We start from the raw sequence: 72,089 nt of genomic DNA, 5'->3' as shown, positions 1-72,089 counted from the left end.
TATGGGGATCCAAACTCACTGGAATATGTGAAGGGGCAGGTGGCCCAAATTTTGCTACTCCTGACTCCGTGAGATGGCCACAGAGAGCCTGGATCAGATCAACTCCATTTTCTGGACGACCTGTCTAGAAAAGGAAGCAGCAAATTTGATGCTCTGGATCTAGCCACCTGTCCATACACTGGTCTCAGAATCTCTGAATCTCTGCCCCTCAGATATGGTGCACACTGGTCTCCACCATATTGGAGTCTCCTTGTTTTGATCTTTCATCATTTTCTTTTTTGGGTGGGAGCCTTTTCTGATCTTTTGAATTTACACTTGGGTCTGTTTAGTTCTATTTAGGTTGCTGAATTATTGTTGAATATATCTTTGAATAATGGTTGCTTGACTAAATCTAAAACATCCATCTCATGACCATTTTTAAGCTGACTAGAATATAGTATGTTTTAAAAATATTTCCTTAGAATAGTCTGAATTTCATTGAATTCTGTAGTAATGTTTTTTTTTTCTGTAATTTCCTTTAATTTAAGTACTCAATTTTTTCCTTAATTCACTTGATATATAGGTTTGTCAATTTTCTTTATCTTCAGAAAGAGCCAGCTCTTCCTTTGGTTAATTGTATGTATTGTTTTCTTTGTTTCTGTTTCACTCATTTTCATTACAATTTTATTATTTCTTTTTATTATATTATTAATTTGTGTACTATCACAGCATCTGCTCACACCTGTCCTCTCAGACCCTCCCTCTCACCTCACCTACCAACCTAATGTGCCCCTCTTCCCTTTCTTTAAAAAAAAAGAAGTCCCCTATGGATATCAATCAGCCTTGGCATATAAAGTTGAAATAAGATTCAGCACAACTTCTGTTATTGAGACTACACAAGGCAGTAAAATTAGGAGAAAAAGAGTCAGAGACAGCTTTGGTCTTTCTGTTATGTGTCCCCATAAGGACTAAGCTTCACAACTGTTATGTATGTGCAGAGATCCCATATCTGTCCCATGCATGCTCTATTGTTGGGAGTTCATTCTCTGTGAGCTTGTGCCAGGAGCCTTTCTGTGGGGCAATTCTGAGCATGGAAAAGAGAGGTCTTTGCCTACAGGGTGCTCCAGAGAGCAGATGAGGGGTCAGCGATGAGAGGAAGTTAGTCAGCTCAAGTGGTCAGGGTAATCTAGCAGCTGACGTCTAAAATTCAGACCTTTCTTTGTCTCTGACTTATTGTTGACAAGGCTCTTCTTGTTTATACAAGTTTCACAGTGCGAACACAGATTAATGATTATACAAGTGGTACAGAATGGGTGTTTGATTTTTTTATTATGCAGGAATAAAAGCTCAGTTACAATTTAAAAAGTACACACAGAACATATTTGATTATCATTATTAGCCCTATAACTCTTTAAATAATCTAAAGAATGTCTCCTTCAAAGAAAACACATTTAATATGTGAAAGTGTGCTTTTAGGCTGGCATTGTTTGCAGTATGAGTGCAGTCCAGAGAAACAGAAAATACTTTAACTTGTCTTTTTATGCACAGCAAATACAAATAAATAGCTCCCTTTACTATATGTATCACCAACTATGCTACAAACTAGAAAAAGTTTATTTAAGTCAATCTATCTTATATACTAAGTTTTATTCTGTCAGGAGTGTACCCTCTGTGACCTTCTATCTTTAAACTACATTTTCCAGGAGCTCTAAGCTTATAATAAAGGATCTTAAACCTATACATGAATCTCCAGGCCTCTCAGGGTAGTCACATTGCCTCTGTTTACCCTGCACCAATATACTGTTTAGGGGCATATACCCCAAAAAACTCCTGAAATAATGGCCTCAACTCTCTCTCTGCTTAACTCTGCTTAACAATCTCCAGGTCACAAAGATTTTAAAACAGTGGATAGATAAAGTTAAGTTTAGTATTATCATAAGGCTCAGGTCTCATTAGGGCTGGCTGCATTGTCTTCCTCTATGGCCTGGTAAGGCTGCTCCCTGTTAAGGAGAGGTGATCAAAGAGCCAGCCACTGAGTTTATGTCATAGGGAGTCCCTGGTCCCCTTACAATGCAGCCAGTCCTGATGAGAACTGATAGGCTAGGGTCAGTGGGAAGGGGAGGAGGACCTCCCTATCAGAAGACTTGGAGAGGGGTATGGGAGGAGATGAGCATGGGAAGGTGTGGAGGGAATGAGCAAGGGTGCTACAGCTAAGATACAAAGTGAAAAAACTATAATTAATTTAAAATGCCTAATTTAAAAAATGACTCAGACATAATTTCTCTGTAGAAAAAAAAAAAAAAAAACAGAAATTGAATCTTAGTGCAGAAATACCCCAGTAATGCAAAACACACAAACACACACACACACACACAAAAAAAAAAAAAAAAAAACAGAAGTTAGAAATAGAAGAACAATGATTGTAACAATCTGCTCAGCTTTGCTGGAATAGCACCAATAACTGTACCGGCTTCATGACTCTCAACAATTTCAGTGAATATGGCTTTGTCATTCTCCCTTTCTGATTTAACATTTTTTAGATTTATGGTATTTATGACATGTAGGTCATTTTTTAGTCTTAAGAATATTACTGTAAGAACAAGAGTGAAAATTAGAACAATTCCCAGGATTATTCTGGACTTAATAATGAAAATCAAAGAGTCCTCTCCTGAATCAAAGGATATCAAAGACTATAGAAATTTATTTGCAACTTCCACAGCTGAGATAGGTAAAGATTGGTCTGAGATTATAGCGGTAGTTTGTTGATGCAAGTGTTGTATATTTATTGCCAAATCAGAAACTGTTCCATAGGTCATGGAGGTGGGACCTAAATTATTCCCATGTTACCTTGGAAAAATTATAGGAGTGGGATAACAAATATCCACTGAAACAGTGAATAACAAGAAAAATGAGAAGAACCCATGATGATGGAAACAAGGAAGTGCATTTTTATACATTGATGTCATCAAAACACAAAGTACACGTATTTAGAAACTCAAAGTGTAAAAAAATCATTTGAAGGCATACTTAACAGTATTACTTTATCTGAATATAAATAAAATAGTTTTCAGTGCCCCAAAGAAACAGTGATAAGCTGTTGAGCAGAAATCTTATTGTTAATTAAACAAGATAAACAATAGAAATGTGAATTGTAAAGAGTTCGTGTCCTTGGCAATAAACAGGATGCAGAATATACCAGGGTACACCCATCATTCGAAAGCACTTTAATGAATTAAATGTGCAATGAATAGATACTTATATAAGGTGAAATGTTGATCCAATTTCTCCACACAGATCAGCAGGAGTGCATCCCTTGCCCAAGTCAAGAGTACCCAAACCCTGAGAGAAACCACTGCCTGCCCAAGGCAGTGACCTTCCTTTCCTTTGAGGATCCTCTGGGCATTGCTCTGGCCTGCACAGCTCTGTGCTTCTCTATCAGCACAATTGCAGTTCTTGGGATCTTTCTCAAACACCAAGAATCAGCCATTGTTAAGGCCAATAACCGGACTCTCAGCTACATCCTGCTCACCTCCATCCTCCTCTGCTTCTTCTGCTCCTTTTTCTTCATTGGACGCCCAAACATAGTCTCCTGCATACTGCAACAAATAACATTTGCACTTGTGTTCACCTTGGCTCTTTCCACTGTTTTGGCAAAAACTATAACTGTAATTCTGGCTTTTAAGGTCATGAAGCCAGGAAGAACAATGAGAAGGTTGTTTGTCTCAGGCGTCTATAATACTGTCATTCCCATCTGTGTCCTGATCCAACTTATTCTTTCTGGAGTCTGGCTGGGAATCTCGCCTCCCTACATTGACTCAGATGAACACTCTGAACATGCTCATGTCATCATTTTATGCAACAAGGGCTCAGTTACTGCTTTCTATTGTGTGCTGGCTTACTTAGGGACCATGGCTTTAGGCAGCTTCACTGTGGCTTTCCTGGTAAGGAACCTGCCTGACACATTCAATGAGGCCAAGTTCCTGACATTCAGCATGCTGGTCTTCCTCAGTGTCTGGGTCACCTTCATCCCTGTCTACCAGAGCACCAAGGGCAAAGCCGTCGTGGCTGTGGAGGTCTTCTCCATATTGGCCTCTAGTGCAGGGCTGCTGGGGTGCATCTTCTTCCCTAAGTGCTACATTATTCTCTTAAGACCTGATAAAAACTCTTTGAGATTTATTAAAAACAAAAAATAGCAAATAAAAAATGATCATTTTGATGTATTAGTTTTCTTTTTTCTAATAAAACCCATTAGTATACTAAAATTATTTACCCACTTTTAAGTAACTTTTTCTTAAATGTATATGCAAACAAACATAAGAGCCCCTCACTTTGTCGAACAGTCACAGACATTCTATTTTAGAATAAAAGCTGCTGCTGAAAACACATTTTAGTAAGTTATTTATTAATTTTTGGAAAATATACATATTCAAAATGTAGTTACATGAAAGTAATTGAGATAAACAGTACATGAACAAATACTTGTTTTCTTTGTTATTTTAGGGAGTATACAGGGCTTTGGGTGATATCTGAGATTATTCTATAGACCAAGCATGAAAATCAATTTCTGGAAAGGGGTTGGTGGTGTGTCTTTTAAACAGTTGAGCCATTCCAGAAATCAGAGTAGAGAATTTTCTAAACAGAAATTATAAATCTGCTGCCTGACTCTGTTCTCTTTTCCTTGACATACGTAAAAATGACTCAACATTCCACTCTACAAATACTTGTTCAGTCACCTTCGTTGCTATTCTGTTCACAATAGGTAGAAATGGAAACTCATAAATATGTTTATCATGATAAATATCATACATATAAATATAAATATCATACATATAAAAAAACAAACATAATTTAAGTAACCCATATCCAGAAGACAAATATATTTCATTCTCTACTCTGGGGCATCTAGCTCCAAATGTTGATTTGTGAGTATTCATCATGGAATAACTACAGAAACAAGAAGGCATGGTGGGTAAGCAATACAATGGCAGATACAATTGATCCGATTGAAATAAACCAGGGGAGGTACTATAATTATGAAGGAGGATAAATATAAAAAAAAGAAGTGGGTGAAATAATAGTAAATTTTTGAAAGAGTTTTAAGCAATCATACTGTGAATTATCTACATAAAATCCCTATAATACATGTAAGTCCATTCATGAATATAAACGTTGCAATCTAGATATTTTCAATAATGCACACAGATAAGTATAGTTCACCACTGACCAAATTTTATGCTACTGCCATCTAACCTGAAAACTACAGTCCATTTCCAGCCTGAAAAGATGTTTTTTTGTTCGGTCTGAAATACGTGAAAATAACATGATACAGGAGGAAGTAGGAAAATGAAGAGGAGCCATGCTAACTCCTGAAAGTTTAATTTCCACCAAGTGTCAGATTCTTGGAGCATAACTTTATAGTTATTCTCAAGTGCCTGCTTTTTCAACAATACATAAGACATTGAAGACATGGCATGCATGCTTGTGGGTGCTCGTGTTTCCCTTAACATTTACCATAGTCCACCTAAAGAGGAATGTACACACCAATCCAGCCATACACCTTTCACTCTCCAATGGTAACTTGCCTACAAGATTTGCTGGTGTGCTTGTGGAACAAATTTCATGGAAGTGACCAATTAATATTTGGTTGAGTTTCAGGAGGCCCACTCCATGAAAAGGAACCTTGATCCAACATGGCTTGGGTGGCCAGGAGCCTGCATCTACACAGGCCAGGGACATCAGAGAAATGTAAATGCTATAGTTGCGCTAAAGGAGCACAGCCATAATCACAGATCGATGCCTTACTCAGCCATCATAGAAAACTTCTTCCTGCAGCAGACGGGAACTAATACAGAGACCCCCATCCAGTTGATTTGCAGACAGTGAGAGACCTTGGACCATTCCACCCTAAATGAGATGTCTCCAGCAATTCCCTCCCCTAAGGGCTCAAGGAACTCTGTGCAGAGTGTAAGCACCAGAGGGGATGAAGGACATGAGGGTAACAAGGTCTTTTAAACACAGCAGGACCAACACACATATGAATGCACCCTGACCCACAAGCTAGCTTTCTATCACATTCCCCTGTTGTGGCTACCTTGCCATGTCACAGGGGAAGAGGATGCACTGAGTCCTGATGCGACTTGATATGGTGGACATAGGGTAGGGGTGATCCCCTTCTCTGAGGAGCCAGGTGAGGGGTGATAGTGGAAACAGGGAGAGTAGGACCAGGAGGAGAGGAGGGAGGACTCTACGACAGGGATGTAAAATGTAGCAATAAAAATTTAAAAAATAAAATAATAATAAACGATGGGGCTGGAGAGATGTCACAGAGCTTAAGAGTGCAGGCTTCTCTTCCAAAGATCTGGAGTTCAATTTCCAGCACCCTCGTGGTGGCTCACAACCATCTATAGTGAGATCTGGCTCTTTTTTTCTTGTATGAGACAGAATACTCTACAAATAAGAAATTTTCAAAGAAAATAAGAAATGTACCATGGATCACCAATAAAGTTCCCTTCCCTCCAAATAGAACACTCACTACCTCTTTAAATTATACTAATACTAATACTAATACTAATACTAATACTAATACTACTAATAATAATAATAATAAATTTTAAAGTTAGTTTTCTTCAAGGGGCCACAAACCAGACTAACTGGTTAGCCCCATGAGCAGCAACAGATGGCAACAGAAATAACTCAAGGGCATATTTGTGAGTTGTCAAGGCTACAATATATATTCAGTTCTTTTGTATGCATATGGCTTCTGGTTTCATGCTTTCATGGTATTTCTGTGTGAGCGAATATCTGTATCTCTGCACCCACGTTTCCCTCATGAATTTTCTTTGCTCTTTTTATTAATAACATTAGACACCTCAGCGGTATTATTGATTTCTGGAAGATTGGAGCCTGACAATTTCCTCCTTATGAAATATGAAAGTGTGTGCCTGTGACATAAATCCACCTCCCTAAACTAATAATCTGGTCTGCCATTTAGGGTTTTCTGGTCATGGGTTTGGTGCATCTCTGTCCTTCTTTGCTATCACTGCTGTGGTTATGGGTCAATTTGTGAAGTATTAAGCTTGTCCTGGCCATTGCCAAGGGCAATCCCAGAATTCTAAGCCATCTCTTGATTGTCTGCTGCTACTGCTTCCTCTACTATTTATTCTTCATTGGCCACCACAGCACAGTCATCTGTGTCGCCCAGCAAGCCTCTCTGAGGCTCTGTTCATGAGTCATTTGGGGTGTATATGTTTGAGAGAGAGAGAGAAAGAAAGGGAGACAGAGAGACAGAGACAGACAGACAGAGACAGAGAGAGAATGTTGCTATATGTGTGTGTGTGGACATTGCTATAATTCAGAAACACTGACATGTTTGCTGGTATCAGTCGCCTGTCTGTCCTCATTTGTGCTTGGATTTGACTTGTTCTCTGTGGAGTTTGGTGGGAAGGTCTCTCCCATGTTGACAGATTTGCACACCCTGAACCTGACTGCCCACCTCATCATGGGAATGAGCACTTCCACAGAGGAGTGGTGTTGACAGAATCTGACTGACTGAGCAGAACTGAAGTGATGTGGAGATGTTTGTGTCCAGAGCCTAATAACAATTTGTCTTGGGCCATCTTTAGTACCTATTAGTCATTCCTTGCTAGCCTCTTTGTTGGACCTAGTGTACTAGGACTAAGAATACCTTTAGGATCATGATAACTAGAACACAAGCCTCTGCCAAGCCTGATGTTAAGAATTTCACCTGATGGCACTGGAGGCCCATAGCTGAGTTCTCTATGCTTTCCCATAACCCTTTATTCTAAGGTCTAACTAAAGAGCATTTATGGCTGTTCTGAAAGTATAAATCCTTCATGGGACTGCCTCTGTTGTGCCCAGTTTGTGAGACCACAAAAGATCACCAGGAGTCGAGCTGTTGCAGAACACATGAGGATCTTTTTATTACAAGCTATAGCTTTGGCCCACACCCTCAATGACTCAGCAGTTGAGAGTAGAGTACCTCGTGCTTAGGGTAGGTGGACTTGACTCCTTTCTTTTAGTGAGTGCCAACTCTCCTAGTCAAAACAGGGCTGGTCTCAGGAAGGCAGACACATACACAGAAATTATAAATCATTTTAAAGATTATAAAAAAAAGCCAGGTATGGCATCACACACCTGTGACCATCAGTGGGGCAAGCAGAGGTAGGTGTCAGTTTCAAATCATCCAGGTTTGCAAAGTGAGTCCAGGACACACAAGGTCACACAGAGAAACCCTGTCTCCAAAAACAAGGGTTTGCACCCCCTGCCAGCTCTTCACACTCACATGTCTGGACATGTCCTAAGTTACATAGTATGACTTCAACCAAGCTATAAGAACATCCTGCCAAGCATGGTGGCAGACTTTTCATCCCAGCACTGGAGAGGAAAAGGCAGGAGGATCTCTTTGACTTTGAGGCCAGCCTGGCCTTCACAGCAAGTCCAAGACAGCCAGGGCTACACAGAAAAACCCTGTCTAAAGAAGTCAATAATAATAATAATAATAATAATAATAATAATAATAATAATAAACCAAACATCAGAGCCACACCTGCTGGCAGTTTGCAGGGTTCCTTTCACAAGGAAGGCTCACAGTAGTTTATAGAAAAAAATAGTGGATGGAAGAAAGATTTAAATCTTCATTTTATTTCAATTTTTAAATCTCCAATTACAAGAAATTCTTAATGGGTTGAAAATGAAAGAAGTCAAAGATGGCAGGAGAAACTACAGAAGACCCATGGCAAGGGCTAGGGGGAGACACAGGGTTCTATTTTTATTTTGTATAGAGAACATTTAAGATCCTTCTACTGAAGATGAATTGTGTGAAACACTTGAGGAAATGTTCTGCACATCAAGGTCATATCATCACGGTGCTTCTCAGTTGCACATTGCTTCAAAGTGTGCTTTTCTAGTTGTGATTGCACATTTACTTTTTAAAAGACACATATGTTGTGTGTGTGTGTGTGTGTATGTGTGTGTGTCCATGGATGATAGAAGAGGATAGTGGATCCCTTAAAGTTGGAATTACAGTTGATTCGGGGTTGACTGACATCGATACATTTTAATATCTTATTAAATGTGTGAGATACATTAAACATACCAAGTTTGGAATTCTTAAAAGGTGATAATCCTCGCAAACAGATAAATGAACCATCTGCTTCAGTATTCTCATTTTGGCAGCCCAAGCTTTGAACCCCAGCATTCAGAAGGCTGACACAGGAGGATCACAAGTCCAAGGCTGGCCTCCCCACCTCCCCATGAAAAGGTGCAATTTACTCACCCATCCAGTTAGCTCAGCTAAGGCAGCATACAGCCTCCCAGTGGTCATGAGTAAGAAACATCCTGAAAACACAATGATAAATTTCATTCACCACATAGTGACATAAACTGATGAGATATACTCGACAGTATTCATTCAAACTTATGTGTGACCATAGTAAAGAATCATTAAGACATTAGTTAATAATCTTTTCATTTTCTTCCTTGAAAAACAATGCCTCATTCTACAGATGTTCATAACACATTCATTTATATTTTAGAAAATTTAAGTAACATGAAGTAAAGAAAAGTGGGACGAGGGCTAGAGAGGTAGCTCAGATGTTAAGAGCATTGGCTGTTCTTGTAAAGGTCCTAAGTTTAATTCCCAGTAACCACATGGTGGCTCACAACCATCTATAGTAAGATCTCATGCCCTCGTATGGCTTGCAGTGGTACATGCAGGCAGAACACTGTAAAATAAATGAATAAATAAACCAATAAATCAATAAATTAGAAGAAAGAAGGAAAGAAAAGATCACGAACAAATTAATACCTTAAATTCCTTCTTAATGTTCTTGGATGAGGCTGAAGTGGTGGCTCCGAGGTTAAGGGCACTATTCGCTATCCTTCCAAAGGTTATGAGTTCAATTTCCAGCAACCACATGGTATCTCACAACCATCTATACTGAGATCTAATGGGCAGACAGAATGTTGTATAAATAATAAAGAATTCTTTAAAAAGTTTTGGAAACATGATCCCCCTACCTCTGCCTCCTGAGTGCTTACCCTGCAGGTTTGTTCCCCACACCTAGCTTTATCAGGCCACAGAGGAAGACAATGCAGCCAATCCTGATGAGTCCTTATAGACTAGGATCAAAGGGAATGGGAGGAGGATCTCCTTTATCAGTGGATTGGGGGAGGGGTACTGGTAGGGGAAGAGGGAGGGACGGTAGGATTGGGAGGGAAGGTGGGAGGGAGAGAACTACAAGGGGGATATAAAGTGAATAAACTGTAATTAATAAAAATAAAAAATAAAAAACATGTAGCCTTGTAAGATGTTACTTAACAGACATAAAGAGGGGGAGACAAGTAAACAGATCAACTGTGCTTACCCCACCTCAGAGAAATTGTATGAACAGTTCCTAAATATAAAAAGAGTAGGCAAGCTGGGTGTATTTTATCATGCCTTTAATTCCAACAACCCTCAGGAGGTAGAGGCAGGTATATCTCATAGAGCTGGATGGTAGCCTGGTCTACGCAATGAGTTCCAGAACAGTCAGGGGCACAAAATACTCTCCAAAAATTAATCAAACATACAATAGATAGAAAGAACTGACAGCTCTTTGCTCAAGTTTCTACACAGAGCTATTCATTCCCTCTAGTTATGTACATATCTTCTAGAAACTTGAAGTGCCTCACTTTAAATTGTAACACTGATATGATCTTCCTAAAATGCAATATATATTTAAACAGTTACAAATAACAGATGAAAGCATCATCAATGTAAATGTTGATCAAAAATAGGCAACATAGGGCATGAGATTTGGCTCAGCAGTGAAGCGGTTTTGCTGGTCTTGCAAATAACAAGTCCTGATTGCCAGTACTTACATAAATTTGGGAAATCAGGAACCATAGGGAACTGGAATGAGTGGCAACAGAGCCACGCAGAATCCTGGGAATCAAACACCAGAGACAAGACTAAAAGGGGCAGATCTAACTTTATTATCCATTGTAACAGCCTGTAAATGACTGAAAGCCCAATCAGAACCTCGTATGTCATCCTCAAGTACCAGGAACAATCAACACAGTTGGTTCAACTATGAGGAAAAATGGGAGTTGAGTGGAGAGGCAAGGTCATGTTAGGAGACAGATTGGGAAAGAATCTTCACCAACCCTTTATATGACAGAGGGCTAATATCCAGTATATATAACTAAATAAGCTGAAAAGCAGCAAACCAAGTAATCCAATTAAAAAATGGGGAACAGAGCTAAACAGAGAATTCTCTGTAGAGAAATATCAAATGGCAGAGAAACACTTAAAGAAATGTTCAACGTCATTAGCCATTAGGAAAATGCAAATCAAAATGACCCTGAGATTTCATCTTACACCCATCAGAATGGCAAAGATGAAAAACTAAAGTGCCAACACATGCTGGAGAGGTTGTGGAGAAAGGGGAACCCTTCTCCAGCTGGTGGGAATGTAAACTTGTACAACCACTCTGGAAATCAATCTGGCACTTTCTCAGACAACTAGGAATAGCGATTCCTCAAGATCCAGCTATACCACTCCTGGGCATATATCCAAAAGAGGCTCAAGTACACAAAAAGGACATTTGCTCAACCATGTTTGTAGCAGCTTTATTTGTAATAGCCAGAAGCTGAAAACATCCCAGATGCCCCTCAACTGAAGAATGGATGCAGAAATTGTGGTATTTCTTCACAATGGAGTATTACTGTGCAATGAAAAATAAGGAAATCATGAAATTTGCAGGTAAATGGTGGGACTTGGAAAGGATCATCCTGAATGAGCTGTCCCAGAAGTAGAAAGACACACCTGGTATATATTCACTCGTATATACTTATAACATAGGATAAACCTACTAAAATCTGTACATCTAAAGAAACTAATTAAGAGAGAGGATCCTGACTAAAATGCTCAATCCCCATCCTGAAAGGCAAAGGGGATGGACGTCAAAAGAAGAAAACATGAAACAGAGGATCCTGACTAAAATGCTCAATCCCCATCCTGAAAGGCAAAGGGGATGGACATCAAAAGAAGAAAACATGAAACAACCGAGAAACCTGCCACAGAGGGCCTCTGAAAGGCTCTGCCCTGCAGACTATCAAAGCAGATGCTGAGCCTTATAGCCAACTGTTGGGAAGAGGGCATGGAATCTTATGTAAGAAGTGGGAAATAGTAAGACCTGGAGAGGACAGGAACTCCACAAGGAGAGCAACAGAACCAGAAAATTTGAACAAAGGGGTCTCCCCAGAGACTCATACCCCAAGTACCAGACATGGAGATAACCTAGAACCCCTGCACAGATGTAGCCCAGGGCAGTTTAGTGTTCAAGTGGGTTCCATAGTAATGTGAAGAGGGACTGCCTCTGACATAATCTGATTGGCCTGCACTTTGATCACCTCCCCCTGAGGGGGAAGCATCCTTACCAGGCCACAGAAGTTGACAATGCAGCCACTCCTGATGTGATCTGATAGACTAAGATCAGAAGGAAGGAGAGGAGGACCTCCCCTATCAGTGGACTTGGGGAGGGGTATGGGTGAAGGAGGGAGGGTGGGACTGGGAGGGGAGGAGAGAGGGACTTATGGGAGGATACAAAGTGAATAAAGTGTAATTAATTAAATAAAATTTAATTAAAAAAATTCAGGCTTGGCATGAACACTCACTTTCTGTGTTTTTACCCATTCTGATTGAATAAAATTCTGATGGGATCTTTAGGAAGATGCGCTGCTATTCAGATGAATTAATTCCTGATTATCTAATTCCTGATTTGATTCAAACAAATTTAGAAGTTAACTTGCTTAGAACTTCTAAAACAATTTTACAGTTTTATGGCTGCAATAAATACTTCTGTGGTTCTCCATAAACCTCACTAAGAGAAGGGCTTGAGATAGATTGTGGCTTCAGATAATCTCAGTCTAGGAATAGCTCCATTCACTCTTGTATACAGTTAAAATATAGGCAAGTTTACTCTTCCAAAAATGCAAATTATAATGGGGCAACCAAGAAATGACTAAATTAAATACAAAACTTGACGTCAATATATACAAATTGTTTCACTGTAATTCCTTATGCCTTGTCAGCCTATGGCATAAAATACTGTCAGTCTAAATTCACTTTGTATCTTGGAATGAAAGACAGATAAAATTTTGGTCCTGATCTCACTACAAACTAAGAGATAGCTGGAGAATGTGTAGCCAGGTCAGTCCTAATTGAGCAGACATATATCTTCTTGTAATCTCTTGGATCCTGTTAACCTTCAACCCCTGTCAACCTTTGTCATTCTGAACTCGCATGAACTATAATGGATACACAAATACAAAATGTTTAGTTTTAATGAAAATACATGTAACCTGTTACATTTTTTAATTCCTTTTTATCTGTAATCAATTACCTTTTTGACTATGAATTTACTCCTTTGTCTCAGAAATAAAAAAGCTAAGACCAGACCATAAGCAGGACTGAAGCCCACTGGAAGTTACTTCATCCATGAGTTGTAATTATGTAAATATGTGTATTGATGTGTTTGCATGAAATATGTCTGTTTTTGTACACGTTACATGAGTGTATGTCAGTTGCTGCCTGTAAAGTGCTCCTTTTGCATCATCCATGGAATATGTAAATAAATATGTACAGGTTTATATATCTGATCATATATCATGTGATTGTATGTGGGAACCAGCCATAACTGGTGGACAGGGAAGATGTTCTCCCAAAGGCAGCCTGAATTTGCTGCAGTTTATGCCGAGGAAATGCTAGCTAAAACCAACATCATCATCATCATCATCATCATCATCATCATCATCATCATCATCTGTAAGCTTATGGGAATTTGTTTGAAAAATTTGTTTCAGTGAGTGTGTATGCTTGAGAACTCTTTCTTTTCTCTCCATTTCTCATTCATTCACAGAAGGCAATGGGACCCTAAACCTCTACCAGCCCTGGGAGCCTGCCTCAGAGAGAGGACAGAGGATGGCCAGTCAGCCCATAGTGGCCTGAAGAAAGTGTCTGAGTAAACAAGCCTGGAGAACTTTGTCAGTCTAATTAAGACCACCTGTTTTTAAGTAATAACAACATTAGGAAAAGAGTAATTTTGGTGGGAGAGCAAAAAGCCTTAAGTGGCTCAAATGGTAAAGCACCAGGCTCTAAGTAAGGAGACTGGGGGTTAATACCTAAATAAAACTACTTTTGACTTCCTCATCAAGATGCTCAAACTAAGTTTAGGTATACAGAAAGATACAAATATTAGTCTCTGACCCTGAATTCATGTGCCACAGTCTTTTCACCCTCAGTATTCACTTCTGGATATTAAAATTTATCAATTATTTTGAGTCTATAGTTTCATCACAAAATTTCTTTCTTCCTTTTTTTCTCCCTCCAGGCCTTCCCACATACCCCTCCCACACACACTCATACTCATCTTCAAATCAAAGGTTACTTCATGTGTGATATATACATGTATTTTGAAATATAAACTGCTTATTTTTTACAATGCTAACTATAAGTATGTTTTCAAGGATGAACAACATTTCTTTTTATAAGAAAACTAAATGTTCTAAATGATTGTATTAAAATTATAGTTAAATAGACGAATGAACGTAACCAATGATAATCAATTTTAAAAAACTAAGGAAACACCAGAATGAACAAAATAATGGGAATTTATAAACATCTTTCAGTAAAACCTCAGTAGTAAGAGACCCAATCCTACAACAAAGTGGCAAAGATTGTTAGACAAAGTATTTAGACAAAGCAATTAGAATTTTTGCTGCATTCAAAGAAGTTTAATACATCAATGACAGTGAATTTATTTGTTGTTTTTATTATTTTTTAATTTTTTCAATTACAATGTTATTTCAAGCATAATGTACTTTCATCATTACCCCCCTCATTCCTCCTTTGAAACACTCTCATACACTCCTCATTTTTCTTTCGCAAAGTTGTGTTGTCATTTTTCATTGTTATTACACAGGCACACACACACACAAACAAACACACAGTTTTTGAGCATAGCATTAGAAACAATAACAAAGAAAAAAATCAGGCTGGAAAATGCTTGCTTAAAAACTACCCCACCCTCAAGAATAACTGCCAGCACTCACAATTCCTAAATGAATCCTCAGAGGCAGAACTAAGCCCAGAAATTTATACACTGAAACCCCACAATATGTCCTCCAGCATATCAAGCCACTTAAAATCTCCAGCCCCTAGTACTACAGCACAGATTCTCCACTTCTTCTCTCAAAAGACTAGCACATCAGTGTTCTGACTGTGAGAAAAATCCTGCGCCTGGAAATGCCTGCCTTCTCTCTATTAATTCCATGTCAACTGCATTAATTTTGATATAACAGACAATACAGCATGCATTGAGGAAAACATAGGTTCATATTTTAACTCTTCATTCAACTAAACATTCAAATGTAAAATATAAATTGGTAGACTTCTACATGTATAAAATCTAACAAGATTAAATCAAGATGAAGTAGATTATTTAAACAGAAACATAACAACCAAAATAGAAAAAGTAATCTTTCAATTAAAAAAAAATAAAAGAAAGCAAGCATAGGTTTAGATTCAGCATGAATTCTACAAAAGTCTCAAAGAACTCACTGCAATACTCCTTAAAGTATTCCACAGAAGGGAAAAGGAAGAAACACTTCTATATTTTGTTAAGACACCAGTATTATCTTGATAACAAAACGTCAACTCCTGAAAATTAATAACTCAACCTAATACTGTGATAACTAATTAATAACTCATGTTATTAAAGAACTTCTGTATAGGTATACAGTTATCTGAACAAGAGACATACTAACTTACTGAACATATTATGACTAGAAGCCATGATTATAGTCTATGTCAATATCTTTGTCAAATATTACTTATTCCCATAACACTAACTTACATAGTACACTAAAGATTCAGAGTTCATCTTGCATTTATCTATCATTGACTGAATGAAGAGATCTTGAAGAGACTTGCTCAACAATATTCTTGATGATACCCTATTTGAAGGTGATCTCTAAGGCTTGTTAAGTGTAAATGAGTCCTATGTTTACATATTGTTTGTTTAAAACCCTCACATTACATTTATCACCAATACATTGAGATATGTCCCAGGCTCAAGAGCATTTTCTGTATTCTAAAATTTCATAATGGAAGCAGTTTTGGTTTTACCTTCATCTTACTTTACTAATACTAAATAATACTATATACTAAATTAAAAATTGAAAGTAAATTACTTTTCAGTTACTGTTGACTCTAGGACAGGGTATTTATTGTCCACAAAGGGATCTTCTTATGATCTTGTATCATAAATATAGATTGTAATTTTGGTGAAATGGCTACTTTGGATATGATCCCCTTGTTTATATCTTATGGTGTTGGACATATTCCATGAATTATAAAAAAAATTTGTTACTGAACTTGCTATATTTTTGCAATGATTACACTTACAACTTACAGAATTTTATCTCACAATGGGAAAACACTTTTTGAAATATATTCAAATTTAATGTCTTCAAATTCGTGCTTTCAATCTCAAAATCATGTAAGATGACTATAGACATATATGCATATTTTGTAATAGTTCCCTTTTCCATTTTAACTTATACTTTTAATTATAAGATGAAAATGTTTTATTGGCTTAACCACAGTAAATAACTTACCAATAATGTAAGATCCGGGTGCTTCCCTTGCTTCTGAGTGAGGCTTACCTGGCATGGTAGAAGTCCACCCTTGATTTTGTCTTGTTTAGATCCCATTTCAGGTTTCTTCAACAGCATTTTACAGACGGTATATGCCACTGCATATACTACATTTCAGATAGAATAGCTGGGCTCAGAATTAGTCATTACAGCAATTTCTTCTGGATTAGTCTTCAAAGAAATATGTGCTAGGTATGGCTTACAATTTCTACACAGCAAAGCAGGATGCGAGGAATTAAAATTGTCAATTCAGAATTTATGGAAGTAAGAATCTCCTGAGTACTGGGTGAGTATAGGTGCCTTGAGAAAAATGCTTTAAGCAAGGGATGGTTCTTATCTTTGAATATGAGAAGCTTTCTCTGAAAAAGTTAATCAAGTCATTCTTATTTATAGACTCTAAATATAATGTGCTGCGTTGCCATAGACTCTAAATATAAGGTGTGTTCCACACCTTCCTTCTAGTTGAAAATATTTTATTTGCCATGCAGAAAAACATCATTTATTTATACCATTAGAGACTATGTGCACATCTGCCTGTGTCTGGTTTGAGTTCAGCAAATCAACACCAAATAATACCCAAGTTTCAAATAGATGGGAGTTTTTCTGAAAAAAAACCAAAACAAAAAAACAAACAAAAAAAAAAAACCGATAGATTGATTGATGTTCCTTCCTTCCTCCTCCACCTCCTCCTTTTTCTGTTTGCCTATGTGTGTATGCCTTGAGGTCAATATTGGTGGCAGGATCCTTATGTACTTGTGTCCCCAGCACCCTAACCACTAAGCACAGTACAACTTACCTGTTCAGCGCCTAACCCCCTAAGCGTTATTTATACTGACCTGTCTGCTCGTGCATCTGTCGGCCAGCAGAGGGCGCCCAGTACAAGGTCGTGCACAATCTCAGTCATGGGAAGGGTTAACCCATTTCCCCAGGATGCACGCAGGCCGAGTGGGAGAGGAGGCCTATGCCTCTCTCTTCCTGCCATCCCCCTTCCTGTGGTCGGCCCCACGCACGAGCTGCTGGGCAGGCAGGCGAGCAGTGGACGGGGAAACGCCCGCAACCTCCCCTCGGATGCGGAATTCTGGCGAAGAGCTTGAATAGGAAGGATGCTGACCTGGAAAAACCCGCAAAGGTACAGGCGCACCTATTGCGGAAGTCCCGCCCCTTCCGGCTTTGATTCCGAATCTGCCCTACAGAGAGCAGAGACTTCAGGACTTGGAGCCTCTGAGGCTCCCCTCCCCCACCTCCCTTTCCACTTCCCGCCATCTCCCTGGCCTCGGACATGGGTATGTAAACACAAAGCTTCTAGTCACAGACCGATCATTATCGTTGGTTTTCCGGTTGGGAGTGCTTGTTGGTCAGTGAAGTAACAACAGTCCCAAGATGCACTGCGGCAGAGGCCCACCTGCCTGGGAACTACATACATGGCTTCGGAGCAAGGACTTCTGGGATTGCATCTGAGAACTACAAAAATGGCGTCCGGTTCTCGTGATGCCTACCGGGATATCTTGCAGTCAAGCATTGGCCTCTCTCCCCTTCTCCCGCATACACCGTTGCCAGGGTACCGCCTACAAATCCCAGAACACCCCGCGTGCTGTACCCACCTGCACATGTTGGCGTTCCTGGGCTTAACTCTCGGGTTGTTAGGCCAGTAGCCTGGCAGTAGGCCCAGTAAGCCTCTTCACCATGCTGGCTGCTGTGGCACAACGTCATCCTCAGAGCCCACACAGCCTTTCCCCTGGTCGGGGTGTATAGAAATCTCCCTGCCGCTCCATACTGACCCTGGCATCACGATTGGTCCGAAGCTTTGTGATGTCACCGCCCCGCCCCCTGTGCCAGAAGTTAACACACTTGGCTGCTGTTTTTGCTTCTGCTGCTCCTGCTACTACAGTAAAAAAGGTCCAGTCCCTGGTAGCTGGAGAAGGAGTCCCTGGGTCTCCTTTAATTACGTCATAGGGAGTCAGACACAGATAATAATTCTCTTTAAAATATTAAAATAAAATTTTTAATATTTAAATATTAAAATATTTTAATATTTAAAGATGTATGAGGCGGCACACGCCTTTTGGCCCAGCATTCTTAACAGGCAGTGGGAGGAGCATCTCTTTGAGTTTTATTCCCCCCCAAAATTTCACAATCTGATGAATTGTATCATTTTGTTTGACTGTGATTAATACAATTTTAATTGCATAATGAAGAGTGGTTAAAGCAGTGTCTACTCTTCCAGATTGACCTAGGTGCAATCCCTAACACCTACCACTATCTGTGAATCAAGATCCAAGGTATATCACACCCTCACACACACAGGAAGGCTAAGAGTTATTTTTCTAAAACTATAAAATAAAATTGCTTAGTCATGAAAATAAAAACTCTGCTCTGAGAAGGACGGTGAGAAAGGCAGCAATGACTGATTTAACATCTATGCACCCACAGACACACACAATGATAATAATAATCAGAGGTCTCTCATCCACTGACTCAGAAGCCTTATAAAAAGATTAGGATATATGAATCCCTCCCTTAAACAAATCCTTAAAAGCCTAAGGTCCTGCCAGGTGTGCTTGCACAAGCCTTTAATCAAGGCACATGAGAGACAGACACAGGCCAATCTCTGTGAGTTCAATATCTGTCTGGTTGGCAAAGAGAGTCCAGGATAGACAGGCCTACACAATGAAACCTGGTCTTAAAAACAAAACAAAAATAAGATTAAAACAAAAAATCTGAGCCAGGTATTTTGGCATATGTCTCTAATCCCATCTCTACAGGAGACACAAGCAAGCTTCTGTGTGAGTTAAATGTCACCCTGGTCCATAAAACAAGTCCAGGACATGAATGGCTACAGAGAGAAACCTTGTCTAAAAAAGCATGTTCCTTTGCACCTGCATGACTAGATATGTCTGAAATCACATAGTGTGCCTACGCTATAAGAAAGTCTTGCCAGGCGTGGTGGCACACATCCTTAGTCCCAGCACTTTGGAGGCATATGAAGGTGGGTCTATGTGAGTTCAAAGTTATCTTGGTTTACAAAGAGAGTCCTGGACTGGCAACGATGCACTGAGACACCATGCCTCAAAATTAAAACACATTAAATTAAATTAAATATTAAATTAAAAGAAAAAATCAAAGCCTAGACTGTTGGCAAATTCCTCTAATACCAGCACTATGACTGGCAGAGGGAAATGGATCTGTGTTATTTCAAGGCCTGCCTGGTCTAGAAAACACGACAAGTCAGTCAAGGCCATACAGAGAATCTCTTTCAAAAAAAGTACTGGGATGTAAACAAAACAAAAAAAAAACATTCTAATAATGAAAGATAGTTTACTTTTTTCACTTTTTAAAAATTTATTAATGGTTTTATAAATTACATCTTATTCACATTGTATCCACACTGTAGCTCCATCCTTCTTCCTCTCTTTTACCATCCTTCCAAACTTCCTCCCATTCCCACCCCCAACTCCACTGATAGGGAGGTTATCCTTCCCTTTTATTTGACCATAGCCTATCAGGTCTCATCAGGACTGGCTGCATTATCTTATTCTGTGACCATAAGGCTGCACCCGCCTGAGTGGGAGGTGATCAAAGAGCCAGCCACTGAGTTCAGGTCAGAGACAGTTCCTGTTCACATTACTATTGATCTCAGTTGGAGACTGAGATGCCATGGACTACATCTGGACAGGGGTTGTAGGGGTTCTAGGTTATTTTCATGCATGTTCCTCAGTTGGAGTATCAGTCTCAGAAAAGACCCCTGTGTCCAGTAATTTTTTCATCTGTTGCTCTCCTTGTAGAACTTCTGTCCCCTCAAAATTCTTTCTTAGATATCAGAGGAAAATGCAAATCAAAATGACACCAAGATTTCACATTACACCTATCAGAATGGATAATATAAAAAACTCAATTGAAAACATATGCTGGAGAGGATGTGCAGAAAGGAACACTCCTCCACTGCTGGTAGGAATATAAACTTGTACAACCACTTTGGAAATCAATCTGGCACTTTCTCAGAAAATCAGGAATAGTGCTATCTCAAGATCCAGCACATGTCCAAAATATGCTCAAGTATACAACAAGGTCATTTGCTCAACCATGTTTGTAGCTGTTTTATTTGTAATAACCAGAAGCTGGAAACAACCCAGATGCCCCACAGTTGAGGAATAATTACAGAAATTGTGGTACATTTACACAAGGGAATACTACTCAACATTTAAAAATAAGGAAATCATGAAATTGGCAGGCAAATGGTCGGATCTAGAAAAGATCATCCTGAGTGAGGTATCCCAGGAGCATAAAGACACACAAGGTATATACTCACTCATAAGTGCCTATTAGACTTATAATACAGGATAAACAAACTAAAATCTATACACCCTAAGAATATAACCATGAAAAGAAATATTTTTGATCTGTTTTTCATCATAGCTTTGGAGGAAGTAAATTATTTACCATGTTCACTTATAATGTAATGGAGGGGGTCACCAATTGTGGTTTGTGTTCTATATTTTGAAACATTGGTGTAGGTATTGAAGTTTGCTGCATGCATATCAAATCCAATCACAGAAGCTTATTAGGTCTTTCTGATATTCTTTCTGTGGCTGTTGTTCATCTAATGCATTTCTACTTGGTGATAGGTATTTTTCTGCTGCAAAGTATAGAATGGGATTCCCATCATCTATGTGATCCATTGCTTATTAATATCAGATAGAGTGTGATCATGCTTTTCAATGAAGGGTCTCTGAGAAAGTGTGGTGATTTTGTTTTACATTTTCACAAATTCCTTTAAGATTTTTTTTTTTCAAGCCTGATTTGTTTGTCAGTAATTAGGCAAAACTGCATTTGAAACCTTGATTATCATATGTCAGCCATCTGAGTACAGGTCCAAGGGTGGAAGATGTTACCCCAATGTGTTCTGATCCATTGCTTATTAATATCAGATAGAGTGTGATCATGCTTTTCAATGAAGGGTCTCTGAGAAAGTGTGGTGATTTTGTTTTACATTTTCGCAAATTCCTTTAAGATTTTTTTTTTCAAGCCTGATTTGTTTGTCAGTAATTAGGCAAAACTGCATTTGAAACCTTGATTATCATATGTCAGCCATCTGAGTACAGGTCCAAGGGTGGAAGATGTTACCCCAATGTGTTCTGTTTTTACCAACGTTAATGTTAAAATGCTTAATAGTGTGTATGGATGTATGACTGTATGTATGTATATAGTTTGAATTTCCATTCTTCTTCATGTTCCCATTAGTTACTATATGGCACCTATTGTTGAAGTACTGCCTTCTGAGAGAATTATCTAGGGGTGCTAAATAATGTAACAGCAATGATATTTATTTAAAAAAAAAGCATGTTGTGTGTGTGCAATGTTAGTATGGGTTCTTAGGCCATGACAGATGTGTGAAGACTTGGTGAGAGCTTTATGGGGTTTATTTTGGTCATTGTTATATAATGTTCAAAGTCAAGTTGCCAGTTTTGCTTACCACAGACATTCTCCACTAAGTTCATTGATACTCAAATAAACTTAATTGAAATATTACATCAGTAAAATATTGTCTTCTATCCAGATTATAAACCTATTGTCATATAAGGATGGAAAAACATGAAATAATAATAATAATAATAATAATAATAATTACTATGTACAAATTAAAATGATATAATGCTGTCATTTTTTTCTGGAATGTGTTAGTTCATTCTTAGGAGTAAAGACTTGCTCATAACACTGTCTCAGATCTACAAGTGAATGTCAGAGAATTGTCTCAGTGGGCATAGTTGGTTGTTTCTAAGCCTGATGATTTGAGCTCAATTTCTAGGTAGTCAATATTACACCTATTGAATTTTTCTAATATTTCTATACTTGGGCCTTTGTATATACGAATTCACACACTAGTGCATACATAAATAATTTTTAAACCTAAATAAGGGTCAGTTTTTTCACTGGCCAAAACACTCTTTGGGTTTCATGTTGAAAACTCATATATGGGATATAAACAGATAGTAAACAGCAATAAGTTGTCCTCTCATGGCACATACATACTCAAACATTTTTCAATGGATGAAATTAAAGCAAAGGAGAAAACCCACTTACTGACAACATCAGAAATGATTTTGCAATTGTAAATAAATGTAGAATTTGAAGACATATTATTGTTCATTAAAAGAAAAATGGTAGCTTTGTACATCTTATTTTATCTTTTCATTCCTTGATTCAAGAATAGGTCATTATGTAAGCCACTTGGACACTAAACTGCCATGGGCTACATCTGTGCAGGAGATCTAGGTTATCTCCATGAATAGTCCTTGGTTGGAGTATGAGTCTTTGGGAAGTTCCCTGTGTTCAAATTTTCTTGTTCTGTTGCTCTCCTTGTGGAGTAACATAGTGATGGGAAGAGGGACTGCCTCTGACATAAACTGATTGGCCTGCTCTTTGATCACCTCCCCCTGAGGAGGGAGCAGCCTTATAAGGCTACAGAAGAAGACAATGCAGCCATTCCTGATGTGATCTGATAGACTAAGATCAGAAGGAAGGAGAGGAGGACCTCCCCTATCAGTGGACATGGGGAGGAGCATGCATGCAGAAAGGAGAGGTAGAGTGGGATCAGGAGGGGAGGAGGGAGAGACTTATGGGGGATACAAAATGAATAAAGTGTAATTAATAATAATAATAATAATAGAGAAAAAATTATAGAAAAAAAGAATAGGTCATTAAAAAATATCTTAGCTTGGCTCAGAGGTGCATGCCTGTCATCCTAGACCTGGGAGTTCATGGCAAGCTAATCTTCCTGAGACTGTGGTCAGCGTGGTCAACAAAGTGAGTTCTCGTTTGTTTTTTTAGACAGAATTTCCTTGTGTAGCCTTGGCTGTCCTAGACTCACTTTGTAGACCTGGCTAGCCTCAAATTCAGGTCTTTTCTTCCCTGAGTGCTGGGATTACAGGTGTGTGCCACCATGCCAAGCTCCAAAGATTGAGTTCTAAAACAGGCATGGCTATGTAGAAATATCATGGATTTAAATGATCCTCCAAATGTACTCTGTATCTCAAATTATAGGGTTTTTCCCCCTCAGGGATAGTGTCCACAGAGCTGGGTCTTGGTACTGTTCCTGGTCCTGATCCTCAGAGCCTAGCTCTTGGCCCAGCTGTGGCCCCAAAATTCTGCTGTCAAGCACTGGCCCTGTTGGGCTTTTTTTCTGGGGCACAATCTATCCCAGTATACCCCCTGCGCACCAACTACACACCTGGCAGCATCTTCTATAGATGGATGCACATGCCCAACTCACAGGAAACTCTCGACAAAAACAGGCTCCATACCCCTTGGCTCAGCCAGGATCACAGCCCAGGAATGGCTCCACCCACTGTGGGCAGATGGGGAGGTTCCATCTCGAATACATCACTTAAGTTGAGTAAACAACACCTTTTTAATTATAATATGAAACCAACAACAATAACGCAAGAGTGAAAAACAGCAATTTAAAAATATACAAAATAAAAGGAATCTTTTCTCTAAGGGGAGCAGGCACTGGGTGCAGCTCAGTCGGCAATGGTACCAACTATATGTCTACCTTGGGCAGCAAGGACAGGGGATTGGGTGCCTCCAAGTGCACCACAGTGGAGAGAAACAGTAGCTCATCTGCCAAGTCCACAAGGAACTCTGCTTCCTCTGATACTAAAGCCGGAGGTTGCACTGGTCCAGCCTCTGGTAAGACTGGGGGTCCCACAGCCATGTGATCCAACAGCTCAGCATTCTCTTGGGGCTGAGCATCTGCTCTCAAAGCCAGTCTCCGTGTCTCCTGGGCCACCAAGGCCTCTTGTATGGGCAGCTCTGCAGTTGAGGCCCCAAGTAGCCCAGGATCTAAGCACAGAAAGGAGTGAGCCGTCATCCGGGATAGGGGAGCAGCCTGAAGGCACGCAGAATGGGGTGAGCTAACCCAAGATGGCCTCTCCATGCCAGGGAAGGCACAGTCCCCTCTCTTACCCGCAGGACAGTCGATTTGACAGTCTTCCTCCTCTGCTTCATTGGCCAGAGCTTCAGGACACTTTCCCTGTGGGACACGGGGCTGGAATCAGCTGCTGCCTCACCAGGCACCTCCCCCAGGTCCTCATCCTCCTCCTAATCCTCCTCCTCCTTCTCGGGCTTCAGCTTATCCCGGGCTTATCCATTGCCCAGAGGATCTCCCCAGATTGGCAGTCCAATCTCTGCAGTGGGCACATGGATCCTGGCATAGTCCAGCAGCCACCTGAAGATGGCCAGGTCCGGTGCCACAGAAAACTCCTGGGGGAATTTCTGCAACCACTGGGACAAGAACAAGAAGATGGCACTGTGGGTGAGAGCAGGGCAGAAGGACACGGGGACGGGAGCCTGGCCTCACTTCGGGGCTGCGGGGGGGGGGCATTGGTATCACCCAGGGCCCTTCCTTTCCTGTCCCCTCTCTGCTGCACAAAACCCAGGAGCCTGGTGGGAAACCTCTGTCCTCTACCAGCAGGTGAGGTCGCGGGGAGAGTCCCTAGGGAGAGAACCCCAAAGGTGAGGCTCCTGGCTAAAATTGGCCCTCCACCTTTGCCCCAAACTCCCCTCCACGCTCACCTCCCCCTCCACCCCAAGCCCAGTCACATTGTTGTCTGCTGGTCCCCTCACAGTCTGGCCTGAAGGATCTATACCTGTGACAGTCCATGGGGGTGTCACCCCTAAGGCCCCGTGTCCCCAACCGACCCAGACATCTAGAAGGAACTATTAGAATCTTCCCAGGGAGGGCTTTGGGGGTGCTAGGGGCTCCATCCATAACAAACACCACAAATGGGGTCCAGAATCCTTTACACAAACGGGGAAAGGTCGCTCAGGGCATGAGAAAAGGTGGTGTGTGACATTCCCTGGGGAAGGTGAATGGCACCTGTTAGAGCTCCACCCCTGCCCCAATCGCCCATGTTTGGCCATGTCACTTTAAGGGGTCAGGCCTGGGACTCAGGCTGCTGGGACTCACACGTCTGGTTCTGTGAGGGCACAGGACACTAACCCTGGGAAACAGCAGGAGAAGATCTGAGAGCTGGCTAGATCCCCGGTGGAACCACTCTCCTGCCTTTTCAGCATCAGGTCCAGAACCAACCAGATGGTGGCAATTTTTGGATAAAGGGCCAGAAGGTGGGCAAAAAGGGAATCATCTGCTCCACATAGTCAATGCCATCATTGCTGAGCATGAGGATGCCATGCAGGAAGGCTCACGACCTTTTGCTATGAGGAAGGACCAGGGCAGGAGGGAGGCTTTAAGTGTGCAAACCCCGAGGGGCACCAATGACCCCTTTCCCTACACCTAAGCGGGAAGCAGGCATGAAAAGCGTTCCTCAGTGTCCCAACAGGAACACTCTTCCAGGCTGCAACCGCGGTGGATAGGGGGTGGGGTGGACCAGAAAGCTTCCCTGCTGCAGGACAGCCCTTGTTACCTTGGTCTCCCAGTGGGGAACAGGCCAGAAATGTGTCAGGGAGCGCACCACATGTCTCCAGCAGCGGCACAGGCGACCACAGCTGTCTTCTCTGAGACCTGAGTCCGTGGAGGTCTGGAAGCAGAACAGACTCATCTCTCCAGCTCCTCTGGACCGGCTTGGTCTGTCCAGGCTGCTGTTGCTGCTGCTGGCCTCCCGTTACCTGGCAACCAGGGTTCCGAGTTCCATCTGGAAGCTGGCTGAGGAAGTATGTTCACTTCCTGGAGTCAGCCTGCCAGAGCCTCCCCCTTATCATAGACTCTCCCTGGAGGCCACCAGCCCTGCAGGCTCTGCGCATTAAACCATCAACAGTTCCAGAGAGAAGTTGCCTCCCGTCACCACTAGAGGGCATAGAGTCACATGAGAGGGTGCAAGGATGTAAAGAACAGCAGCAGCAGAGAGGGATGGCTACCATCCTTCTTTAATCTTTTATTATTATTATTATTATCATCATCATCATCATCATCATCATCATCATCATCATCATCATCATCATTCCTTTCTTCTTCCCTAGTATACTGAAAACAAATTCACCTTCTTTCATTTCACCTCCTGAACTAAAATGTTCTCATCTCTCAGCCTTTGAATATGTATGTTCTTTATCTTTTCTGGGGTGTTAGGTACCTCTTGCTTCCCTTTAGGTTTCATAGTGGAATTTATAGTGATGTATACATTTCTATGCATGGTCTATGGGTTTGTTTATGGTGGATTACCCCACAAGACTGTAAGCTTATAGAGAAAGAGTGGTGTTTACATCAATCATTTTTGTGTGTTCAGGACTTAGCAGAGTATTGGGAACCTAATTCACAATAACTATCTGTGGAAGGACAAATAACCTTTTAAAAAGTAAATTCCTTTAACAAAGTCTTCATAATCTGATAGTAATACAGAATTCTTACCTAAAGTATGGGAGCATGTAGCATTTTATTTGTTAATGCCAGCCATTGTGCCATCTGTAAAAAACTTTGCCTGGAGTCTTTTTATCTTGTTCTGTTACTGCTGTTACTAGGACAGCCAACTCTATGCCTGTTGCCTTCTCTGTGTTCTCTTTAATTTATCCCATAACAAGTTCCTTCCTTTAAGCTTTAGTGAGATTTAGCATCTGGCTTCATTATATCCAAAGATTATCTGTTTCTGCCTGTTTTGTACAGAAGGCAGGAATACAACTCAGAGGTAGAACATTTGCTTCTCATATAGGAGGTAAAGAAGGAGGAGGAAGGGGAGGAGAAAAAAAGAACAGGAAAATCGAAACATTGTTTTTCTTTATGCAGATGCACTTCCTTCAATACAAGGGTTAACAGTCTTCTTGTCTCTACATTCCACATAAGGGAGAAATTCCAGATACTTATTTGGTGTTAGTTTTTAACCTGGTCCTTCTCCTGACATTTACCTGTTTATATGTGGTTGGTTTTATGTATATGTTCATTTTCTGGGATGAATCATTTTTTTCATTAGGTTTTATGAGAAGTCATATCCTCAGAAAGTGTCCTGCGCTTTGAATCCTACCATACTTATCCCTAGGAGACCATATCTGCAAAGGTGATTATGTCCTCTCTGTACATCATTTGATGTTATGACTTCAGGATGCATCTTGAACCTTGTTTTCAAGAGAATGTTGTAAACAAGCCTTAAGCTTAGCAGGCATTTTGTGCCTCATGAAAAAAATTTCATCATAAAATATCCTGTCTGAAAAGAGCATCTGAGATCATTGTACAATGCACTCAGTTATTTTCATTTTAGTTGTTAACATTATTAGTACTATTTATTGTTTTTTATTACTTTGTTAGAGACCCAAATATGATGACCCCAGTGTAAGGGACTGTGTATACACTGTTAACTAAGAAAATAAAACCACACATTCAAAACAAGTAAAACCTCCAAATATTGATAAGAATTGGGTTTAGATTTAGTGCCCAAAAATAATTCAGTTGAAATGTGGGAAAAACATTGAAACACCATTATTCAGCAAACGTTTAGAGTATATATGTAAATATGATGAAAGGAATGTACACATAAACACAACTTAAAAATTCTTGGCACATGGTATATACTCACTCATATAGACATATAATATAGGATAAACCTACTAAAATCTGTACATCTAAAGAAACTAATCAAGAGGGAGGGTCCTGACTAAAACGCTCAATTCCTATCCTGTAAGGCAAAGAGGATGGACATGAGAAGAAGAAGAAAACAGGAAACAAGTTAGGAACCTGCCACAGAGGCCCTCTAAAAGGCTCTGCCCTGCAGACTATCAAAGCAGATGCTGAGACTTATGGCCAACTGTTGGGCAGAGTACATGGAATCTTTTTTTTTTTTTGTATTTTGTTTTTTTTTATTTTTTTTATTTTTTATCAGTTACATTTTATTAACTCTGTATCCCAGCAGTGTCCCGATCCCTCATTCCCTCCCAGTCCCTCCCTCCCTCCCTCATCTCCACCGTGCCCCTTTCCAAGTCCACTGATAGGGGGGACCTCCTCCCCATTCATCTGATCCTGTTTTATCAGGTATCTTCAGGACTGGCTGCAAAGCCCTCCTCTGTGGCCTAACAGGACTGCTCCTCCCTTCGGGGATGGGGAGACCAAAGAGCCAGTCATTGAGTTCCTGTTAGGAATAGTCCTTGTTCCCCTCACTTTGGGAAACTGATTGGTTACTGAGCTACCACAGGCTACATCTGAGTGGAGGTTCTAGGTTATATCCATACATGGTCCTTGGTTGAATGTCAGTCTCAAAAAAGACCCTGTGCCCAGATATATTTGGTCCTTGTGGAGCTCCTATCCTTTCCCCATCAGACTAACTCCCCTTCTTTCTTATGATTCCCTGTACTCTGCCAAAGGTTTGGTTATGAGTCTTTGCTTTGAAAACACTGCTAGTTAGAGTCTTTCAGATGCGCTCAGTAGACTCCTGTCATACGTTCAATGCACATCCCATCTGTTTTTCTAAACGAGGATTGATCATCTCACCCCATGTCCGCTCAATTGATTATCGTTTTTAGGTGTATAGATTTCATTATGTTTATCATATCTTATAGGTCTATATAAGTGAGTATATCCCATATTTGTCTTTCTCCTTCTGGGATATTTCACTCAGAATGATCTTTTCTAGATCCCACCATTTGCCTGCAAATTTCATGATTTCTTACTTTTTGTTTGCTGAGTAGTATCAAAGAATACCGTCATCAAAACAAAACGACTGCCTACAGATTGGGAAAGAATCTTCACTAACCCTTTATCTGACAGAGGACTAATATCCAGTATATACAAAGAACTAAAGAAGCTGAAAAGCAGCAATCCAAGTAATCCAATTAAAAAATGGGGAACAGAGCTAAACACAGAATTCTCGACAGAGGAATATCGAATGGCAGAAAAACACTTAAAGAAATGCTCATCCTCATTAGCCATCAGGGAAATGCAAATCAAAACGACCCTGAGATATCACCTTACACCCATCAGAATGGCCAAGATGAAAAACTCAAGCGATAACACATGCTGGAGAGGTTGTGGAGAAAGGGGAACCCTCCTCCACTGCTGGTGGGAATGTAAACTGGTACAACCACTCTGGAAAGCTATCTCTCACTTTCTAAGACAAATAGGAATAGTACTTCCTCCAGACCCAGCTATACCACTGCTAGGTATATATTCAAAGTTTGTTCAAGTACACAAAAAGGACACTTGCTCAACCATGTTTATAGCAGCTCTATTTGTAATAGCCAGAACCTGGAAACAACCCAGATGTCCATCAACGGTGGAATGGGTACAGAAATTGAGTACATGGAATCTTATGAAAGTGGGAAATAGTAAGATCTGGAGAGGACAGAAACTCCACAAGGAGAGCAACAGAATGAGAAAATTTGAACACCAGGGTCTTTCCAGAGACTCATACTCCAACCAAGTACCATGCATGGAGATAACCTTGAACCCCTGCACAGATGTAGCCCATGACAGTTAGTGTCCAAGTGGGTTACATAGTAATGGGAAGAGGGACTGCCTCTAACATAAACTGATTGGCCTGCTCTTTGATCTCAGGCCACAGAGGAAGACAATGCAGCCACTCCTGATGAGACCTAACAGACTAAGATCAGAAGGAAGGAAAGGGAGACCTCCCCTATCAGTGGACTTGGGGAGGATCATTCATGAAGAAAGGGAAAAGTAGGTGGGATTAGGAGGGGAGGAAGGAGGAGTTTATGGGGGGATACAAAATGAATAAAGTGTAATTAATAAAAGTTTAAAAAATTAAACAAATATTTAAAACAAAAAAAAATAAATAATAATAAAAAAATTCTTGGGCACACATACAAAAAGTGGGACTTCATTAAGTTTTTTTTTTCCTTTTTGTTTTCTTGACAGGAAAAGTTTGAACATGTTCCTCTCCTGTCCTCCTTTTTATTCTCCTCCCCTCCCCTTCCCTTCCCTGCCTTCCTTGCTCAGTGTGAATTTACAAACATTGCACTTGAATGGATGCAGTTCTTTGAAAGCATTGCCAAAAGGACCCCTGAAGCCTCACTTCTAAACCTTGAACCTCAAATGCATTCTAGATATTTTTTTTTCTTGCATTGGTGATTAAGTAAAGCAACTCATTTTCTGAGGGGTAGGGGTAGATACCCAGACATGGTGAATTCCTCATCTACCCCTCCCTGTTCCCCATGCTTATGTCCTTTAGCACTTTGGGGAGCACATTGACAGAGGTTCCCCACCCATTCAAACCACAATCATACACATGCTTTCTAAGATTTTCTAATAAAATTCTTTTAGTTGCCCAGTATGACACCTTAACCAAAAAAGAATTGTTTTCATTCTCAGGTGACAATCTCATAAGTACAACCAGGCTAATAAGTGACATATCAAGATGCTCAGGTGGGCATTCTGTGTACAGTGCCAGTACACAGGCTCAGACCCAGGAGCTCAGTGGAGCCAAGCCTTCCCTATTTGAGTTCGGTTCACTTCCTTGTTGAAGCCACCTATGGCTAAAAAAAGAAGTTTGTGGGATTGGGAGTGTAGCTCACTTGATACGAGGTGGAGCAGAAGGATCAGAAATTCAAGGTCATCTTATAGCTGTTTAGTTTAAGGCCGGGCTGGGCTACAGGGGACCCTAACCAAATAATAATAATAGTAATAACTACAATACCTTTCAACTAAGAGCATTATTTGGCGGTCATTGTTCCAAGCCAGAGCTAACCTCAGGTCACCGACCTTCCTCATAGAGATAGCAAGGAGGCAACAAGGTCGAGCCCAGCAAGATTATCTGCACATAGACCCCTCTCCAAAGGAGCCTTCCTAGCCAAATATGTGGAAATATGTGTTCCCACTGATGACCAGAGGTGCCCCAGCTTGTAGTGTTGGGAGCATGGGGAAGGCAAAGTCACAATAGAGCACAGCTGTTTGATCACCAGCCCACTGAGACCATCACAAGCAAACAAAATCACAAAAGTACAACAAAGGAAAAAAATGTACTGGATATAATGCGCTCAAAGAGAATGGAAGAAGAAAATACCAAAACTCAGAACAGTGGCCTGTCTCTCTATGGGCCCTCTATCCTATTCCATTAGTGGTGACCTATCCCCAAATCAGGCTCCACCCAACTACACCTGAGTTTGGAATGGTGACCTGCATTCAGCCAGACCAGAGAATGGAGCAGCAACATATTTGTTGATCTCTGTCTACCAGACCAGAGCCCAAAGCACCAGCCAAACTCTGCCAGACCAGAGACCACAGCAGCAGCAAATCTCTGTGAGATCAGAGTCCAGAGCAGTGGACATGCTCTGCCAGACCCAAGGCCATTGTAGTGAATAAGCTCTGCCAGACCAGAGACCAGAGAACATTGGCAGAGGTGCCAAGCCTGGGGCTCCACATACTGTATCAATCCCTTGCCACCTCCTTGCCACTCTCACTGGAACCTGTGAAGCATGGCTCAAGCATCCTGAAATGGGAAAGAATCAGGTCTAGGGGAATAGAAGGATTTTGTCCCATGTTCTCAGTCACTCCCAGAGACAAAAATGACAGCGAGAGTCAAAACAGTTAAACAAGACACAGACTAGATCCCATTGGTTGTGCATCAGGAAAATACACAGAGCCAGACAGCAGATCCCACCACTCCTGCAGTGGAAAAATGAAAGTAGGATATCAGTGAATCCCTGATGCAGGAGCTACCTGCATTGTCCTTGTCCAAAGATCCAGAGATCACAGAAAACTAGGTACTCTACCACCCTTTACAGATAGGGGCACATTTATCTTCTCTGAGGTCCAGAGAACACAGAAAAGTGGATGCTCAACTTCCTTTACAGATGTGGCCCTTCAAGGGGGGTCTGGAATGTCTTCCAGGCCCCCTGTGGCCCACAGTTGTACAGAGCATCAGCTCTAACCTTTCTGACCACATAGATTATGCATTTTGCCCCAAGGTCCGAAAAAAGACACTAGAGAAACACAGAGACAGACACAGACAGATACAGACAGAGTGCTCACTTACTGGCTGTTGTTCAGTTCCTTGTGCCAGGGGTGCTTGGGAGTCTTGAAGATCCAATATGAGACCCCACATGTTATGCCCAGATCTTTGGGTCTCCAAAGATCATCAGGAGCTGGACCACATATGCAAGAGCAAAGAGTTTTATTTTGGCTTAAGCTTGGTCTCTCCAACATCACCAACAGAGTGGATCAGAGGACAGAACCCTGAGCAGCTACATGTCAGCGTTTTGACTGGGGTTTTAGGAAGAACCAGGAAATTCGAGTTTAATAGTTACAGGATTAGGTGTCATTCAGTAAGGGCAAGCTTCTTACAAAGTGATTGGTTAGCTAACATAACTAACACTGAGCAAGCTATATCTTGGCCTTAGGAATGTTAGGTATTTTCTGTGTCATTGAATGTTCTACTACAAGGTTGGGAGGCTGCTCAGCCCAAATGCCCCATTTTGAGATGAGATACCTTCTCATCCTTGTGGTTATCCTTAGGCTGTTCCTTGGGTAGGGAAACTTACAACATGGCCCAATTCCTGATGACCTTATGGTAGAGTCACTAGTCTGGTGACCTTTTTAATCCTAGTTCCTGTTGACCTTTGGGGGTGTCAAGTAGGTTCTCTCAGTTCTAAAAGATCCATTCGGATTTTTTGGGGGTTGTAAATAGTGTGTCCTGAGTCAGAGAGCACTCCAATATTAAGCTGTGATATAGAAGAGTAGAAATGATGATGTAAAATATTCCCTATTGCTGAGAAACTAGTGGTCCCAGTTAGAATTTATCTGAGGGAAGACTTCCTGTAAAACAATCCACAGATAAGTAGTTTGCTAACCAGGCCTGTTAGAGATTAGGATCCCTGGATACACATGTTTGCTCACCAGGATTATCTAGAAATGTGGCAGGATGAGTTTTTTAATTTGTAACTTCCCAAAGTGTATTTATTAATTTATGATTGTGACTGAAAACAGACCATATTGGTGGGTGTACAGTTTAGGTCAGGTAACTTGATCCAGTGAATGTTGAATTTTGAATTAAGGGACTGTACTATGCCCATATGTACAAGCCTCATTGACACAGTTCTGTCAGTTCAAATTTGAGACACAGGCTATTGGCTAAATCTATGTCAGGTTACAGGTCTAAGCAGATGACATTGTACACAGGGGCAACATCAAACAGTATCTTATTAATGGATTTCCTTCTACCACAGAATGGCCTGTGTTTTTCAAAGTCAGTATGATTATGTGTTTTCTTTTTCAACTCTGAGGTTAAGAGCACTGGCTGCTTCTCCAGAGGTCATGAGCTCAATTCTCACGAACCACATGGTGGCTCACAACCATCTATAATGAGATCTGGTGCTCTCTTCTGGTGTGCAAGTGTACATACATGCAGAACACTGTATACATAATAAATAAATAAGTCAGTTGTTGGTATTATTAAATTTTATTTTGTTGATGCATCACTGCTCTAGTCTCTTATTAGTTAACATTCTCTGATAATCCCCCAGTCATTAAGAATTTCATTCATTTTTCTCTGGTGGTTTGATATTTGTTTTTGTTTAAAGCAATGTCTCCTGTAGATCAACCTTTCACATGTTATATAACCGAGAATTTCTTTGCACACTGAATGCTGCCCCTACTGCCCAGTGCCTAGAACATAGTCCTGCAGCTCTTTTTAGGTGGGGCCTGACTGGTGAGTGTGAAGTAAAAGAGACCAGTGAATGAATGTCCACTGAGCACTCTGATATTTTTTGGAGGTGGGCAATTACAAATAAAGAGGGACCTGTGTAAGAATTGAGTTCACTGACCTACTTTGAAGCTACTGTAGTCACAGCACAGAAAGGGAGGGGGAAGAGGGAAGATGGTAATGAGTTGGGTAATCAATTTTAGATGGTCAATAAAAGTGAAAACTGTACATTTGAGGGGAGTCATACACAAAGGGAATCAAGAATATGGATTAGTTGCTGAACTTGTTTCTGGGAAGCAAATTTCTATAGTTGCACGAGTTCAAACAACACAGAAGTTCTGGATAAAATGCTGTGGTAGTGACTAACAAGCATGTTTCCTCCCTCCCCATTTGAAAATGCACAACCTGAGAGAAAAGGTGTAATACTTTGTGTGCTCTAATACATACTGGAATTCCCTGAAGAATATTGGACCATAAAGCCATTTTCAACTTTTAAAACTAATTTTTGAGAGTATAATAAAATCATTTCAACCTTCTCTTTCCTCTCTACTCTTATGTCTCAAATGCTGGGATGAATGGTTAAGGTGGCTACTTAACAATCAAACAAAAGTGGTTCTCAGGTTCTCCCAGCATCCCTCAGTTCTTACCTTTTACAAAGTATGTCTGTTATACACAGATCTCTAGCCCAGGATTTGAGCTGCCCTCCTCCCAGCTGTCCTTCCTTATGTATTCTAACCATTTTGGTTACCTGGTCTTTTTCATTTGTCATTTATCCTCCTGGCCCTTTGTTCTGGATCTACACTCTCCTCTCCTCTCCTCTCACATAGCTCAAGGTCATGTCAACCCTAGACTGTCCCAGATTTTTCTGTTTTTGACTTTGTTCTCTCTTCTATCTATAACAAACTTTCTACTCCAACATATGTAGGAACAGCCACATCTTTTTTGTTTTATATTTCATTTTCATTGAGCTCCCATTAACTACTCTTTTCTTTCAAATTCATGGCCATTTGTTTCTTTAATGGTTGTTACTTTTAGTCTTTGACTGAAGTTTGGCTGAAGGACTTCCCCACTATGAGGTAGAGATGATTGTACTGGACACTGATTGTGTAATTGAATGTGCAACATAAATGACCTGTATCTTGGAAGATGAACAGGTGCCCTGGGAAAGTGGAAGATTGCATTTTAAAATATTTCCAAGATGATGGTGTTGCAGAATATTTGATCCCAGTGTGATCCTTTAGATTGTGAACAGTAAAACCTTGTGCTTTGTTTGGTGTGGTTGAGCCCTAACACAAACCTTAATTCCAAGAACTTTCTGTATATTCTAAACAGGTGATTATGGTATGGTTCCATCAGCCCTGGAACATACCTTTAATTCAAAAGCTCTCTGTGTACAGGATGAAATAATGTTAACCCTAGATCAAGAGGCAAAGCAAGAAACCAGCTGACAGGGATTAAAGAGTAAGTGGAACTTTCAGCTGAAATGTATTTAAGACAAAGTGTAAAAGTGGAAGGAGTTTTAGCTTGGTAGATTTTGGGCTTTTTGAGCTTTGAGCTAGAAAGCCTTTGGCCTTGGGTTCCTTTGGCTTATACCCCCTGAGCTGTCATCTTAACTGGTGAGCTTTTGGGGCTTTTTCTTCTTGGAGGTGAGGTGAGTAGCAGGGTCAGATAGGTGCTTTCTCTGCCTCTCTGCACTAGCAAGTTTTAAAATCGAATAATTGGGATTTTCATTCTTTTATAACAACACTAGGGTTCTGTTTGCCCATAGGGTTTAGGGTAAAGCTAGAATGCCTCTGCTATCTGAATCATTTGATCTTTGATCCACTGGTAGAGGAGCTACTATCGTCCTGAGACTCAGCTCTATTGTTCAAGCTAATGAGGGACTCTGGGCAGGCCTAGCAGTCAGGAGCAACAGTGGGAGGTAGTTTATGAGTTTTTTTTTCTGGGATTTTCCTTTGATGTAGCTTAAAAGAGCTGTCAGTGAGACCAGAGGCCATGTCATGCTGAGTATGGGGTCATTGTCCCCAGGCCAGGAAGAGCAGGCTGTGGAGCTATTACAGCCTGATCTGCTTTGAACGATATGTACTGTGGTTCAGATTGTGTTTCAGGCTGTGGTTCTGTTGGTCTCCATGTGGTGATCTCAGCAGAGACCTTTGGCCTCCAACCTGAGTGTTGGTTGTCCAGAGAAGTGAAAACTTTGCAGCCTGGGTAGTAGAAAGTTGTGGTCCTTATAATATCAATATCTATTGTGCACACTCAGACATTGGTTTTGCAGTGGACAGATTATAAAACTGAAGGTCTCATTTCTAGAAATGATGAATGTTGTATTCCACACATGGTTTTGTGTAACAAATTTTACAAATAGTTTTGAAACTGGAAGAAAAGTGTTGGTGGTGATCATCCTTTAGCAATAATTGATTATTTGTTTTTTTTAATTTTTTTTACCTTGCATCTACCACCAGGCACAATGGCATGCTTTAGAGAAATTAAATTCCACGGTACGAAATGAATTTCTGAGATGCAGAATTTTTTCAGGTGTGCCTGGTTTTAGGTAAGTGGATAGGGCAGATTCCACATCTTGTGACATAATCCATGCATCAGGAAACATATTAAATTATTCTCCAACATTATTCTGTGTGTGAGTGTTGGCAAGGTTTGGGATGTGCCTGAACCCACAAGGGAACATGAGGGACTGTAAGCCATAGCTTATCTTTATGATCACCTCCATTTTCCACTTCCAGAGAAAAAGGGCTCCCTGGAAAGGAGATTAGTAGTAGATGGAGAGTCAGAAATGTAACAGTTTAGGTGTCATTTTATGTTTGTCTTGTAACAGTTATGGAATCTGTGTTTATTTAATTTGTATTAATTAGAAAATCAAAGATATCTCTGGTCCAGTGCACATTTTTCATGTTAGAGTTTCCTTAGGTCTTTTCATGTAAACTTGGCTATACTTTAGGATTATGTTTTTGGCCTTTTCTCTCACCCCCTCATTCTTTCACAAACACTGTACACATTCTTGATTACTGATGTTTGTGGTAAGTACAGAAGTCACATCATGCCAGAAGATTATGAGATTCATGACAATAGAATCATCCCTTATTTTTCTGTTTTCCTCTGTTTCTTACCAGGTTGCTTTTCTGATATGAGATAGAGATTCTGGATTGTTCTTTAGCAATCATATGAAGACAATTTGCACTTATGTCTGTAGAAGGCAGAAGAGACAACATTAAGGTGAGTGATACCAGTTTGTCAGTTTACTCCTTCGCTTTTGACATTTTCTTTTGTCATTTTCTTCGGAAGTTTCATGTGTCCAGTGGTCTCCATATTCTTTAGTTGGATGATTTTATTCTACTGAAAAGATTAAATCAAAACCCTGCCCCAACCCTAATTCAGGGATGAGGTTCATTCCTTTTTAGGCATGTTATATCTTTTATAGGGCAATTTTTTTTTTTGGAAATAGAAAAAGTATAGTATCTCAAATAAAATTAAAAATCTTTGGAAGTTTACAAATATACCTTAGAGTGTATTTATTTCTAGATAATAAAGGGCATTCACTTTGATTTTCAGCCTGCCTTTTACAAGCAGCTTTTAAATAAAATCACTGTAAATCCTATGTACCTGCCTCTGCCTCCCATGTGGTATGTAAAAGACACATGCCTCCCAAATGCTGGGATTAAGGCTATGAAGCACCAACACCCTGTCATTGTAACTCCTGAATTTAGAAAGCAACTAATTAATAGATAACTGCTTGTCTCTGCTGGGATTAAATGCACTGTCTATCACCATGCTTCTCAAATATGTTATATTCACTCTAAATTATTCCAATTCAAAAAGTTTATTCCTTTGAATTTACTTCAAACATTTTAAACCTCTTAACTGTTTTTAATATTAAACAACAAAAGTATCTTTTCTTATTTAAGAAGAAAACTTTAGTCTTTATTAAGTTAGTTTGCACTGAATGACCACAATGTCTGCTTATTCAGGAGATCTCTACTATTCAAATCTAATCATTATCAATTTTGATAGGATCTACCTTTCTTTTCCTGTGGAAACATTCAGTTTTACCACTGAAGACACAGTTCAGTAGTTTCTCATTGTCTACTCCTTTTAGTTTTGTTTACTTCTTTTTGTTCTAGAGTATTCAGGAGTGCTGTTAAGTTGCTACTAAGAGATCTTTCTGATTATTTTTTTCTGATTGTGCTTAGTGTTATGAACTGTCTTCTGGTCAACAATTCCATTGTGTACTATGACTTTTGATATGTTGTGTATTCATTTCATTGACTTTTAGAAAGTCTTTAATTTCTTTATTTCCGTTTTGATCCATTTTTTGTTCAATAGAGTGTTGTTCAATTTTTATGAGTTTGTAAGCTTTCTATTGATTTTGTTATTGGTGATGTGGTGCTTTAAACCTTAGTAGTCTGATAGGATGCAGGAGGTTATTGCAAGTTTCTTATATCTTTTGAGACTTCCACTGTTCAAGTATATCATCAATTTTGGAGAACGATATATGTGTTACTGAGAAGAGAGAACAATCTTTGTGCTTGGGTGAATGTTCTGTAAACATCATTTGGGTAGTGTTTTGATGTTAGTTATCTGGACCATTTCTCTGTTCAGTTTGGTCAGGAGGACCTGTCCATTGGTGAGAGTGATATATTGAAGTCTTCCCCTATCAGTTTTTGAGGGCTAGGATCTGATGCAAGCTGCAGAAGTGTTTCTTTTATAACTTGGGTACTCTTATGTTTGGGGCATAGATGGTAAGTATTGAAATGTTATATTGCTGGATTTGTTTAATATGTTGTGTCCTTTGCCATCTTTTGATTAGTTGTTTTTGAAGCCTGTTTTGTTAGATATTAAAATTCCTATACAAGCTTGGTACTCTAATCCATTTATTTGGAATATCTTTTCCAACCCTTTATGTCTGTCTTGATGTGAAGCTGTGTTTAATGTATTTAGAATAAAGGTGGATTCTGTTTTATCATCCATTTTGTGAGCCTGTGTCTTTTTATTGGTGAATTTGGGTCAATGATATTAAGAGATATCAATAAACAGTGATTGTAAATCCTGGTATTTTAGTGGTGGTGGTGGTTTTTTTAGCACCCTGTGTTGGGCTATATTTATAGATACATATTGTTTAAATTTGACCTTATCATGAAACATCTTATATTCTCCATTTGCTGATTGAAAGTTTCTGGGCATGGTTACTAATTTGTCTTGGCTTCTCTAGTTTTTTAAGAGTCAGAAGCATACTGTCTAAGCCCTTCAACTTCCAGCATCTGTACTGAGAATACAGGATTAATTTCAAAGATCTGCCTTCATTTATTTATTGGTTGTTTTTGTTTGTTTGTTTGTTTGTTTTGGTTTCTCAATTTGATTGTTTGGTTAGTGTGGTCTGTTTTATTTTTTTTCTGTTGCAGCTTTTCATATTCTTTCCTTGTGCTGTGTGTTTAGAGTTTTGATTATTCTGGTAAGAGAACTTTCTTTCCTGGTCCAGTCTCTTTGGTGTTTTGTATGCTTCTTGTGCCTTGATAGGCATCTTCTTATTTAGGTTAAAAAATTTTTCTTGTATGATTTTGCTGAAAATATCTTCTGGACTTTTGATCTCTTCCTTCTTCTGCTAATCTGATCATTAGTCTTTTCATAATGTCACAGAGTTCCTGGATGTTTTGTGGTAGAGAACTTTCAGATTTAACATTTTCTGTGACACATGTATCTATTTCATCTTTTCTTCTGTTGTTTTTTACTGTTTTATTTTATTTTCAGACAGGTTTGCTTTATAGCCTTTGCTGTCACTTTGTAGACCAACCTGGCCTTGAACTCACAATAGTCCAGTGGTTTCTGCCTCCCTGAGTTCTGGTATTAAAGGAATGTATAAACACACCTGTCTTCCATTTCTTCTATTTGTTTTCAGTGCATATATTTCTCTCTTGATCTCTGTTTTGAGTGTGAACCTTGCCTCTGAAGTTCCTTGTTGTAGTCTTTAAATTTTTAATTTCCAGGATTCCCTAACTTTCTGTTTTAAAAAAAAATAAATTTCTTTTGTTTTTTTGAGGCTGGAATTCTCTGTGTAGCATTGGCTCTCTTGGACTTGCTTTTTAGACCAGGCCAGCCTCAATGTCACAGAGATATAGTTGCCTCCACCTACTCAAGTGCTGGTATCAACAGTGTGCACCACCATGGCCAGCTTGTTTCTGCTTTCTTTACTGCTTCTATTTCCATATTTCCAGAATGTGTTTCATTCTGTCATTCTCCCTTTGGGAGAGGCCTGGAGATCAGCTTCCAGATGGAGAATGGTGGTTCCATTTCTCTCAAGGGCAGCTAGACCACTTTAGGGCAACACGCATGTTCACTAGGCCAGAGTGAGGAAAGAATTTTCTATTGACTGTTCCAGGTAGCTAGCTCTTTTAGAATGAAATCGCCAATGGTAGTGGAAATTCAGGTGTTCCAGAACCTATGACCATACCGAAGTCTTACCATTCTCAATGAAGCTGCTGTGCCTTGCTCTGAAGACTTTCACCTCAGAGATACAGGTGAAAGTCCAGGCTTGGTTGACTTGCAACCAAGACATAGGCCTGGTAAGACCCAGATCCAGTGAGGCCTAGGCCCAGTGGGTCAAAGAGCAGGCCCAGAGGGGGATAAATGATGAATATCAGGGGCAATGATGGAAGGCTGATGGTATCAAGTGGCATACAACCAGCCAGCATGCATGCACCCACAACTTGTTTATTTGAAGTCAGGGACATATAAACCTTGTGCAGAGGGAAAGATTTTGAGGATAAATGTCTGATTTGCTGGGGTCTAGGGGTCAAGGATACTTGGCTTACATATAGTGCTATCCTGCCTCATTTTCCATGAAGTAGCATGGTCCTATCACAAGAAGGAGAACAGTTGAACGTCACTGCTGAGGCTAAGATCCTTAGCAGGGTGATCCATTTCTAGGAATTCCCAGGTGTTGTTCAAGCAGCTTTCTTCACAGGAAGGGGTTTGCCTAATAATCTACCCTGAGGGCTATGTGTGGCTCTTTATATGACTCAGTATCATATATATCAGGAGACAGATTTTTTAGGCCCTTCACTGAGAAAACAGAGTTTAACATCACAGACTGAATATAAATAAGTGGCTATCAGACATGTCAGAATTCACCCTAATCTAGCAAAGCCTCATATCCCTCAAATGTTTGTTGTATCATGGCTTTATTTAAGGTAGTTATTGGTTTCCTCCAATTGTTTGATTATGTTTTGCCTGAATTTCTATATGGAATTTATTTATACCACATACCACAGCACATACTGAATATACAAACATAGCTGACAGCAAAAGAAAAAAATATTAAAACAAACTACATGAAGATGATATTGGTTGTTAAAGCAATTAGGGCAAAAAAGATGTTTAAGCGTATAATACAAACTCACTGTTTCTTTAAAATTCTGCTTTCTTCCACTTGACTTGAGAAATTTACATTTTCTTACACTGATGCAGACATATATCCAATCATCAGTCATAGAAAATAATGTGGTTTCCAAGTGATTCTAACAGATATCTTTTGCTTTATCATAAGAATATGAGATAATTTTAGTAGTCAAAATCATTTATCTTATATTGAAACATTTGTATGCTTTAATGGAATCTTCAATTGGAATAGCCCTCTACCTCCAATACATATTTTATTGTTGCCAAAGAAATAATCAGATTGCACAAGTTGAGTAATGGCCAGTGATTTCTTTGATTTTGATTTTAACTATAATCCTATTGTATTTGCTTATAGGAGTATGTTATATTTCTAGGCCTATATTTGTGTTTGCTTTTGACAGGGCTGCTATGTATATTGTGTGATTTGATTAGTTATAATCTAACTATATTGTTTTTTTTGAAAGTCATAGACCTTCACGTATTTTTGCCTTCTGAAAATTTATTATATTATGCTATAATTCCTTTAGTTTTTGTTGATTTGGAGACTTGATATAGAGAAGCAGTTTTACTTTTATCTTCTTGATCTTAAAGGCTTGCCTCTCCTCATTTCTTGGTATATCTGTGTTTTCAAGTTGTTGCAATCATCAATGTCGCGGTTTTTGCTTTTTAAGTGACTGATAGAATTAACACATTGTTTTTAGGTTTTTAAAACTTTCTCCTATATTGTTGTCTCTTTGTCCTTATTAGCTTCAGTTGTCCACATTTCAAAGCCTGCAGTCATCTGAGGGAGCCTCAATAAATGGCATGCCCTCATCAGAGAAGTTGTTTGCTATATCTGTGAGAGATTGTGTTGATAGATGATTGATGTGGGAAGGCTCTTCCAATGAGAGATGCAATATTCCTAAGTAAGTGGGCCTGGGCTGTGTAAGATAACTACCTGAGCATGAGACAGTGATGAAGCAAGAGACCAACCCAGAAAATATTTGCCCATGGCTTTTGCCTAAATTTTCTTTTTTTGTCTTTTTTATTTAACTTTTATTAATTACACTTTATTCATTTTGTATCCCCCCCCATAAGCCCCTCTCTCCTCCCCTTCCGAACCCACCCTCCCTCCCCTTTCTGCATGCATGCCCCTCCCCAAGTCCACTGATAGGGGAGGTCCTCCTCTCCTTCTTTCTTTTCTTAGTCTATTAGTTTTCATCAGAAGTGGCTGCATTGTCATCTTCTGTGGCCTGGTAAGGCTGCTGCCCCCTCAGGGGGAGGTGATCAAAGAGCAGATTATGTTAGAGGCAGACTTTCTATGCTAAATCCCAAAATGATGGACTGTGATCTGATAGTACCAAACTAAACTTGTAAACGCATTCATGACCTGAGATGCTTTTAGTTAAGGGATTTAGTCACAACAACAAAGAAGCACATTAGAACAAAAAGTTATATGCAAAGAGTGATTTTACTGCTGGACAGAATCTTGGAATGTTCTCTTTTTAAGGAGTGCGGAAAACATCAGGATTTACGATGGCAAATGCATTACAAAGCTGTACGCAGAGATTCATCAGCTGTTCTGGTAGGACCTAGAAGATCAGAGTATTGAGAGTAATGCAGACAGAGGATGTCCATGTCATAAGATTCGGTGGACAATAGACTCTACAGAAAATCAAGCTAGAGGTCATTTGTGTGATATTTTAGCTGCCAATCATACTTATTCATTCTGCCTATGCCTTGAAATTGAGTGAGGAAGAATTAAAAATTGATGAACAGGATTTCTTAGATGGAATATTGAATCTGTTGAATGGTTAATATTAGAGAGACATTCAGGACCCACAGTGAAAGAAAGAGACAAGTGGAACAGAAATTAGTGTAAAGCCTTTGTAGAGAAAAACAGTACTAGATAGTTTCAGATGGCAGTCACATGATGAAACAGAGGCAGAATTTTTTCAAGGAGATTATCACCATCAAAGAAGAAGTCCTAGTTCTGGATTTGAAGCCTAAAATGATATTCATAGAGTAAATGCCTTTCTGCTAATTCTTCTGTTAATGGAAGGAGGACTCAAAGTGATTCCTAGTGCCAGGAATGAACTTCATATAAAGCCTGCTCCAAATGGTCCAAGTGTGGCACAGTCCATTCCAATTTTGAATCCAAATTGACAGGCTCACCCATGTTGTGTTTTTTCTGGAAACAAGTTGCAAAATTTAACATAATAGATTCTTTGTGGTTTCTATTCAGCACTGCGCCAGCCATATGTGTTTGGCAGAGTCAGATCACCAGTGAAGATACTGTAAAGGTTCATTGCATGAAGCCATGAGGGTGAAGCCTGAGTTGCATCTTGACACTACAAGATGTTGAGATACCTAAGTTATGAAACACCTGTCATAGAGTGCTGCCTATAGGGAGTGGAAATAACCAATCTGAGAGATGTATGAGACGTTGCATAGATAGGACCCTGTAAGCCTTTTGAAACAGCAACAGGATTGGCTGTTTTCCTTGCTGATCTTCTTTCCTTGGTACAGTCTTCCGTCCTTATGTATACATTCCTTTCTACTGGAATAGGAAGGGGCATGCTGTGCATCTATGTTGGAATGATGTAACTTGCTTCTGATGTGGCAGTCAAGAGATTTTCTTATATGTCAGAAGAGACTTTGGACATTTAAACAGTGTATGAGTTATTGACAAATTTTAGGATCACTGAAGTTAGACTACATTTTCATCATGGGATGGCCATAAGCCAATGGTGAATTTGGTCAGAAATTATTTGATTGAATCAAAAAAGCTCCCAGAGAAGATGATGTTTCTGGTTTTGACATTGAATGAAAAAGTTTCTGTGTATCCCAGACTGTCCTGAAAGTCAGTATGTACACCAGGCAGGTTTTGCACTTACAGGTCTAACTCCAGTTGAGGGTTGGGGTAAAATTTAGGCCAACACGCCTGACATCAACATTATCATCATTGGCTGCTGAGTCTGGAATGTAAGGTTTTGGGTTTTTATTTAGTTTTGTTTTGTTTTGTCTATGTAAGCATAGGTTTTGGTGGTGATCTTCATCCACATCTTGCATTTGAAATTTGGCAGAGAGTATATTTAATATTTTAGAGGGCATGTATTCATGACATTAACACTGTCTGAGCTTTCTGAGTCATTGAATGGCAGGGGTGTGACATTCTTCCAACCTGCTATGTTTGTTTTTTAAACTTTATTCATTCATTTTATACACATTTAATTTATTTTTTATTTAAATTTGTTTTTTGTAATTTATTCTCTGACATGAACTTGGCTCTTTAATCACTCCTCTTGGGGGTGAAGCCTTACAAGGCCACAGAAAATGGTGATGCAGCAATCCTTGATGATACATGATAAGCTAGGGTCAGATCGAAGGGGAGGAGTTCCTCCCCTATCAGATTAAGGAAAGGGCCTAGGAGAAAAGAAAGAAGGTGGATGGGACTAAGAATAGATGACAGAGGGGTCTACAGTGGGTATACAAAGTGAATAAATTGTAATAAATAAAATTTAAAAATAATTTAATAGCTCAATTGTAGCCTCCTCCCTTGTCTCTTCCTCATCTCATCCTCCATTCCTCTTTCCCTCTTGACCCATTTTATTAGATAGGGGGAGCCCTCCTCTCCTACCAGCTGACCCAAACTTATCAAATCTCACTAGGACTGTCTACACCTTCTTCCTTTGTGGTTTACCAATGCCTCCTCCACCATGAGGAAGTGATCAAAGAGCAGGCAACAGAGTCCAGGTCAAAGCCAGCCCCCGCTCCCCTTACTATGGATCCCACATGGAGACTGAGCTGCCTATCAGCTACATCTGAGCAGGGGTATGGGTCCTCTTCCTGAACGGTTTTTGGTGCATGCATCAATCTCTGCATGTCCCCACAGTCCCATATTTGTGACCTTGTTGGTCTTCTTATGGAGCTTCTGTCAGCTCTGAGTCTTTCTATCCCCCCACTCTTTCCTATGACTCCCTGTGCTCTGCCCAAAGTTTGGTTGTGTGTCTTAGCATCTGCCTTGATCCCCTACTGGGTTGAGTTTTTCAGAAGACATGTATGTTAGGCTCTCATCCTGTTCCCTCTCTTCAGTAATGTCTGGTATCAATTCTATTTGCACTTTTGAATGAGAATGGAGCATCCTCCATAGGGTCCTCCTTTTTAATTAGCTTCTTTAGGTCCATGGATTGTAATATGTTTGTCCTGTATTATGGCTATTATCCACTTATAAATGAGTATATACCATGCATATCTTTCTGGTTCTGGGATACCTCACTCAGGATGATCTTTTCTAGTTCCATCCATTTCCCTGAAAATTTCACAATTTCCCTCTTTTTAATATGTGACTAGCATTCCACTGTGTAAATGTACCACAATTTTTGTAACTGTTGTTCCATTGAGAGACATGTAGTTTGTTTCCAGATTCTGGCTATTATGAATATAGGTGCTGTGAACATAATTGAGCAAATGTATTTGTTGAATGGTGGAACATCTTTTGGAAATATGCCCAGGAATGATATATCTGAGATTTGAAATAGCACTATTTCCAATTGTCTGAGAAAGCATCAGAATGATTTCTAATGTGGTTGTATAAGTTTGCACTCTCACCAGCAATGGAGGAGTGTTTCCCTTTCTCCACATCCTCCCTAGCATGTGCTGTCTCTTCAGGTTTTGATCTTAGCCATTCTGATGGAATATCAAAGTCATTTTGATTTGTATTTCCATGATGACTATTGATATTTAACATTTCTTTAAATGTTTTTCCAACATTTGCTATACCTCTGTGGAGAATTCTCTGTTTAGTTCAGTACCCCAGTTTTAAAGTGGGTTATTTAGTTTTTTGGAGTTTAATTTCTTGAGCTCTTTATATATTTTGTTTATTAGCCCTCTCTGCTGTATGTAGGGTTGGTGAAGACCTGTTCACAGGCTGTAGGCTGTTGATTTGTTCTATTGACAGAGTTCTTTGATTCATAGGTTTTAGTTTCATGAGATTCTATTTGTTAATTGTTGATCTTAGAATCAGTGCTCTTGGTGTTCTATTCAGGAAGTTATCTTCTATGCCAATGTGATCAAGGCTTTTTCCCCACTTTTTTTTTCTAACTGATTTAGTGTGTCTGGTTTTATGTTGGAAGTCTTTCATCAACTTGGACTTTAGTTTACTGCAGAATGATAAATATGGATCTATTTTCATTTTTCTACATGTAGACTTCCAGTTAGACCAGCACCATTTGTGGTTTGTGGGTTTATTTGTGAGCCTTCGTTTCAATTCCATTGATTCGCCAGTCTGTTTCTGTAATAGTACCATGCTGTTTTTATTACTGTTGCTTTATAGTATAGTTTGAGATAAGGGCTAGAGAAACCTCCTGAAGATCAGTTATTGTACAGGATTGTTTTAGCTATTCTGGTTTTCTTTTTTCCACATGAAGCTGAGAATTGTTCTTTCAAGGTCTATAAGGAATTGTGTTGATATCCTTGAATCTGTAGATTGTTTTTGGTATTATGGCAATTTTTACTATTTGATCCTATTGATCCATGAGCATGAGAGATCTTTTGTTATCTTCTTCAATTTCTTTTTTTCAGTGGCTTGAAGTTGTTTTTTTTTTTTTTTTTTTTTTTTTTTTCATATAGGTTTTTCACTTGCTTGGTTAGGGTAACACCAAGATACTTTATGTTTGTTTGTTTTTTTTTTTTTCTGGCTATTGTGAAGGGTGTTGTTTCCCTAATTCTTTCTCAGGCAGTTTGTCTTTTGTATACAAGAATGCTACTGATTTTTTGTTAACTTTGTATCCAGCCACTTCGCTGAAGTGTTTTTCAATTGTAGGGGTTCCCTGGTAGAACTTTTGGGGACAGTTATGTATACTGTCATTTCATCTGTGAATAGTGATACTTTGACTTCTTCCTTTTCAATTTGTATCCCCTTAAACTCCTTTAGTTGTCTTATTGCTCTAGATAGGACTTCAGATACTATATTGAAGAGATTTGGAGAGAGTGGGTAGCCTTGCCTTGTCCCTGAGTTCAGTGGAATTGATTTAACTTTCTTTCCATTCAGTTTGATGTTAGATATAGGATTGCTGTGTGTTGCCTTCACTGTTTTTAGGTATGTGCTTATATCCTTAGTCTCTTTGAGACTTTAAACAAGAATAAGTGTTGGATATTGTCAAATGTTTTTGCAGCATCTAAGGAAATGATTGTGTGGTTGTTTTTTTTTTTTTTCAATTTATTTATATGATGGATTACATTGATGGATTCCATGTATTTAACCACCGCTTCATGCATGGGATGGAGCCTACTTGGTCATGGTAGATGATATCTTTAAACTGTTCTTGGATTTGGTTTGTGAGTATTTTATTTGAGTATTTTAAGAGTGATTGGTCTGAAGTTCTCTTTCTTTTTTGGGTCTTTGAGGGTTTATCAAGGTGACTGCAGTCTTACAAAAGTAGTTTGGTCATGTTGCTTCCATTTACATGTTATCAAATAGTTTGAAGAATATCAGTATTCTCTCTTCTTTGAAGCTCTGGTAGAATTCTACTCTGAAATCATTTGGCCCTTGGTTGGGAGTCTTTTGATGTACGCTTCTATTCACTGAGGGGATGTAAGATTATTAAATTTCTCTACCTGATATTGATTCTACTTTGGTAAGTGGAAACAATACAAAAATTGTATATTTCATTTTGATTTTCAAATTTTGTGGCATATAGGCTTCTGACATAAGAGCTAGTGGTTCTTTGGATTTTCTTAGTGTCTGTTATATCTCTCTTTTTATCAGACATGGTTGATTTGGATAGTGTCTCTCTGCCATTTTCTTAGTTTGGCTAAGAATTTGTCTGTTTTTTTTTTATTTTCTCAAAGAACTAGCTCCTGGTTTTGTTGATTATTTGAATTGTTCTCTTTGTTCCTAATTTATTGATTTCAGCCCTGAGTTTGGTTATCTAGTAGTCTACACCTGTTGGGTGTGTCTGCTTCTTTTTTCCTAGAGTATTTGTGCCATTAAGTTGCTTGTATGGGAAGTCTCCAATAGCTTATGAAGGCACTTAGTGCTATTAAATTTCTTCTTAAGACTGCTTTCATTGCACCTCATAAGTTTTGGTATGATGTGCCTTCATTTTCATTGAACTATAGGAAGTTCTTTATTTGTTCCCTGACCCAGATTTCATTGAGTAGGGAGTTGTTCAGTTTCCACGTATGTGTAGGCTTTTTGCTATTTCTGTTATTGTCAAGATCCACCTTTAGTCCATCATGGTCTGATAGGATGCAAGAGATTACTTCAATCTTGTATCTTTTGAGGCCTGGTTTGTGACTACTGTATGGTCATTTTTAGAGAAGGGTCCGTAAGGTGCTGAAAAGAAGATATATTCTTTTCTATTTGGGTAAACATTTCTCTAGATATCTGGCAGGTCCATTTAATTCATGACATCCATTAGTGTCATTATATCTCATTTTAGGTTCTGTTTCACTGCTCTGTCCTTTGATGATATTGAGTTGTTGTGGTCTCTCACTATTAATGTGTGGAGACTGAAATGTTCTTCAAACTTAATTAATGTTTCTTTTACAAATGTGTTTACCCTTGAATTTGAGGCATAGTTGCCCAGAATTGAGACACCATCTTGGTGGAATTTTCCTTTTTTTGAGTTTGAAGTATCCTTCCTCATCCCTTTCAATTAATTTTGGTTGAATGTTTGTTTTATTAGATATTAGAATTGCTATTCCTGTTTGTTTCTTGTGTCCATTTGCTTGAAAACCACATTCCTGCTTCAACATCCCAGGAACTTTTTTCAGGGATTAGCTCAGTGATCTGAGGTTGGAACCAATTTTTTCCTCACCATTGGGTTTCCTTTCACCTGGGAAACACAGTCAGTGGTGTTTTGTGGCCTACTGTTCCAACTGTTGGTCACTGTGCAGTCTCTGCTACCCTGCTGATCAGACACAGTGTGCAATCAGCTCTGCCATCTGGGATCTGTTTTTTAATTTTTACTGAATATGAGTATTTGGTTGTATGCATGATTATGCACCTCTTGTATGTCTGATCCTCACAGTAGTCAGAAGATTGCCTCAGAACTCATGAACATAGAACAATGAATAGTAGTGGGTTCCATGTAAACACTGACAATTGAGCCCAATTATTTGCAAGAGCAGCAAGAGTTCCTCACTGCTGAGCCATCTCTCCTGCCTTATGTTGCTTATTTATGATCATCATTTACATTGCTAATATTTTTCTCTTTCTATTTTTATCTGTTTAAACATGCATTCCCTTTTAGTAAGATCTTATTAATGTTGCAGTTTAAGCTGTGGCACTGCTGGTTTCTGGAAGATTAATACAGAATTGGATTGAATGTATAATTCCTTGTAGGAGCTTCAGTAAAGACCTCTGAGTTTTTTCTACCTATTATATTTGTTAGATTGACTTTTAGGGGAAGCTCTGTCTTACAATATAGGTCTGGCTGTCCTGGAACTCTTTGCATAGATCATGCTGGCATCTAACTCAATGAGATTCATCTGCCTCTGCCTCCTGAGTCATGGAATTAGAGGCATAACTGAATAAACCCAGCTTGTCCATCATTTTTTGTAGTTAATAAATGTTTATACATTTCTCCGATATGTAATCAGTACTGTTCATATGTTCATTTCTCTCTGTATCTCTGTCTCTATCTTTCTCTTTCTATTTCACTCTCTTCTCTCTGTTTGTCTTTGTCCACATTAATAGGCATATCTATTTCAAGGCTACATCCTATTGAAAAAGTTCAGATATGACACAGTTATTCAGTTTTCTTCTAAGAATTACTTATTGATAACATTAGCACTTCCCTTTTAATATAAAAGTTTTATTCTTTATTTTTCAACTATAGACTATACATGATTTGGAAAGGAGAATATACAAAACAATTATCAAAGAATAATCATGTGTTCTATGCCTTTTCTTTTGTCTGGTCACTCACAAATATGATCTTATTAGCTATGATTATTGTTGTTTGCCAACTCACATTATTTTTATCCATGAATTCACCATAGTCCACTATCCTGTCCCAAAACATACAAGCCCCCCTTTTTACATATTGATATGTCATATCACTGAGGCCTGGTCTAAACACAATATTCAATGCCACATTGTCTTTGGAGTGATGCCAGTGTCCCCTGATCACAACATCTCATTTGTTGCTAGACAAAATATCGTGGCTATGTTTTTTTTTCCTTCCACCTCTTTCATCACTGGGTTCTGACCAACTCACCCAAGTAACTGAACCCAATTCATAGATTGCTCAAGGATCCAACTGCTGGCTACTTGAGATTCATGTTTCACAAACTGATAAAACTTCTATAACATAGGTCTTTAAAGCATGGCTTTGTTTTTTCTTACAATCTAATATTTAGGCTTTTCCTTCTCTCCTCCTTCATCTGATGCACAATACCTAAATGTCTCTCATTAGTACTTCTGTGTCAGAAAATAAATGAAAGAAGTACCAGAAATATGTGAATATGTTTCCAATGAAGTATAAATTTATATTGTTGCTACTGTTTCTGTTGTACACATGTATCACATATTTTAGAATTCAGTGACCTTCAATGATGTGCATGTGAAATTCAGCCAAGAAGAGTGGGCTTTGCTGGAACCTTCCCAGAAGCAACTCTACAAAGATGTGATACTAGAGACCTGTAAAAACCTCACTGCTATAGGTAAGACTGCAAATTTTCTTTCACTTTTAAAATAAGGAGACAACTCTTACTTTATTATTGATCCTCTTCTATAATTCCAATTGAGAATGAGGTAGAATGAGGTGAATAAATCAGACATGGTTCTAAGAGTCACAGAAGATAGTGATTTAAGTTTTTCCTTAATAATAATATGATCTTTCCAATAATATATATTTTCTGGTACTATATTTTAGGCTACAATTGGGAAGATCATAATATTGAAGAACATTTTCAAAGTTCTACAAGTAATAAAAGGTAACTTTATGTGCACAATGAAACAGATATGAATCTTAAGAAATTTTAATGTGTCCTGGTACAGATATGAATCTTAAGAAATTTTAATGTATCCTGGAAGTTTGTTTTCTTGGTTTGTTGTTTGTTTGTTGGCTCCTTTTTATTTTCTTTTTTTTAAGTTTTTTTTTCTGTGTAGCTGTGGCTTAACTTAGAATTGCTTGTTAAATCAGCCTGACCTCAAAATCACACAGATCTGCCTGATTCTGCCACCACAAGTGCTGGGATTAAGGGCATGTACCAGCATACCTTGCTGTGTCCTGGAAGTTTTAAAGAAAAGCAACAGTGTATAAACAGCACTGCTTTAAGTGTACTGATAATCATTAAAATCTCACAATTTCTTGTACTTCGATGTCAGGTATCTGATTTGTTTTTGCAAGGTACTCCCCTAAGATAGAAGAAAACAAAATAATGTTGTAACAGAAAATACCATTTGAATCATATATACATTACAGCTACTGAGTTGAACTGGCAATTTGTTTAGTCTCATTCTATCTACTCAGATATTGTAAAAGGCATATACATTGAATAGGTGATCGGTATGTGTCCAAAACCTTTTAATAAGCATATATGTCATAGTACAACCAGTGTTGTTCATATTCATACAGTAATATTGTAAAGTTTACTGAAAGGAGCAGCTTATGAGAGTCAAAATTATTGTTGTGGAGAACCTTATTCCCTATATGACATGTCTATGATGAATAAAAAACAAACTCTGTTAATTCAATGTGGGAATCTTTTATTATTATTATTATTATTGTAAATTAAACTGGTATATCATATGTCACAATGTTTGTAAGACACATGAGCATAGGGATATTGAAAGAAGCAGTGTCCCTGTCTTTCTCCAAGAAAAACTGATTTTGTAGTACTCCCCACTTTGAGTAGATTTGCTGAATGTGATAAATGGATACTATTAATTAGTTTTGCAACTTCACTGAGAATTCATCAGCAAACTCATACTGCTGAAAAAACCTATGAATACTAGGAATTTGGAACTTCTTCTGCATGTCCTGCTCACTTTTTAAATGAAGTGTAATTCATACCGTACAAAAATTTGTGAATGGGATTGTTGTGGTAAAGCTCTGAATTCTTACAAAACTCTTCATATATACAAAACAAAAACCTCTTATAGAAAAATGATGGTATAAAAGTGAACCACGTAACAAATATTTTACCATCACAGGGATCTTCAAAAATACCCATAATGAAGGGAAAAACCATGAATGTGAATAAAGTGATAAAACTTTAAAATTTGATTCTCCTTTACCATTAGACCAAAATATGACATTAATTCATATAGAAAAATATCTTTATTAGTGTAATGCAATGACTGTGGTAAATCTTTCCCATGTGCTAATTATCTTTGCAGGCATGAAAGCAGTCATACTGAAGAGAAACCTTCTAAATGCACTCTATGTGGGAAAGCCTTCCCGTATACCACTGTTCTCATACGGCATAAAAGAACACACACTGGAGAGAAACCTTACGAATGTAACCAGTGTGGTAAAGCCTTTGCACAAAACAGTCATCTCATAAGCCATAAAGAACACACACTGGAGAGAAACCTTATGAATATAACCAGTGTGGTAAAGCCTTTGCAAATAACAGTACTCTCTTAAGCCATAAAAGAACACACACTGGAGAGAAACCTTATGAATGTAACCAGTGTGGTAAAGCCTTTGCACAAAAGAGTACTCTCTTAAGCCATAAAAGAAAACACACTGGAGAGAAACCTTATGAATGTTACCAGTGTGGTAAAGCCTTTGCAGAAAACAGTCATCTGGTAAGGCATAAAAGAACACACACTGGAGAGAAACCTTACGAATGTAACCAGTGTGGTAAAGCCTTTGCACAAAACAGTCATCTCTTAAGCCATAAAAGAACACACACTGGAGAGAAACCTTATGAATGTAACCAGTGTGGTAAAGCCTTTGCACAAAACAGTGCTCTCATAAGCCATAAAAGAACACACACTGGAGAGAAACCTTATGAATGTAACCAGTGTGGTAAAGCCTTTGCACAAAACAGTACTCTCTTAAGCCATAAAAGAAAACACACTGGAAAGAAACCTTATACGTATACTCAACATGATAAAGCCCTTGCACAACAGAGTAGTCTCCAAAAACATGAAAAAACACACAGCGGAGAGAAGCCTGGTGAGGGTAATTAGTGTGATAAATTCTTTGCATGTAACAATCATCTCCTAAGACAAGAACACATTCTGGAGGGAAACCATATGAATATAATTATGTGGCAAAGCCTTTGCATATAACATCTCTTAATACATAAAAGAACACATACTGGAAAGAAGCTGTCTCACTGCATCCAATGTGAATAAACTTTTGCACTTCAGAATCATCTTCAAACTCATGAAAGATATCCTAATGGACAGAAAGCCTATGAGTCCTTTTAACATGGTGAAACCATTCTATATTTGTACAATCTTCCTCATCATGAAAGGATTCATACTTGAGAGAACTTATGAATATGTTAAAATAGTGAGGCCTTGCACAAATCTAGAGTCGTCATCATCATCATAAAATTATCCTTACTGGAGAGGAATTCTGTGACTATAAGCAAGGTGGAAAGCCCTTTGTGTACTTTGGTCCACTGAGATGCAAAAGAAGTGTAAAACTAGCTCAATGGATATGACCTCACTTTTCTGAAGGGGAAAGGGAATAGAGGCAATAAGAATGGAGGGTAGTAATGGGGGAGTGAAAGGGGGGAGACTTAGATTGGAATGTAAAGTAAATAAACTCATTTTTTTAAAAGAATACAATGGATAGTGAATATGAATTACATGCAACAGTATTATATTATAAGGTGTTTATGGAAGACTTATTGATAATCCTGATTCTCAACATTTAGTGTTTTCTTTGTTTTTCCTACTCCATCATTTATTTTTCCATAATATGTAAGAACAAAGCATCGAGAGCATGATAAAGTGGGGAGCAGAGAGTGTTTTAATCATCACCTCTTGAAGGATGGAGTACATTTAGATAGTTTCAAGGTTGAGGGCCATTACCTCCCTACACAGATGTGAAGGGGTTGCTCGACTCCCTACCCTTCCCTCTTTTTCAGCACCCCTGGGGCAAGCTGTGAAACTCATGGTGTTCCCCTGAGAAAGGTATTGCATGCCTTCTTCTGCCATTGTGCAATCACAAAGGACAGGACACAGAACTTATCATACTATAGCATATCTTAGGGAACAAAAATACATTACAAGGAACAAAAATCAAACTTAATTGCCTCACTTTACACAAGAAACTGTTAGTTCAGTGGATGAATATGTAGGAAATGAACTTTCACCAGCCAGGAAGTTCTCTGAGAGTATCACAAGATTGGTAGCCTGTAGAAGTTTCTTTGTGTACATCTACCTATTGTTCCAGGGGTACTATTGAAAAAAATCACTTTTTTTTCTATGTATGACTGCTTCTGGCCTAGATGGGTAACCATGTCAAGGGTGTGTTTTCTCTGCCTGACTTCATCTGGAGAGTATCTTTAGACATGGAAACCACCAATCAAATTTGATAGATGGCCTTTGACACAGATCCCTGATAACTCTCCCCTCCCTTCAAATATAGGATAATTTGGTTCTGTGTTCTTGTTCTTCTTATTCATATAATAGGAATGTGCTGTTTAATGCAAATCTAGCATTCTTGAATTTCCTAGTATTAAACAATTATCTACACCTATGCTTGGAACATCCCAGGTACTTCCCAAGGGATATAAGCCACTGTGTTCTGTTTTCTGGAATTAAAGTTGAACTTACTTTCTGAAGTGGTTCCCAGAGTGGCTAACCAATGTTATGCTTGTGAGCTTTCCAAGCTTTATACTACTCATCTTCTGCCCCTCATGCTTTCCTGGGCTGGTGGGAAACAGCCATCCAGGTAGCAAGAGAATCACATTCTCTGAAATGCCTGTGATAAAATATTTCAGACTGCATAGCATTTCAAACTTCACATGTTTCTGGATTTGAGATGGTCAATCAAACAGTATCTTGGGATGGGACTCATTAAAATGAGTTATACTTATTGTTTAGTTCAAGGTAAGGTTGCAGGCAAGCTTCATGGTATGAAATCTTCTAAGGTGAGTACAGTGGCCCATGGAAAATAAATACAAGCAGAAATTTTATTTTTCTGTTTTTAATAGCTGAGTACTGTTCTGATAATGTAAGGGTGAATGGCAGGCGAGAGGAACTCTCCTTTTGAGTAGTCTATGGGAAGGGGATGGGGGAAGGTGGAGGGAGGGACCGGTAGGAGTTGAGGGAGTGACCTTCAATCAGCATATATAATGAATAAATTGTGAATAAATTGTGAAAAATAAAAACAATTAATAAAATAAAATATAGTAAAGAAAACAAAGCAAAACAACAAAAATTTGAGTCTAGTTTGGGTAACTGCCCTCCCTCAAACAAAAGAAAGAAGATATATAGAAAGAAAAGAAAAACAGAATCTTTGTCTTTGTCACCTTTCTTCCCTGTGAGCTGAGTTGAAGATCATTATGCAATGGAGACCATGATTCTCTCTCTGAAGTTTATGTTACCATAGAAGTAGGATTCAAACCTGAAACTAATGGCAGAGTTTCCTAGTTAACATATCAAATCAAACCCACCTGCCATTTTCTCTCAGAAATCCTTCAGTCCTTCCACGTTATCTGGCCATCCAGGCTAGTACAGCCCATGCATTACCCTGAATTCTCCTTCCCAGGTCCTGAGATAACCTTACCCCCCCACACATATAGGCAAACTATTTTGGCTACCTGGTTCTGTCAAGCGCCATGCAGGAGCAACAGCAGAACAGCTGTAGAACTCATGGAATGTGGCTCCCCTGTTAGCATAATCATGATGAGTTTGTCTTGGAGAAGCATAATCCCAAAAACTGATTTTCCAGATGAATTTGTGTTCTTATGTAGCATATCTCTGCTTGTTGCCCTTATGATGTCCATAATCCTTATAACATGAGTTGTATGAAAACTTTAAGAAGGCTTCTAGCTCTTCACTGGGAAATATCACTGACATTTAAAATTAACAATGCTTGATCTCTTTTCACATGTTAACTGGAGCAGATTAATGAATTAACCACTGTCCTTGAAAGGAGCCATAGATATAGATTGTTAGCAATGACCATTATACTTAGAAACAATTTGGAAAAATAGATTGTTTCACAAGGTCAGGGAAGATGTTTGGCTCTGATGTAAAAAATCTTAGAGAACAATTTAAAGTTAAGAAAAGTACATTATTAATAGTAAATCCAGGGATATTTTAAGGTTGATGAGCTGAAACAATAGCCCAAGGTAGCATTGGCCGTCTGGGCACCCACAAACTAGGTCTAAACCTGAGACAGCAGTTGATTCCCTTATATTTGTTTTTCCCCTCAGCTTCTTGATATGATTTAATAAAAATGATTAATGAGTAGATGTGCCAGTACCATGCCATTTTTATTACTGTTGCCCTATAGTACTACTTGAGATTGTGGATGAAGATACCTCCAGAAAATATTTATTGTGCAGGCATTTTTTTAAAATCAATTCTGGGTTTTTTGTTTTTCCATATGAAACTGAGAATTGTTCTTTGGAGGTCTGTAATGAGTTGTGCTGGTGTTTTGATTGGAATTGCATTGAGTCTTTAGATTTCTTTTGGTAGAGTGGCCGTTTTCATTATGTTAATCCTACCAATTCTGGAGTATGGGAGATTTTCTGATATCTTCCTTGAAGTTCTTTTTTTTTTCATACAAGTCATTCACTGGCTTGATTAGAGTCACACCAATGTACTTTATGTTATCTCTGGCTTCTGTGAAGGGGTTTTGTTTTCCTAATTTCTTTCTGAGCCCATTTGTCTTCTGTATACAGGAGGGCTTCAGATTTTTTAAATTTAATTTTGTATCCAGTCATTTTGCTAAAGTTGTTTATCAGCTGTAGGAGTTCCCTGGTTGAATTTTTAGGGTTATTCATGTATACTATCACATCATCTGCAACACAAGCTGGACTGGATATGGAGAAAAGGGAACCCTTCTCCATTGCTGGTGGGAATGTAAACTTGTACAACCACTTTGGAAATCAATATGGTGCTTTCTCAGAAAACTATGAATAGTGCTACTAGAATATTCAGTTATACCAACCCTGGGCATATATTCAGAAGATTATCAAACATACAACAGGGACATTTGTACAACTGTACTCATAACAGCTTTACTGATAATAGCCAGAATCTGGAAACAACTTAAATGTCCCCAAACCGAGGAATAGACATAGAAATTGTGGCACATTTATACAATGCAATACTATTTAGCAATTAAAAACAAGGAAATCAGCAGGCAAATGGATTGAACTAGAAAAGATCACTCTGAGTGAGGTATCCAGAAGCAGAAAGACACTCATGGTATATCATCACTTATATGTGGGTATTAGTCAAATAATGTAGGATTAAAATACTAAAATCTATAGTCCTAAAGGATCTAAGCAACAGGAAGAACCCTAGGGAAGATGCTTAATCCTCATTTAGAAAGGCAAATGGGATAGACATCAGTAATGGGAGAAGACAGGGAACAGGGCAGGAACCTACCACAGAGGGCCTCTGAAAGAATCTACCTAGCAGTGTACTGAAGCAGATGGTTAGACACAAAGCCAAACTTTGGGCAGAGAGCATGGAATAATATGGAAGACTCAGGAGATAGAAAGACCTGGATGAGAGAGGCCCTCCACAAGGAGGCCAATTGAGCCAAAAAAATGGGCCCAGGGGGTCCTGTTCCAACCAAGGACCATGCATGAAGAACACCTAGAACCCCTGCTCAGATGTAGCTCATAAGTATCTCACTTTCCATGTGAGTTCCCTATTAAGGGTAACAGCAGCTGTCTCTGACATGAACTCAGTGGCAGGCTCCTTGATAACCTACTCCTAGAAGGTGCAGCCTTGCCAGGCCACAGAGGAAGATGCAGCCATTCTTGGTAAGACTTGATAAGATAGGCTAGGATAAGACAGTAGGGAAGTAGGACTTCCCCTATCAGTGGACTAGAAGAGGGGCATAGGGGTAGAAGAGGGAGGTAGGTTGTAATTGGTGGAAGATGAGGGAAGGTCTTACAGCCAGAAAAAAAGTGAATAAATTGTAATAATCAATAAAAAAGAAAAAATAAGGTTTTTTTCCTGAAATGGCTGCACTCAGGCAACTGTCTCTTAAAAACAACTAGAAAGAATAGTATTTTATCTCTTCACATTTTCCTTTTTCCTGTATATAATAAATACCCTTGATAAAATTCAGTGGTTTGTTATATATTCCTAGTATTATAATATTATAAAATATTTTACAAATCAAATTTTGATATATTAAGTGTGTAAAAATAGTTTATGAAAAAGTGGCTTGAATTTTCAAAAGAGCAAAGAATGTTTACTCAAAACTCAGGAGGGTGAAAATGGAAGGAAAATTGATGGAAGAATAAATAATATATAAATAAATATCTCTTACACAGTAATTATAACATTTTGATTATTGGGATTTAAAAAATATATACAGAATATTTCTCAAGTAAACAATGTAAGCTATTAGTAATAGCTCTTATGCATGTACCCTGAGATATTTCTTTAAATTATTCCTCTTGTCACTTAAATGTGTTCTTTGACAAGTCATGCCACTACACTCTGATGTTCAGGCTCTAATACTGACTTTTCAGTTCTTATTTCAGTGTACTGACTTCTTTTAGCCCAATTAGGACTGAAGTCATACAATGTTTGATTTCTGCGTCTAGCTAAGGTCACAATTTTTGATGATACATTTTTAGTTCATCCACAATTTCAAAGTAAAATGATTGCCTTTCTTAAAATGTTAAATGTTCTCTCTCACACACATGCACACACACACACATACATAATGCATGATACATGTAATAGTAGTTATTGGAAACACAAGACTTGAAATTGAAAGAACCAAAAGAGGGCTGTATGGGAGATTTTGTACGGGGGGAACAGAGAAATGAGAAAAAAAATGTGATTATATTAAAATCTCAAAAAACAAATGTACATGTTTTCTATGAATAAAAAATTGAATAATATAATATTTTGCACTGATGTGATTCAGGACAATCAGGTGTATTCTATCTTAGCACACAGTCAGCTGTGTTTCAGTAAACATGAGTATATATGTGTGCTGGACCTGCCCAAGTCATCTGTTGTTTTTATGTGGATAATGGTAGAACTCCTCATTCAGTGTGTACAGTATATATTCTCTTTTAAATTGACTCAAGAATTTTAGGTATTTTTTGTGTGTGAACTGTATAATATAAAGTTCCCCTAAACTTCTTTCTTGGTCCACTTTCTTCTACTGTCTCCTTCCATCCTTTTACACAAAAATGCTATCTAATGTGGATGGTAAAGAGTGTTCTGTAGATTCAGCAGAAGAATGGACATTTTTTTCTAGTCCATTCTGTTAGTTCCTGTCTTTCTATTGGAGAATTGAACATTCAAGTTGAGAGTTTTCAATGAACAATGTTTATTATTTCCCTTTATTTCGTAGTTATGGTGTGGGGAGTTTGCCTCTTTATATTTGATGCTTGGGATTATTCACTTTTTGTCTGTTATTGGGTGTGGTTAACATTTTTTGATAGGAATTTTGCTTTGATTCGCTTCTGTAGTGAAGGAGTTTTACAGAGATATTGCTCATATTTGGTTTAATTGTGAAATATATTTTATTCACCATTTATTATTGAAAGTATACTGGATATAGTAATAAGGATCCCTTAAAGATTATATACAATCTGTCTCAGCCATTCTAGGTTTAGAATTTTTCTTGAGAGATCAGGAGTTACTCTAATGAGCCTGAATTTATATGCAACTTAGTCTTTTCAACTTGCCAATTTTAATATACCTTCTTTGTTTAATATAATTTTCTTTACATTTAGGGTTTTGATTTTATATGCTGAGCACAATTTCTTTTCTGGTATGCTTTGTTGTTTTCTATACTTTTTGTACTTTTATAGGCTACCCCGTCTTCATTAGGTTAAGGATATATTCTATTATTTTGCTGAAAATATTTCTGGGATTTTGATGTGAGTTTTGTCTTCTTCCTCTATTTCTATTATTCATAAATTATTTTTTTGCACTTTTTAGATATTCTGGATCTTTTGTGCATGGCTATTTAACATTTCTTTTGATGCAATTATCCAGTTGTTGTTGTTTCTTTATTCTTGTTGTTCATAATCATCTTCAACTTCATCTCTTCGTCCTCCTCCTGCTTTTCTTCTTGCTCCTCCTCCTCCTTTTTTTTCTTTTGAAAATAGTCACTTTACTCATATATTCACCCTGATTAAAGTTTTCCCTTCCTCTAATCCTGGTAATTCTTTCCCATCTCCCCTTCTATCCTGTTTAAATTTACCCTCATATAAAACAAGGAGGGCTATAATTTATAATAAGAAAGTAAAGTAAAGAAAATACAAAAACAATCACATCTTATTATAAAAGACCAACAAAAGAAAAAGAGCTCAAGGGGGGAAAATATGTAGACTTGTTCACACATGCAGAAATTTCATAAAATATTAAACATGAAACAGTAGTACACACAGAGGGTCCATGTAGCTTTAAAACTAGGAAAAACTCTTCAGCAAATTAAAATGAGAAATGTGATAAAATTTTTAAAATGCATACAAGAATTACAGGATATGAAAATCCAAACGTGCCAGCGAGTGAAATTTTTGGCCATCTACCTTTTGGAATGTATGCTTAAAAGTACAATTAAGTGTAGTTCATTGGATAAAATGAGTGCACCTTGGAGAAAACTATATTTTCATTTGCAAGCACTTATCAATTAGAGATAGGGCTAGGGACAACATTAAATTCCTTTTGCATGCTGCCTCAGTCTCTCACAGCTTATATATTCTTCAGTCCTCTTAATTTATAATGCTTTCTTCTTTGATATCCTCTATCCTTTCTGGCTCTTATACTCTTCTGGCTGAATTACTGAAGAGTCTGAAGGGCATATTCTGAGGTCTCTCACTGACTGTCTATTTTCTCTATGGGTCTCTGAATTTGTCTCCATCAGATGCAGGATGACTTTTTTTATGATGGCTGAACAAGATACTGGTCTATGAGTATAGCAGAATGGTGTCAATGGTCATTTTATTAGTTTTAGTAGAATGCAGTATATGCTTTTCCCCCAGAACCATGGTCTGTGTAATTTCTTTTTCTTGATCAATAAACCAGTGTCAGGTATGGATTCCATCATGTGAAGTGGGCCTTAAGTCAAACTATAGATTGGTTATTTACTCCTACAACTCTTGCACTAATATGTCTTACAGGTAGGAAACTGTCATAGTTCAAAAGTTTGGTAGCTGGCTTAGTGTTTGTATTTCTCCTCTTGTAGTTGCAGTGTACTTCTCATATCAAAGTTGCTAGAATGTAAGTGTGAAGGTTCTATGTAAGCACAAGCTCTATTTATCTATGTTCCATGTAAGTGTAAGTGTTATCTCCAGCAAAAGGGCACTGCAGTCAATTTGTGGAGAGCAGCCTATAGTCTTGGCAAAAGCCTATATTGTTTTGGCATTACAATCACACTACTTTGGCCAATACCTCAGTTAAATATAGACTATTACCAGTACTGGATGCTTTACTTAGTGACAAGAGATTTCCAGTTGGGACTTTCTTCTCTGGTGATTTCATTTATATTGGCTCTTAATATGAACATGATTTAAAATGTTTCTATTGCATTAGGTTTCCAGTGTACCAAACAAATGACCCTTAATTTTACCTGTCTTTCCTCATGTTACCTTTTCATTGCCCTCTTCCTTTCCCAATATCCTTCAATTCTATCTTTTTAGCCCACCTTCCATTTGTTCCAAGTATTTTATTTCCCTTTCCTATGGAGAAATCTCTGTCTACCCTAACCTCCAGTTCTTAATTTGTATGTATCCCCTGTGGTATTATGTTCAGTTGCTTGCATATCATACATCTTGCAACTAATATATATGTAAAAGCAAATACATACCCTATTTGTCTTTGGGGGTCTAGGTTCTCTCACTCTCAGTTACCTACAAAGGTGCATTTTCCTTCATGTTTCATGATTTGATTTTTTAAATGTCTGAGTAATGTTTTATTATGTAAATACACTAGTACTATAACAAAAATAGTACTATGACAGAAAAACAGTTAAAATCTTCACAAATGATGCTGACCAAACTAAATGTCTATATGTAGAAACATGGAAATTGATGCTTATTTTCACTCAAAAGTCAGCTCCAAGTGGATTAAAACCTCACAAAAGTTCAAATACACTTAAAGTCTTGAAGTCAGCACAGCTATTTGACAAAGATCCAGCATAGCTGAGTTGCAAGTTACAATAGCCTTCATGCTATCTTTCAGGCTTGGTCTTGATCTCCACTTGCTACATGCTACAGGGCTTTCAATACATGTACAACCTGGGGCCATTGGAGCAATGGGAAATTTTTTCATGAATCATTTATGCCTTCACCCTGGAGTACTGCTTCTAAGCTTCCCCAGAAAAATCCTGAGCATACTGCTCCTCTCATTTTCAGGAGAAGTATCAATTATTTGGCCCTACATGAATGTTTTTTCTTGTGGAAGATGTAACTCACATAAAAACGGCAGAAAACTCCTTATGAGACTTCAGCTCCAAGATAGTCTTGCAAAATCTACCCCTGTGCTTCCTCAAGAAGAAAATAATTAGAACAACATACTCATAAAAAGGGAAACAAAGTTTCCAGAGCTAGGGGAACTGATAGTATTTGAGATTAAATACCTTGTACTTCTGTATCCTCAGATGATTACTTGGCATATAAGATTAGGAGTTACATATGGTATGCCCTCAATGATTAGATAAAGATGTAAATGAATGACTGGAGACATCTTCACCTTACACTAGGGTCTGTAATGATGGAAAAAGAATGTTTTATAAAAATGATTTTTAAAGTGAGGTATTAGGACCCCTTTTCCTAGAAATATCAGCTTTCACATTATCACTGTGATGTTGTATGACCAAAATAATGAAAGGATACTTAGATTTAGTACATAAGTAAATTCTACAAAGATATGAGATATAGACAATGCATTATGCCAGGAATTTAATAACAATTGTTGCTGCTTTGGCTTGAATTGTTTTTCTTGAGGCTGTCCATTAAAATATGATAATATACTTCTTGGGACAAAGCAATATGCCCAGGCTGACTTGAAGATTTTCTATCTATTGCCATTGAATCTGAGAATGCATCCAACCTGAGAATGGGGTTTCAGGCTGTGGCAAATATGCCTCCAGATTCTCAAAAATGTCAGTTTATGAGATTGATGAAGATAAATGATAGTAAAAGATAAAGTTTATCAATGATGACTAAATTTATGACCAAGGGACAGTTAAAACTCCTGTCTGGGGACAAGAAGGATATCATCCATGTTTTAAAACAATGTGACTCTATCTTTTATTATTGAACTATGTCTAAATAAAGAAGTACTCTGACTGCCAGTCAGTCAAGACTTTCAGGTTCTTTGGACAACCATGTCTGACTCATTTCTGCCCCACCTTATCCTTCCCTCTTCTCTGGATACTATCAACTGCTGGGGCTGGTCACCAGTCTTTTGCCACAGTCTTTTCTTTCACAGTAGGGTCAATACTCACAACTGAAGATCTAGAGCTACATGCTTCAGAGTAGATAGGACATGTGATATCTGTTTTCTGGATCTGAGTTACCTAAATCAATATCGTCATTTATATTTCTATCTGCTTATGTGCATACCATTTCACTTATCTATATCAGTTGAAGGATATTTAGGTGTTCCCATTTTGTACCTATTATGAACAGAATAGCAATGAGTAGGGATGAGAAAATATTTTTGAAGGAGTATGTTGAGTCCATTATGCATATGTCAAGGAAAGTTATAAGTGGTTCATATGTTAGATTTATTTTCATCATTTTGAGAATTCTGCACACTGATTTCCACTGTGGATGTACAATTTTTCAAGCTCCCTTTGCCAGAGATCCAGGTTTTTGCCTGTCCAACAGAAGCTGTCAACTGTCAACCTAATTCCTGTTTCCTCCAGAAAAATAAAATACTAAGGGAAAATATATAGTACTTGTAATATTTATCACAATTACTATTATGTAATTAAAATCTGAATACTTATATTGTCCACAAATTAAAAAGTAACATGTATAACTTACTAAAATGTGTTTTCAGAAGTAGTTTCTATTCTGAAATAGAGTGTATCTATATAACATTGCTTAAATGAAGGGCTCTTTTAGTTATGATTAGATATACATTTTATATAAACTTACTAAAAGTAGGGGTAAATAATTTCATTTGAAGACACTAAGGTATTTTATTATAGTCCAGTTATTGGACTTAATGATGGGTGAGTCATGGTGCTTGAGAAAGATCCCCAAAACTATAGTTGTGCTGACAGATAAACACAAAGCCATGCAGGACATGGCCAAGCACAGAGGATCCTCAAATGACAGGAAGGTCACTGCCATGAGCAGGCAGTGGTTTCTCTCAAGGTTTGGGTACCCTTGAGTTCAGCAAGGGATACATTTCTGCTGATCTGCGGGGAGAAAGTAAATCAACATCTCAACTCCTACAAGTCACTCCATGTTCAGTCCATGAAGAACCATTTCCAATAATATTGTAATTTTGTGCTCTATACAAAATTTTGCTGTGGGTCTCTGCATCTGCTTCAATCACCTCTTGAGTGGAGTCACTTAGTGTTCATCCATGGAAGGCTGCTATCCTGTTCTCTCTTCTATGGTTTCTGGCATCTATCCTGTTTTCTTTTCTGAATGAGAATTAAGCATCTTCTCTATGTTTCTCCTTGTACTTTAGCTTTTTAAAGTCTGTAGATTTTAGTATGTCCAATCTATATTGTATGGGTAATATCCACTTGTTTTTTTAATTTTATTTTTTCTTATCAGTTACATTTTATTAACTCTGTATCCCAGCCGTGTCCCAATCCCTCATTCCCTCCCAGCCCCTCCCTCCCTCCCTCATCTCCACCGTGCCCCTTTCCAAGTCCACTGATGGGGGGGACCTCCTCCCCATTCATCTGATCCTATTTTATCAGGTATCTTAAGGACTGGCTGCAAAGCTCTCCTCTGTGGCCTAACAGGACTGCTCCTCCCTTGGGGGGTGGGGAGGACAAAGAGCCAGTCATTGAGTTCCTGTTAGAAATAGTCCTTGTTCCCCTCACTTTGGGAAACCAATTGGTTACTGAGCTACCACAGGCTACATCTGAGCAGAGGTTCTAGGTTATATCCATACATGGTCCTTGGTTGAAGTGAATATATACCATACATGTATTTCTGCTTCTGGGATACATCACTCAGGGTGATCTTTTTTAGTTCCATCCATTTGTCTGCAAATTTCATGATTTTCTTGTTTTTAATACCTAAGTAGTATTTTCTTGTGTAAATGTACCACAATTTCTGTATCCATTCCCCAATGAGGGACATCTAGTTTGATGCCAGATTCTGGCTATTATGAACAAAGCTGTTATTGTCATAGTTGAACAAAAGTCCTTGTTGTATGGTTGAGCATCTTTCTGATATACGTCTAGAGGTGTTTAGCTGGGTCTTGGGGTAGCAGTATTCCCAGTTTTCTGAGAAAGTGCCAGACTGATTTCCAAAGCAGCTGTACAAGTTTAGATTTTCACCAGCAATGGAGGAAGGCTCTCCTTTCTGCACATCATCTCCAGCATGTGTTGTCCCTTGAGTTTTTGATCTTAGCCATTCTGATGGGTGTGAGGTGGAGTCTCAGAGCCATTTTGATTTTCATTTCTCAGATTTTTAAGGACGTTGAGCATTTTTAATTGTTCCTACACCATTCAATATTCCTCTGTTGAGAATTTCTGTTTACCTCTATACTCAATTTTTAATTGGATTATTTAATTTGTTGGGTTCTTTATATATTCTGGGTATTAGCCTTCTGTCAGATGCAGAGTTGGTGAAGATCTTTTCCCAGTATGTAAGCCATAATTTTGTTCTGCTGACAATGTCCTTTGCTTTAGAGAAGCTTTTCAGTTTCATGAGGTCCCATTTGTTGATTGTTGATCTTAGAGCCTGTGCTACTGGTGTACTTTTCAGGAAGTTGTCTTCTGTGCCAATGTGTTCAAGGCTCTTTCTCATTTTTTAAATAGCAGAGTAAGAGTGTTAGTTTTATGTTGAGGTATTTGATCCACAAGGACTTTACTTTTGTGCAGGGTGATAAATATGGATCTATTTGTATCTTTCTATATGTGGACATCCAGTTAGACAAGCACAATTGGTTGAAGATGTTCTTTTTTCCACTGAATGGTTTTCTCTTCTTTTCAAAAATCAGGTGTTTTAGGTATGTGGGTTTATTTCTGGTTCTTTGATTCAATTCCACGGATCCACCAGTATGTTTCTATGCCAATACCACACCCTTTTTACTGTTTCTCTGTAGTACAGCTTGAGATCCAGGATGGAGATACCTCCAGAAGTTTTTTATTGCACTGGATTCTTTTAACTATTCTGTTTTTTTTTGTGTGTGTGTTTTTATGTGATGTTGACAATTGTTCATTTCAAAGTCTGTAAACAATTGTGTTGGTATTTTGATGGGAATTGCATTGGATCTCTACATTTCTTTTGGTAGGATGGCCATTTTGCTGTTATTCCTACTGATCCATTAGTGTGGAAGATCATTCCATCTTGTGATATCTTCTTCAATTTCTTTCTTCAAAGACTTGAAGTTTTTTTATACAGATTTCTCACTTGCTTGGTTAGAGTCACACCAGTGCACTTTATGTTATTTGTGGCTATTGCAAGGTTGTTGATTTTGTTCCTAATTTCTTTCTCAGCCCTCTTGTCTTTTATATACAAGAGGGTTTCAGATATTTTTAGTAACTTTTTATCCAGTCACTTTGCTGAAGGTGTTTATCAGCTGTAGTAGTTCTCTGGTAGAATTTTTAGGGTCACTCATGTATACTATGATATCATCTCTGAATAGTGATTCTTTGACTTCTTCCTTTATGCTTTGGATCCCCTTGATTTCTTTTAGTTGTTTTCCTGCTCTATCTAGAACTTCCAGTACTATGTTGAAGAGAAAGGAGAGAGTGAGCAAACTTGGCTCTGAGTTCAGTGGGATTGATTTAAATTGTTTTCTATTTAGTTTGATGTTTGCTATAGGCTTGTTGTATATTATCTTTACTGTGTTTAGGCATATGCCTTTTATCTCTGATATCTCCATGACTTTAAACATTAATTGAGCTTGGTTTTTATTAAATACTTTTCAGCAACTATTGAGATGATCATGTGGTTTTTCTTTTTCAGTTTGTTTATGTGGTACACTGATGGATTTCTGTATATTGTACCTCCCCTGCTTGCCTGGAATGAAGCCTACTTGGTCATGGTAGATGAGATCTTTGATGTTTTCTTGGCTTAATTTTGTGAGTATTTTATTCAGTATTTTTGTTTCAATATTCATAAGAGAGAATGGTCCGAAATTATCTTTCTTAGTGTATTTCTGCCTTTTAGTTAGCTTTTGTAAGGTTTAGGTATCAAGGTGAATGTGGCCTCATAGAATTAGTTTGGTAATGTTCCTTCTTTTTTTTGTTTTGTGAAATAGTTTGAAGAGTATTGGTGTTACCTCTTCTTGGACGGTCTGGTAGAAATCTGTGCTGAAACCATCAGGCTCTGGTCTTTGTTTGGCAGGGAGACTTTTGATGACTTCTTCTATTTCATTAGGGCATATAGGTGTATTAATTTAGTTACCTAATCCAGATTCAACTTTGATAAGTGGAATCTAGCAAGAAAATATTCCATTTCATTTAGATTTTCAAATTTTGCGGCATATACACTTTTAAGGTAAAACCTAATGATTCTTTGAATTTCCTCAATGTCTGTAATTATCCCCCCTTTTATTTTTTGATTTTGCTGATTTGTTTAGTGTCTCCCTGTGTTTTAGTTAGTCAGGCTAAAGGTTTGTCTGTCTTTGTCATTTTCTGGAAGAACCAGCTCTTGCTTTGTTTTTTTTTTTCTTTTTCAATTGTTTTCTTTGTTTTTAATTTATTGATTTCTGCCCTAGGTTTGATTATTTCTAGCCATCTACTCCACTTGTGCATGTCTGCTTCCTTTTGACTAGGTCTTTCACGTGTGTTGTTATGTTGATTTGAGATGCCTCAGATTTCTTTATGAAGACACTTAGTTCTATGAACTTTCCTCTTAGAATTACTTTCATTATGCCTCATTAGTTTGAGTAAGTTGTGCCTTCATTTTTGTTAAATTTTAGAAAGTTTAATTAGTTTATTTCTTCCATAATCCAGCTGTCATTGATTAGAGTTCAGTTTCCATGCATATGCAGGCTATTTACCATTTTTGTTACTATTGAGGTCTAGCTTTAGACCATGTTGTCCTAATATGATACAAGGGATTATATTGGTATAATGTTCTTCTTTTTGGAATGTATACAATTTACCCTTGTTTATTCAAATGCTGATTTCTGTCCTCCACTGTCTGGTTTCAATCCAGATATTGCATTGTGATGCTTTTCTAAGCATCACCTGTCTCAAGTTTGCATAAACATGCCACCATTTGTTCTCTATATTGTCAATTAAAACAATGAGTCCTAATACTGAGCAATGGAGAGGATAGGGTGAGACATCCTGGTCCAGAGTGGGATGAAGAGATAGGAGGCAGGAGAAGAGAGGAGGAGAATCTGCAGGAGAGGTTGGCACCACATGCCGAAATGAACTGGAACTAAAATAACACTAAAAGCAAGTATGGTGGGTGAATCTGCATGGTAGAGAACTCTGTGGGCTTAGAGGTTTAAGATTGAGTAACTGTTGTCCAGCATTGTGCTCTAGGTTAATTAAATGAATCTTAGTCTCTGTGTGGTGATTTGGTTATACAGCTATTTAGGAATAACCACTGCTTAACTAAAAGATTTATCAATAGGAAATATTGATAATCTACAACAAATGACACCCAACTAATCTAAGTATCCACACCCTTTAAATCCTACTGTGATATAATTTGGTGGGGGAGAAGAATAAGCTCTCAGCGATACAACCCAAACTTTAAACCTAAAAACTCCCAGATAAATTACTGGCTCGTTAAAAGAGACTCTTAAACATGCCTCAGAGCAAAAGACAGCCTACTGTGGGCAAACCTGAGACTGAACAAAACTGGTTGCCACTACAGTCTAACAGGATGAGAGAAACATTAAAACAGAGTTCTTTGAGATTGGCTGTTAATCTCTTCTATGGTTTTAATACAGAAATAAAGGAAAGTTTAGAAATTATGACTATGGTTACATTCCTATCCCTCAATTTAACTTTAATAATTGAGTTAGCCTTTTGTGTCTTCTCAAAGGCAAAGGCTTTAGAAAAGATACTGGAACAACACAAAGAACAAGTAGAACAATATAAAGAAAAAAATGAAGGTTGGAAACAGGACATAAAACAAGAGATACAAAAACTTACAGAATATGATAAACAATAGGGAAAGAGGGCAGAGGTTTTAGAAAAGATACTGGAAACACAAAAAACAGCTAGAACAATATAAAGAAAAAAATAAAAGTTAGAAACAAAGCATAAAAACAAGACATTCAAGAGATTATTGAACAAAACGAATAACAGAGAGATAGGTGTGAAATATGGGTACAGACCTTAAAAAAGTGAGTTCAGAATACTAAGTAAAGAAAATACTCAGGCAGAGGCAAAAGATAATAATAAAGAAAGCCAAACAACGGTGGTTAGAAAACAAATGTTAGCTTATCCAGTCAGTGTACAACAGAGACCAGCAGATGATGATCTCCCACAGGATGACCATGAGGCTGAATGGCACCCTGTGGAAGTGCCAGACCAGAGAAAATTTAAGGAAAGTGTCACCAATTTTCGAATGCATTCATCATTTGTAAAACAAACGCTGACTTCCTGGTCAATCAGTAGAGTAATCCCAAAGGACTGGGAGGATATGGCAAAAGCAATAAAAGAACCTAAGCCATATTTATAATGGCTATCATGATGGAGAGAAGCGGCTAGAGAGATAGCATACAAAAATACAGCCAGGGTTGTTGGTGTTTCTAAGGAACAGTTGCTTGGTGATGGCCCATAGGCTGACACAGAGATACAAGCTGTATATAATGAAGAAACCTTAGCATTATGTCATGTAGCAGCCTTAAATACCTTGGACAAGGTTGAGGAATCAGGAAAACGGCTTGAGCCATTCTCTCAGGTCATAGAAGCTCTAAGTGAAATATTCATTAATGTTTTGCAAAGATTGACTTCAGCTGGGGATACAAGTATATCAGATCCACTAGCTAGAAAAGCTTTTGAAAATGCAAAGATTTTGAATGCAAAGAGGTAATACAGACATTAAAAGCAAGGTGTGCACAAATAGATGAATGGGTTATAAATACATTTGACAACAGACCTCAATCACCCAATTTGGCCTTGATAGAAGAAGCTACCCCTAAAGACATTGGGAAATGTCTTAATTTTGATGGGCAAATGGAGTTACCAGAGAAAAACAAAATCATTCAAAAGGGAGTCTATACTTTTTAGAATATGCAGATGTGGCAAGGGTTGACATTGGATTAGTGAATGTAGAGCACAGACAAATGGGTAATTCTTTATAAAAAAATGCCTGAGGGGGCCTTTCTCAGGCCCCAATACAGGACAGGGATACTCCTCCACAAGAAAGTTAAACCCCACTGCTCTGGGAATAAAAATTAAAAACTTCAACAGGAAGGCCAGAGCAGGTTTCATAGATAAGAAACAAAAAACAGGAAGGGAGCAACAACAAAAAACAAATATATTGGCAAAACTGTATAAATGATCAAAGGCCAAAGTTAAAGATAATTTTAAATAATATTGAAATTGAAGGCATGGTGGATACTGGGGCTGATGTCACAATTATCACTCCTAAATTCTGACCCCCAAATTAGCCAATTCAAGAGGTGGATATCGAATTCATGGAGTTGGAACTTTATCTAAAGTAAAACAACCTGTCAGATGGCTTAAATGTATAGGACCAGAAGGTCAAAGAGGAAAACTAAGGCCATATGTGACTGAGATAACCATAAACTTATGGGGAAGAGATCTGTTACAACAATGGGAGACCCAAATTAACAACCCCAATTTCAGAGGCTAAACAGGTAATACTCCTGATAAACAAGTTAAAATTATTTTAAAATGCCATCAAAAACGGTTACATGCTGTCCAGGCTGTCAATAAACAAAATACAACAGAGGCTGTCTTTTCAACTTCATGTTGGGAAGCCACTGCTAATAAAACCCCCACAACCTTACCAAGGTGGTTGGCTGACCAACCTATTTGAACAATGGTCTATGAGTAAAGACAAATTACTGGCACTAGAAGAGTTAGTCCTGGAACAGCTGGAGGCTCAACATATAGAGGAGTCCAACAGCCCTTGGAATTTTCCTGTATTTGCCATAAAAAAATCTGGCAAATGGAGGATGTTAACAGATCT

The 72,089-nt window shown here is 38.4% G+C and overlaps 1 pseudogene; it reads right to left on the bottom strand.

The window, feature by feature from the left end:
* Nucleotides 1–50,578: 50,578 nt before the first annotated feature.
* On the bottom strand, nucleotides 50,579–51,009 carry LOC132651414 (single-stranded DNA-binding protein, mitochondrial-like; annotated as a pseudogene).
* Nucleotides 51,010–72,089: the final 21,080 nt, after the last annotated feature.

The sequence above is a fragment of the Meriones unguiculatus genome (genome assembly GCF_030254825.1).
Source record: "Meriones unguiculatus strain TT.TT164.6M chromosome 13 unlocalized genomic scaffold, Bangor_MerUng_6.1 Chr13_unordered_Scaffold_80, whole genome shotgun sequence".
NCBI lineage: Eukaryota > Metazoa > Chordata > Mammalia > Rodentia > Muridae > Meriones > Meriones unguiculatus.
Note: the sequence above shows the minus strand (reverse complement) of the source record. Positions and strands in the feature narration are given on the sequence as shown.